Source organism: Hordeum vulgare, chromosome 2H (assembly GCF_904849725.1).
Source record: "Hordeum vulgare subsp. vulgare chromosome 2H, MorexV3_pseudomolecules_assembly, whole genome shotgun sequence".
Taxonomy (NCBI): Eukaryota; Viridiplantae; Streptophyta; class Magnoliopsida; order Poales; family Poaceae; genus Hordeum; species Hordeum vulgare.
This window is the reverse complement of record NC_058519.1, coordinates 636,222,850-636,294,938: the sequence shown is the minus strand read 5'-3', so window position 1 is coordinate 636,294,938 and position 72,089 is coordinate 636,222,850. Positions and strand designations below refer to the sequence as shown.

The 72,089-nt window shown below is 43.1% G+C and overlaps 3 protein-coding genes, 1 long non-coding RNA gene and 2 pseudogenes across 5 annotated transcripts; 4 read left to right on the top strand and 2 right to left on the bottom strand.

Moving 5' to 3' along the window:
* Positions 1 to 17,363: 17,363 nt before the first annotated feature.
* LOC123428161 (glycerol kinase) lies at positions 17,364 to 21,304 on the bottom strand. Its single transcript, XM_045112329.1, has 4 exons — positions 20,871 to 21,304; positions 19,204 to 19,425; positions 18,125 to 19,118; positions 17,364 to 17,790 (listed from the first exon to the last, which is right to left on the bottom strand). The coding sequence occupies exons 1-4, from the start codon at positions 21,008 to 21,010 to the stop codon at positions 17,548 to 17,550; spliced, it is 1,599 nt and encodes a 532-aa protein (XP_044968264.1). The 5' UTR covers positions 21,011 to 21,304; the 3' UTR covers positions 17,364 to 17,547.
* A 10,368-nt stretch (positions 21,305 to 31,672) lies between these two features.
* On the top strand, positions 31,673 to 36,668 carry LOC123428159 (receptor-like protein 15). The gene is made up of 5 exons (XM_045112328.1): positions 31,673 to 33,342; positions 33,431 to 33,577; positions 33,668 to 33,889; positions 34,000 to 34,215; positions 34,300 to 36,668. Exons 1-5 carry the CDS (start codon positions 32,964 to 32,966, stop codon positions 36,516 to 36,518), a joined length of 3,183 nt encoding a protein of 1,060 aa, XP_044968263.1. The 5' UTR covers positions 31,673 to 32,963; the 3' UTR covers positions 36,519 to 36,668.
* Positions 36,528 to 40,993, top strand: LOC123428160 (annotated as a pseudogene).
* Positions 40,994 to 44,408: 3,415 nt separating this feature from the next.
* Positions 44,409 to 45,290, bottom strand: LOC123431049 (23 kDa jasmonate-induced protein-like). Its single transcript, XM_045114863.1, has 3 exons — positions 45,121 to 45,290; positions 44,741 to 45,017; positions 44,409 to 44,588 (listed from the first exon to the last, which is right to left on the bottom strand). The coding sequence occupies exons 1-3, from the start codon at positions 45,288 to 45,290 to the stop codon at positions 44,409 to 44,411; spliced, it is 627 nt and encodes a 208-aa protein (XP_044970798.1).
* Positions 45,291 to 46,600: 1,310 nt separating this feature from the next.
* LOC123431048 lies at positions 46,601 to 50,505 on the top strand. Of its 2 annotated transcripts, none has more exons than XR_006623016.1 (3): positions 46,601 to 46,643; positions 46,981 to 47,047; positions 50,045 to 50,505. It is a non-coding gene; the product is annotated as an uncharacterized LOC123431048 (long non-coding RNA). The 2 variants fall into 2 exon arrangements; XR_006623017.1 differs by lacking the exon at positions 50,045 to 50,505 and adding an exon at positions 47,259 to 47,301.
* A 15,957-nt stretch (positions 50,506 to 66,462) lies between these two features.
* LOC123431047 lies at positions 66,463 to 68,767 on the top strand (annotated as a pseudogene).
* The last annotated feature ends 3,322 nt before the right edge of the window (positions 68,768 to 72,089 follow it).

Sequence of the window (72,089 nt, the reverse complement as noted above, 5' to 3'; positions counted from 1 at the left end):
TAACATCCATAAATTATCAACTGCTAGCGTGTGGCACAACCTAAGCCAAAAAGAATATCAACCTATTTCTTAAGCCCATGTAGAAATATACAAAAATGCTAATTGGCGAACGTTCGCTGGGAAGACAGTTCCATCGAACGACCACAAACGTATAGATAGATTTATTTTAAAAAGAAACCGCTGCTGGTTCTTTTCTATACATGGCAGTTTCCCGTTCTGTGCATGTCATTTCCCTCAAAAACGCATGACAATTTTCGTTATTTTGGCTTGGGCAGGGGAGTGTTCACTGGCAATTCGCCCCAACAACGTTCGCAGATAAACACGTCCTAAATATAAGACTTTGCTTCTCACATTATGGACCTACTAAAATTGTGTGACATTGACTCAACGAGATCTCCGTTGGCAAAAAAAAAAAATGTCTCCCGAAACCATCGGGAGGGACATGCATTCATCGGTTTTAGATCTTTCCCGCAACCACTGGTAGGGATTTTGCTGTCACGTCCAAGGTGAATTCATCGGTCGATATGGACAGCCGGGTGGCTCAAGCGGCTTAGAAAATTTCAGGGAGGATTCTTGGTGGAGTTATCATGGCGACGCGGATGGTTTTGTGGTGCAATGATATTCTTGGTGTGGGTGCTTCTCGTCCATATGGCAACTCGTCGATGTTAGGGTTTTACTTTTCTATCTTGCAAAGTCTGTTTTGTAAAACTGCATTAGTATTGTTCTTATCTGAACGAAGCAGTTTGTGTCTAAATAAAATAAAATTGTATGGCGAGTGGTCGACACGTCGGTGACCTATGCGCCAAAACTTTTATTACATAAGCTAGCACCTCGCACATGTTAATCCATGTCGATGGCCGAACTCATGTCGGGTGGGCAGTTTGGTTTGGCACCCTTTAGCATATATAGGACGCACTGATTTCTCCATTGTTGAATAGTCTACTTAATTTCCAGCATTGCAAGATGCTGAGATGGCCTAGTGGACTCTACAAGATATATTTGCCTTCTTGGGCGCGACGGCCGAACGTGAGCCTGTCACATTGGCGTCTGTTATATAGCAAGCAGCATCCCAGTTTCATTTCACCCAACAAAAGCTTCTTTCAGTAGTGGAGTGACAGAGCCCAAACCATGGCCGCTAAGGTGTTCGCAATGCTGGCTATCGTTCTGGTCCTCACCCATGGACATCTCCCAGTTGTGATGGGCCAGACGACACCGCCAGATCGTCCAAAAGACTTGGCACGTCAAGCTGCTGCGCCGGGTAAGACCTTCAAACGTAAACTTGAACGCAGTCGTTCTTGCTATGTATTTTCAATCTCATTCTACGGTTCAGAGAGAAAAAGAAAACTTGTTCTTCATTTACATGTGTTATTTCTGTAGGTACAAAAATTTGCAAACTTTTTATGGCAACACTAAACGTAAAAAATTTCATAGGAAGCGATCTATTTGTTTCTTTCCACCCTGCGCTTCGCTTTCATTTCCTTGAAAGTTGAAACAAAGGGAGATCCAGTCTCTTCTTGCATACGTAATACGAATACTTGGTCAGATTTTAACGATTGCTTCAATTAATTTTTGTTCATGATAAATTGCAGCACCAGCTGGGAATGGTGCACCTGCATCCTCTGGCTTCACTGAGGAGAAGGGATGGTTCTTTCAGCGTCCCTTAGCAAGGCCAACACCTCTTCCTCCTTCCTTAAAGCTATGAAGTGGCATGTAGTTCTCTGCAAACTATCTTGCTAGAGCCTGTATGTGCTCATTGTAATAAAGCAGAGTATGCAAGGCGAATAAGTACACCACTACTGGCTACAAATTGTTGTGTTCCCCGCTATGATATCTTCCAAATTATATATGATGTATTCTGCCTGGACACAAGGATGTGCATGGGCAAAACAGTGTGCTAAATATCTGAGATAATATTAGCTTCTCAGTTATGAGTTATGACCTGTAACTGAGATAATATTAGCTTCCCACACACACGCAGGGCTAGGAAAAGAAAGAACAAACCCACAGAAGTAATGCAGATCATACAGTTAATCCGTTTGACAAACAGGGTTTACTGATACACCACCTGACCTTGGTACACACGTCAGAGTACACACATGCCTTCGATGAAAAAGGGCTTTCCTCCGTTTTGTATTCCAAAGTAACCGACACCAATACAACCAACGATAGTGCTGGACCGAAAGCAGCACATTCACGTTAAAAAAGAGCTAAAGAGAAAATACAAAAGGAACAAATGCCGACAACGACGAGGCAACAAAAAACGGAGAAGCCTCGCGACCGTTGCTCCCACCGAAATTCTCCCACCAAGCTCCTAGACTCCGAAGCGCCCGTACCAATCAACACCTCCAACAAGGGACGCGATGATGACGACGCCGTTGCCAAGGGTTTTCATCGGTACTCGACGAGGAGAAGGAAAGGGTAGCCCCGACGCCCTCCAGGAAGGTCCGGCGGCACCCTCAGGCGCCACCGCGTCGGTGTCGGCCTGGCCGACAGGGATTTCTCCCGATCCCAACATTCACCTCGGACGCGCCGGAACCCGCCACCATACCGACCACCATCCCGCGCCAACACTATCTAGAAGCGTTCCACGTCGTCCTCCCGAAGCAAATACGCGAGGCCCGAAGGAAAGAGATGCAACCATCCCGGAAATCAGGAGCAGCAGTATCGTAGACACGCGGGAGGGACCGACCTCACCTCCACCACCGAGGTAGTAGCTGACCGGATGCAGCAGCATAGGCATACCAGTCCTGCGGGTCCGGCCAGGCTCCAAAGGGGCCCGTGAAGCCCCTGTTGCCGCGATGCAGCACGCGCGTCATGGCTCTGCCGATCTACGTTCGAACATAAATGCATGTCCATCCGACCGAAAACAACACCGCCAAAGGACCGAGCCGGCCCGCCTAAAACCCATATGGGACCCAAGGGCCCAGATCTGGGCCGGTGGCGACGCACCGGACCAGCACATCGGCGGCCACTACCACACCGCCAAGGGGCAGCTCCACCGTGGACAAGCCACCCGGAGAATGCCGGACCGCCTGTCGGCCGAGGTGCACCGCCATCCGGACGCTCCCGCGAGCGGGAGGCTAGGACACGTGGGGAAGGGAGCTCTCGCCGCCGCCGACACTGCCAAGGCCTTGCCCGGCGGCTCCCGCCGATGACGGCAGGGAGGGGCGGGGAGGAAGGGAGCTGGCGGCTTGGGTGAGGGTGTTGCCCCGACCGCCGCTCAAGGCGACGCGGGAGGGGGGCACGGGGAGGGGGAGAGGGAGGGGCTGGCGGCGACGGCGAGCTCCGGCCGCGGCTGCGCTGGGGGCCGGCGGCGGAAGGACCTTACAGTTAGGGCATTACTAATGACGACCTGTAAATTTCCTTTCGCATCTGCTCGTACACATAGGGCCAGTCTGCAGACATGGATGCGGTAGGCCGCCATCCAACCGTAGATGCATATATTTGGTCAACAATTCAGACTAATCATACAAAATTCATTCACCCGTTCAAGTTCAGATATAATTTATATAAGTAGACAATATTTCGACAATTTTACTAAAAATTGTAAAAGAAACACTAAACCCTATATCAGACATTGTGAGATGAAAAATGTTCATCACGTATTAAAAGTTATTCACGAGATTTTAGAAGTGTTGGCCATGTAACATTGTTTTTATATAACCTCCTTTTTTAATAGAATATCACATACTCCATCTGTTTTTAAATATAAGTCTTTTTAGAGTATTTATTAAAGAACTACATTCGGAGATATATAGACATTTATTAGAATATATGTTCACTTATTTTATTTTGTATGTAGTCCCCTAGTCTAATCTTTAAAAAGACTTGAATTTAGGAACGGATGAAGCACATTAAAGACTTTATTTCGACTCTCACGTTCAGGTACACAAGATAGCTCTGTGTAAGCTGGTGCTACTGACTGATGGTGCCTACATTAAACGGTCGACAAAAATGTACTAGTGAGCGCGTGCAGGTTTCGTGGCCCGGCGCTCGTCTAGAGCTCACAATAAGCGAGCTGCAGCGTAGCGACGGCGTTCATGATGCTATATGCTGTGCCTTGCTTACAAAGATTTCAAGCTTTTTAATCTTACACTATTAGCTAAGCAAGCTTGGAAATATTGCAGTCACAAGAATCCTTAAGAGTCACTAGTGGAAAACGGGCATTTGACCTACCCTTTAGTCCTAGCCTCCATCTGGCCCGGGACTAAAGGCCCGGCAACGTCGCCTCAAAATCCCAATGCCGCTCACGAGGCTTTGGTTCCGGCCCGTAAGGAGCCTTTAGTCCCGGTTTGTGTCTTAAACCGGGACTGAAGGGCTACGCGGTGTGCAGCCCGCATGTGCGTCACCTTTAGTCCCGGTTTGTGTCTCAAACCGGGACTAAAGTCCTCTGCCTATATATATTGGCCACAGCCCCCCTCTCCCCTCTTCCTTGCATTTTTCTTGGATGGAAGAGTGTGGGTGTGTGCTAGCTCTCCATTTTTCTTGGATGCACTAAAGGTGTTTGTTGAAATGCGTGTTAGAGCGATGTCGCTTCAGTTCACCGAACACAACTACGATATGAGATGCCCGAGCCACGCTTAAACCTCTTCCTCTTTATTTCTACTTATTCTAAAAGGTTAGCAACTATATTTCCTCGTTTAGACCGTGCGGTACTAATTTTTAGGATCGTAATTGTATTTGATATACTGTCGTATAACGCAGATGAGCCATCCATGGATGTACGATGATCGACGCACAACCGCTTACAGAGAAGGCGTGCATTCTTTTCGAGATGCAGCCGATGCGAACAAGCATGGTGGTGGCTATATGTTTTGTCCATGTGTTGAATGTCGGAATGAGAAGGATTACACTTCCTCAAGAGTCATTCAGAGCCACCTGCTTCGGTCCGGTTTTATGTCGGGCTATAATGTTTGGACCAAGCACGGAGAAAGAGGGGTTATGATGGAAGACGACGATGAAGAAGAAGAGAACGATGATGACAACTACCGATCTATGTTCCCTGAGTATGCTGATACCGCAATGGAAGACAATGAAGAAGAAGATCAGGATGAAGAACGGGAACCAGATGAGCCCGTTGATGATCTTGGTCGGGTCATTTCTGATGCACGGCGAGGTTGCGACACAGAAAAGTAGAGGTTGCAGTTCGAGCAGATGTTACAGGACCATAACAAATTGTTGTACCCAACTTGTGAAGATGGCCAGAAGAAGCTGGGTAGCACACTGGAATTGCTGAAGTGGAAGGCAGAGACCGGTGTGACTGACTCGTCATTCAAAAGTTGCTGGTATTGATGAAGAAGATGCTTCCAAAAAAGAATGAATTGCCCGCCAGCATGTACGAAGCAAAGAAGCTTGTCTGCCCTCTAGGATTAGACGTGCAGAAGATACATGCATGCCCTAATGACTGCATCCTCTACCGCGGTGAGAAGTACGAGAATATGGATAAATGTCTGGTATGCACTGCATTGCGGTATAAGATCAGAAAAGATGACCCTGGTGATATTGAGGGCGAGCCACCCAGGAAGAGGGTTCCTGCCAAGGTGATGTGGTATGCTCCTATAATACCAGGTTGAAACATCTGTTCAGAAATAAAGATCATGCAAAGTTGTTGCGATGGCACATGGAAGATCGTATGAAAGACGATAAGTTGAGGCACCCCGCTGATGGTCGGCAGTGGAGAAAAATCGAGAGAGAGTTCCCGAGATTTGCAGGTGACGCAAGGAACTTATGGTTTGGTCTGAGTATAGATGGCATGAATCCTTTTGGGGAGCAGAGTTGCAGTCACAGCACCTTGCCCGTTACTTTATGTATCTACAACATTCCTCCTTGGTTGTGCATGAAGCGGAAGTTCATTATGATGCCAGTGCTTATCCAAGGTCCAAAGCAACCCGGCAACGATATTGATGTGTACCTAAGGCCATTAGTTGATGAACTTTTACAGCTGTGGGCCGAACCAGGTGTACGTGTGTGGGACGAGCACAAACAAGAGGAATTTGACCTTCGAGCGTGGCTTTTCGTAACCATCAATGATTGGCCTGCTCTTAGTAACATTTCAGGACAGTCAAACAAGGGATACAATGCATGCACGCACTGTTTGGATCAGACAGAAAGTATATATCTGGACAAATGTAGGAAGAATGTATACCCGTACAATCGTCGTTTTCTTCCGCCCAAGCATCCCTTAAAAAAAGGCAAGCATTTCAATGGCAAGGCAGAACCCCGGGGGAAGCCTGTCATCCGTACTGGTGCTGAAGTATTTGATATGGTCAAAGATTTTAAAAGTAATCTTTGGAAAGGGTCCTGGCAGCCAACCTGTTCCTAACGGCCCTGATAAGCGTGTACCCATGTGGAAGAAGAAATCTATATTTTGGGAGCTACCCTACTGGGAAGTCCATGAGGTCCGCTCGGCAATCGACGTGATGCACCCGACGTGCCTTTGAATGGTGCATTTTAAGTCAGAAATTGTTGAAAATTTGTGATGTGTCTTTGAATGGTGCATTTTAAACACACAAAAAGTATGGAGTTCAAATAAGTTCAAAAAATGAAATCCCTTTGTAATAGATGAATTCTCGTTCGAAACCCTCATACTTCGAGAGAGATTGTCTGTTTTGTACACGAAGTGCATCCAGTTTTGGTCGTAACCCTGTCCACTTTTTAGCACATGCTATGTGGATGAAATGATGATACAATGCCAACTTTCAACATTTTCAGAGTTCATTTGTAGTGCTTTTCAATTTTAGGGTCAACTAGCTCAAAAAAAAAGTAAATGCACGAAAAATATCAAATGAAGTCAGAAATTGTTGAAATTTTGTGAGAATGGTGCATTTTGAACAAAAAAATTTTATGGAGTTCAAATAAGTTTAAAAAAATGAAATCCCTTTGTAACAGATGAGTTCTCGTTCGAAAACGCTCATACATCGAGAGAGATTGTCCGTTTTGTACACGAAGTGCATCCAGTTTTTGCCGTAACCCTCTCAACTTTTTAGCACATGCTATGTGGGTGAAATGATGATACCATGCCAACTTTCAACATTTTCATATTTCATTTGTAGTGTTTCTCAATTTTAGGGTCAACTAGCTCAAAAAAATAATTAAATGCACGAAAAATACCAAATGAAGTCAGAAATTGTTGAAATTTTGTGGTGTGCCTTTGAATGGTGCTTTTTGAACACACAAAATGTATGGAGTTCAAATAAGTACAAAAAATGAAATCCCTTTGTAACAGATGAGTTCTCGTTCAAAACCCTGATACTTCGAGAGAGATTGTCTGTTTTGTATACACGAAGTGCATCCAGTTTTTGCCGTAACCCTCTCAACTTTCTAGAACATGCTATGTGGGTGAAAATGATGATACCATGCCAACTTTCAACATTTTTAGAGTTCATTTGTAGTGTTTTTCAATTTTAGGGTCAACTAGCTCAAAAAAATAAGTAAATTCACGAAAAATATCAAATGAAGTCAGAAATTTCATAAAGTTTTTTTTGTTAAAATACTTAATAGAAAACAAAAAAAAGAGTCAACTAAAAAGAATCAGCTAAAATATTAACTAAAATGAATGAATTAAGAATAATTTACTAAAATTTTCAAAGTGCTTATTTGTTGGAAAGAATCAAGTAAAACATTAACTAAAAAGAAACAAAAAAAGATCATCTCAATAGAAAACTAAAATAGAAGAGCAAAAAAATATTGAATAGCAAAGAATTAAAATATAAACTAGGACTAAAAAATTATTAAAGTAAAAAAAATATCGCCTATTGGGCCATCACGGCCTGCATACGACTAGAAACCCTACCCGACAGGTGGGCCAGGATGAAGGCCCGCGGGCCCAATAGGCCCAACAGGCAGCGAGAGGAGAGTTAGGCCCATAGGCCTGCAATAGAGAGAAGCTCAATTGAGCAAGGCGCGGCAGTGCTTATAAAGCACTGCCAGCGCCCCTCGCTAGGCGAGGTGGGACTAAAGGTTGCCCTGCGTCGCACCGGAGCCAGCCCAGGTCTTTAGTCCCGGTTCGGGGCTCGAACCGGGACTAAAGACCACCTTTAGTCCCGGGTGGAGCCACGACGCGGGACTAAAGCCCCTCGTTTTCCGCCTCCTCGCCTGCCGAAAAGGGGTCTTTATCCCCGGGTCGTGGCTAGACCCGGGACTAAAGGGTGTCTTTAGTCCCGGCTCGAGCCCCGACCCGGGACTAAAGGCCCGTGCTTCCCGCCTTTTGGTCTGCCGAAAAAGGGTATGTAGTCTCGGGTCGTGGCTCCACCCGGGACTAAAGGGTGTCTTTAGTCCCGGTTCGAGCCCCGAACCGGGACTAAAGATCCTACTATATATACGGCCCCGATGAAAATCCAAATCCAAACTCCCTTTTCGTTCTCTTCTTCCTCTCGCTCGCCTACAGCACCGGACGAACTGCTCGACGCCGCCACGCTGCTCGCCGTTGCCATTGCCCTGCTGTCCTCCTCGCCGGCGCCGGACCTCCTCGCGCGCCCTTGTCCCCGTCGTCGACGCCCTGCCGTCCTGCTTGCCGGCGCCGGACCTCCTCACGCGCCCTCCTCCCCATCACCGGTGTCGCGCTCCTCCCCGCCCCTTCCTCTCTCCTCTCCTCTCGATTTGATCGTCGATTGCGACATGCTTATGTGCTTAATTGTTTTGTATATATATGCTTAGTGTTTTGTAGATTATAGCTTAATTTTGCCATTGTATATGCTTAAGTGTTATTTGTAGAATATTTGATGAATTTAGGGTTAGGTAGGTTAGTGTTAAATAGTGTATTTGTGTTAATTATTTGTCGGTCACAATATTAGTGTTAATTAATAGGTTATTGTTAGTTTAGGGTTAAGTACGCAGGTTTCTTTTATGTTAAGTAAGTTAGTTTAGGTCCTTTTAGTTTAGGTCACAGTTAGTGTTTAAGCATATACAAATCTACAATCTACAAATATCACTTAAATCACTACAAATATCACTTAAGCATATAAATGCTTAAGTGATATTTGTAGTGATTTGAGTGATATTTGTAAATTATAGAATATTTGTAGATTGTAGATTGTACATGTTTAAGTGAATTTTCTTTTAGGTGTAGGTTAAGCTAGAGGAAAGAACATTGTTAGTGTTAATACTGGATTTATCAAGAGTGCCACATTATGTATGTGCACAAGTTGATTCAGTTTTTTTTGGGCCACATTCAGTAAGTTAGTTTAGGGTCTTTTAGTGTAGGTCACAGTTAGTGTTTAAGCATATACAAATCTACAATCTACAAATATCACTTAAATCACCACAAAAATCACTTAAGCATATAAATTAGTGTTAATTAGGTTAGTGTTAGCTAGTTTAGGGCTATGTAAATTTAAGTAAGTTAGTTTAGGGTCGGTCCATGTCTTCATCATTACCTGGTAGTAACAGACGCATGGCGCTATGAAGCACTCGAAAGTTGTTTTGGAACGGAGTTCCTGATAGAATAATTCTTTTTTGATACAAAGTTCAACAAAGTCCTTCCAAATAGCGATATTCGGATGGCTTTTTTGAACTGCGTACCAAAAAGCTAATTATCCTATTCGGGATTCCGTTACAAAACAACTTTATAAAGCTTCATAGCATCATGCTCCTATTTTTTTAAAACAATACAATTGAGATGCTTACATACACGAATTTTTACACACACTTAAAACTTTTGTCAATATATAGTTGAACTAGTTGATTTAATAAAACTACTTTATTTTACTATATATACAATTAGTTTATTTTTAGCAAGAAAATTAAAAGAACTAGTTTATTTTTTTAGTTCATTTTACGATGCCTATCCCGCATCCTCGGCGGAGGACACCTGCTTGATCAGAGGGGCCATGTCCGGGACTGGGCTCCACCCGGCTGGTATTGGGAGGTGCTACCTTCCGGGGGCGTAGGTTGGTGAGGAGCCAGCCCGTTGTTGACCCGATCCTTGTTTGGTGGCGGTCGCGTGGGCCAGTGACGGTGCCGAGGCTTCCGGACACCGCGGAGGTGGTACGTCACCATGTCAGCGAGGAGGATGAGCACGTCCGTCGCTACATGGTTGCGTTGGAGGGCAGGTTCGACCATACCTGGCAGGTTCTTCAGGGATCTCACGGGAGCTATGATCCTGTGATGGTCCCTTCTATTTGGGTGTCCACCGCCCGCGACGATACCCGTCGGGCGCTACGGTTCTAGCTGTATTAGTGATGCTATATGTATGATAATATTCGAGGAGTATTAGTGATAATATTCGACGATGTACGAACACAAGAGATGATGTAGTTTTGCTTATAACTGAATGCATGCTAATTTGAATACTACTTTATTTTACGATTTGGTTTTTCTTATTGAATGCTCAAATTTGAAAAGTACTCCTACTTTGAATACTATGCAGAAATCTAGGAGTCCCGGGTGGAGCCACGACCCGGGACTAAAGTTGTTTTGGAACGGAGTTTCCTGATAGAATAATTCTTTTTTGGTACAAAGTTCAAAAAAGTCCTTTGACACTAGACAATGTGACATATAGAAGGGTAGATGAGATCAGAAAAAATAGGATCATTTTCTACACATCTAGAATGTCGCCATTTTGTTAAATCCTTAAAGGTTAAGAGAATCCGATAGACATATTTTAGAGTTTAGGTTCTAGCCAAGACCCGGGACTAAAGGTCCTCCTATATAAAACGACACTTCAAAGTTTCCAACCCCTCTTATATAGTTTGTTAGTTTATTAGTTAATCAAATGTCCGTTTTTTGCAGAACTATGGATCCACATATCAGGAACCTCGAAGAGGAAGAACTTCTCGAAGATATAATCAAAGACGGCCCCGACGTTGAACCAACTGAATCTCCGTCGTCATATCTAAACCCCTCCGGATATGGAATGGAGGTCGACTGACACGAAGATGAAGCCGATGGGGCAGGAGATAGCTCCAATGACGGAGAAGGTGATAGCTCCACTGATGGAGGAGCCGGTGGAGAAGCCGGTGGAGAAATAATAAAGTCCGGCGAGGTATACATATGAAGTTCGACAATCACTTGTAATATATGAAAAATATTGGAGATAGCTCTATATTGTATACATATACATTCATTTGACGAATGTTTCTCCCTCTTAGGCCTCCACATCAAGCAAAGCTACGAAATGAGGCCCGACTAAAAAGTTGGATGCACGGACGCATTACACCTTTGAGGTGATATTGCCTACGGGCGAACCCAAGCTTCCTAAGAATGCTGCTGACACATTCAAGAAGCAATGCGGAGTTCTCGTTAGGGATCACGTCCCGGTCAGCGTTCGGGAGTGGAACAAGCGCAAAGGGGCAGCCGATAGTGACTATGTCGCCGAAAGGTACAAAGATAATCTTTGGAATGATCTCATGTCACACTTCAACCTGCCAGAATGTGAGAATGAAGACGCCGCAAAAAAACTGAGGGCCAAAGTCAAGCAGTGGACTCTAAAGAACATGGCCGAACTATTCCGTAGATGGAAGAAGAAGCTATGGAAAAACTATCAGAAGACAAAGAAAGTGCCAGTATTCGAGGAGTATCTAGCCAAGCAGGCGAATCACTGGAAGGCATTTCAAGAGTACAAGGAGTCAGAAGATGCCAAGGCATTATCAGAAAAGAACAAGAAAAATGCCGATAAGAACAAATATCACCACACGCTAGGGTCAGGGGGCTATGAGACTGCCATCCCAAAGTGGGATAAGAAAGAGCAAGATCTGCTAGCTAAAGGCATCATACTTGAACCCATCCGTGATGAGTGGGAATTGAGAGCAAGAAATTGGTTCCTTGCGCATGGTGGTTCGTACGACGAAGAAACAGGGGAACTCATCTGCAGTGACGGTCTTAGGATACCCAGGGAGAATTGGAAAAAGATAGTGAAAGAAATTAAGGAGGGAAAAAGACAGTTCACTGCAGATAGAGAGAAAGATTTGCTCACACTGGTCCTTGGCAATGACGAACATGGAGGACGAACGCGAGGCTTCGGTCCTTCTTACCCTTGGTGGCTTGGATTTGCCAGAGACCAAGACACTTACAGAAGCCGAGCGAGAGCAAAGAAGCGACAGCAGGATGAGGAGAATGACAAGTTCAACCAGTTGCTTGCCAGGCTTAATGAGCAACAGAAGCAGATTGATGAGCTTAGAGGAGTAGTGCGCCAGGAAGATCCTGCACTCGATATTACCGGCGCCCCATCTAAGCAGAAAAGCAGCGTGGCTGAATCTGAGGCCCCGCCCGACGATGCACGAAGAATGATAGAGGGCGGTCCCGGCTACCCCGTGGATGGAATCAAGGAGTCAACATCATGTGAACTCCATCAGAAATTCAAGAACATATCCATGAAGGTGGCCGTCGGACAAGCTTTACCTTCTGGCCCTGATGCACGCTGGCATGGCCGTGAGATTCCAGCTGGCTTTGCTAAAGTCGGGGTGGATGAAATCATGGCGGGGTTTCATGATATGGAGCTCGACATAGCTGGACCCGAAGATGAGAGGACACTCGGAGAAGTACTGGGTGGAGTCATCCTATGGGACAAGAACTACATCAAGCTTCGAGGCTCGGCCCCAAGGACAACACCGCCTCCGAGTCGTCGCAGGTCACCTACACCTCCATCACCTCCAAGCCCTCCACATGACGAGGACCAGCACAACACGAGTCCATCTCGATCACCGCCGCCGGACTTGGGCCGTCCGTCTCCGCCGCCGCCCGCTAAGGATACTAAGCGAAAGCGTGCCAGCAAGAACGCTCCGTCGATGATTTCTAAGCGATGGAGCTCCCCAAAGCGCAAACTGTCGCCCCTCCCAAAGGTACCTCATGCTAATCTTCCTATCAGACCTTATGATTGTACCGACGAGGAAAACGCCAGGATAGCAAAGGAACATTATGATGCGCAGATGAAAAAGAAGGAACCCGAGCCCCGCCCGGAATACACCGAGAAGCAAATAGCATATGCAAAATACTTCACGACCCTTCCATCACAGTATGACTTACACCATAAGCCTGATGACTATACACGCACATTGCAGAACGAAGGGAAAAAGAGCAGATCACGTGCAAGTGCAAGTGGGAGCAAATCAAGTTCAACTACAAGCAAAAAAGGATCAAACGTTCCTCAGCTTGGACAACAGGCCAAACAGTCGATTCCACCCCTCAGGGTGTTACCCGAGAATGTTCCCTCTCTGGTGCAGGGGCAAGATTTGGAATTAGCAAAGAAGTGGGCGGATGAATGGGGTATCCCGGTTGAAGATGTTCTGGCTTCCCAAGACGACAGGTTACCCAAGGCTGTGGTAGCCCCTAAGCCACAGTTTGTCATGGGAGCGCCTTTGGTCAGCAAAGATAAGTTTGATGATCTCCCAACAAATATGCGTTACTTGCATACATGGTACTTAAGTGAATCAAAGAATAGGAGAACGATGATCGTGGCGCGTGTCCCAAGGGAGTACTACGGCCGCCCCGAAGAAATCCATATCGACTTTGATGAACTCTTCCAGATGTACAATGTCGACGCCCTCGACAAATCGCTTATGAGTTGCTATTGTCTGTAAGTTTTTCAATTCGTTGTCTACATATAACTTGTTTAGTTATTTCAATTCATTGTCTACATATAACTTGTACTCTATTATGCAGAATGAAGATTCTGGAATGTAAAAGTAGGAACATCCTAAATATTGGGTTTATTGACCCAGATAAAATACATATAGCGACGCTAACTGATAAACCCAAGGAGACGGAGGAAAACCTTCTAAGGTTTCTAACAGATCAAAATTTCTGTGACCACATACTGTTTCCATACAACTTCAAGTAAGGGTCTTTACTCTGTTGTGTCCATTCACTTATAAGTGTAATTGATAAGTTACTGACACACACACACACACATATATATATATACATGTGCAGCTACCATTGGATTCTATTGGACATTCAAATTGATAAGGGAAGAGTTGATGCCTTCGACCCATTATCGAGACCCTTGGAACAGTTCCAAAGCCTGCAGGACATGCTCCAAGGGTAATTTCAATCATTCTTGCGCTCTATCGGTCTCTTTCGATGATTTTCTGATATATCAATTAATGAAAAACTTAGCAAATCATTTTCCTTGTCGGGCAGGGTTTGGAAGCGGTTCAAGTGCGTGACTCCCGGTATCGAGCATGAGAAGCTGACCTTTAGAGCGGCTCAGGTAAGTAGTAGTATGATATACTTCTATTTTCAATACATTTATGATGTTAGATTATTATTTTGATTATATATATTCTATTCTCGTAAAGTGCGACCAGCAGCCACGGGGGACGCATCTATGCGAATACTATGTTTGCGAGACCATTCGCACGTTTACCTCTGAGCACAAGGATTACAGATACGACGTAAGCAATAAACATTCACACCTCTATTTTTACCCGTCATTCTTTGTTATCATGATTGATATTCATATTCATCTCCTCTTCTTATATAGTACACGGCCATGAGGGAGAAGTACCTATCAGAGCAACGCGCGATTGCTGTTGCAGAGGAGCTTGCGACCTTTCTGAGGACGGAAGCTATAGATGACAAAGGACGATTTAGTGTAGCTAGGGACCATTACTGATGTTGGTCCATGTAATCGAATAGACGGGCTCTAGTCCCGATAATTCAGATCTCCATATAATTGTATATATATATATGCTCGCTTGTAAGATAAGTTAATCTTATATATATATGCATAAACATGTATATTTAGAATTATATGAAAACTAATTCCCGAACACCAAACGAGGCATCACGTTAATCTCCCGAACACCTAAACCCTAAAACCCTAAAACCCTAAAATAAACAAAATCTGCAGAAACTCTTTAGTCCCGGTCTGTGTTAAGACCCGGGACTAAAGATCCTGGCCCGGAGGGCGCTCCGAGGCGCCCACGTGGAGCACCTTTGGTCCCGACTTGGAACAGGGCCGGGACTAAAGGTTAGGCCTTTAGTCCCGCCTCTTTGGTCCCGGTTGGGAAACTGAAACTATATGCCATGTCCCCACTAGTGAGTGAGAATCCTCAAGGCTGTTCATTCCCCTTCTGCAAAAGAAAAAATGTGCCTCAAGGCTGTTCATTCCCCTTCTGCAAAAGAAAAAATGTGTCGAGTGCCCGATGTTATGCACTCGGCAAGGTTGTACAGTGCACTGGGCAAAGTAGTGGACTCCGGTAGTGAGGAGAACTAATAAAATCGGACGAAACAAGTAGGAAACAACGAACAACCGAAGTATATCTATACCTAATAATAAAGCGGCTATTGCTTCCGTCGGAAAACCCACCACGGAATTTTTATAAAAAAAACTGTATTTTTTATTATTCAACCCGTGCTCCATCATTTATCTGCAACGCAAAAGAAAAAACGATTCGCTGTAAAAATTATACCCGTACGCATCGCCTCCTCCCGTCGACCCTGGGTCACCCTGGCATGTGCCCAGGCCGCCGCCACACCACTCGCCGCCGCGGCCGACCTCAACCGCCACCGCTGTCGATCTCAACCCACCCGCCTCCGCGGCTGTACCTCTCCCCGCTCACTGCCCCCATTGCGGCGCTCGAGCACATCGCGTCGACCCTGGTCCACCCTAGCCTGTGCCCAGGCCACTGCCACACCACTCGCCGCCGCGGCCGACCTCAACCACCACTGTTGTCGATCTCAACCCACCCGCCTTCGCGGTCGTACCTCTGCCCGCTTGGTGCCCCCGTTTCGGCGCTCGAGCACAGCTTCTGGATCAAATCAACGCGACAGCTACATCGACTTGGGATGATGCGTCTGCTCGATGCAGAACGGCGGCGGCGTGCGGATAAGGCGCGGCGGAGCGAAGTACTTGCAGGTGGAGGCGGGCCTCCATGGCTCACACGGGGAACTCCGAGGTTATGGCGCGGCAACGACGACTCCTTATGGCCAGATAGAGGCGCCTAACCCTTGCTCCCCTCATCGTATCCCCTCCTCCGGCAGGAACTCATCATCTCATGAGATCCCCTCCCCATGCCTCCAACCGTGTGCCAAGCACCGGTAAAAAAATTTGTTTTGTGAGAATTTGTTTGCTGATGAATAATGTATTGAATGTAAGATTGCATTGTTGTAGAGAGAGAGAATGAAACACCACCTTCAGTTTGTCATCTGATCCCACATTCTCTACCCCATGAGTGAAATAAGATAACAGTCCATTGATCAATTCACGTAGCCTCTTTGTTTTGCTTTGCTTGTCCCGCTCAATTTCTCGTCATGGTGGAATTAACAATGGACGGGTTGATTTCTCAACAAAATAGGATATGACTGACTACATTAGTTAGTTAGCTTATTATTTTAATAAATTAAAATGATTATAAAAAGATTAAAAGCGTGTGGTATTTTTTTCTCCCGTTGCAATGCACGGATCCTTTTGCTAGTATATCTAATTAATGTATGAGATATTGAGTATTTAGCACGCAAAAACAGAGATTGATCACTTAGCTGGAGAAGGGATGGGGTTCTTCGCTGGCCATGTCTCCATTAAGATTCACATCTTCCCTCCGCGAGCTTTCTGGTGAACCTGGTGGTCTACGACTCGAGCATTTTTAAGATCCTTGTTTCCTTCTGTATTACTGAAGGTCTTCCATAGATTCAGTGCAGCAACAGAGTCCTGCGTACTGCGTCAGTAACCTCGTGTCTGTCAAGTGTCGACATGCCATCAGGCTACAGTTTCAGGCCTGGCCATCTGCACTTGCACACGGAGGATTGGGGCAATTTCATCCGTGTGCTAGTCCACAGGCCAGGCCAAAGCATTGTGTCACCTCCCAACCACACAGCCGAAGCCGACCGGCCGTCCAAACCCGGCCTTGTAGGATGAGCCATACAAAAATCTCGTGCTTTGAGGGAGTTCACGCACAGAAGCATCTCACACTATAAAAAAATAGAATTTCTTAAACTTTTCTTCTGTTTCAAATCAAGGTACTGTTCACCGGACTCAGATGAGACGGGCTCCAGATTGAATTATTACATATTTCCACAAACTCCTCAAATATAAGGAGTTAAGCTGTAGTGAGCTTTTAAGGGCCTAAATGTTGAGGGATCGGCCAGAGATGCCCTCAGAACAAACTTAGAACTTCTAATATTTTGGAGCGGAGGAAGTATCATGAAACTGGACTTGCTATGTGCCTGGCTTCGAGCCCTGGGGAGGCTACTAACCAAGAAAAAAAATAAAAGACTGCAAGTTAACTACTCCCTCCCTTCCTAAATATAAGTCTTTTAAGATATTCCACTAGGGGGCTACATACGGATGTATATAGACATACTTTTAAAATATAGATTCATTCATTTTGGTTCGTATGTAGCCCTCTAGTGAAATCTTTAAAAAGACTTATATTTAGGAACGGAGGGAGTAATTAAGATGAAGGCAGATACTCGACACACACTTCTTTCTGAAGAATCCAGATGCTCGTGTACTTATAGATATACAAGGACATTTATGCTCCAGTTCTTCCTATAAAGCCAAAGAAGAATCGCACCGAAATAATGTACAACACACCGTTTATTCGTTGACAAGACAAACAAGGGCTGGCACAAACTGGTCCAATTTACGGCGCAGCAATGTGTAACAAACTAGAGAGAAAGGTCAGCCAGGTCAAATGATCTCGAAACCGCCTTGTACCAGGAGTCTCCTCTTTTCTTCCTGTGTGCATCGTCTAACTTGGGGCGGAACACCGTTGTGTTCTCCTTGTGCAGGCCTGCGAATATTTCCTCCTTCGTCCAGACTCCGGCAGCTAACCCTGCTGCGTATGCGGCCCCGAGGGCCGTTGTCTCAATGTCGGCTGGCCTGACAACAGGGCTACCCAGCAAATCAGCCTGCAGGTGTGTCCATACCATCGTCAGTTGTCAGACGGAAACTCAAAGAGCTCTTACACTTGTAAGAATAAACAGTCTGTGTGCTAAAGTATGATACAAAATTAAGTAAAACTATTGGTAGGTAAGCTTGTGTTTCCTGCATTTCAGATGTAATTAGGTGTTTTTTTAAGGAAATTAATCTACATTGTGCAACTATCTTCCTTTTTCTAGAATATGTAACTATCTGTTTAAACATGCAGCAATACGATGAACCACAAACAGATGTATTCCACTGCAGTTTTTGTTTATATAGAAGAAAAGGAATGCTGACGAAGAGTAGAAACATTTTTTTTACCTGGATCTGCATGAGAAGGTTGTTAACAGTAGCACCACCATCAACACGTAGCAAGAACTCCCCTTCTGCACTCTTGACTTCTCCTGCCTCCCCAGCATCCTTATGCATGGAGCTGAGGACATCATTCACCTGAAAGCACATACTCTCGAGCACTGCTCGAGCAATGTGCCCCTTGTTGGTGAACCTCGTGATTCCTATGCAGATCCCCCTAGCATCATCCCTCCACCATGGCGCGAACAATCCATTGAATGCTGGCACAAAGTATATGCCACCTGAATCCTGCACACTTTCAGCTAACCCTTCAATTTCTGCAGCCGAGGAAATGATTCCAAGGCTGTCCCTCAACCACTGAACTGCTGCACCAGCAATTGCAATTGACCCTTCTAGAGCATAATTAGTTGGCACATCTGGGCCAAGTTTGTAAGCAATGGTGCTAAGAAGACCGTGGGTGGACTGAGTAACCTCCTCCCCTGTGTTGAGAAGGATGAAGGCACCAGTTCCATAGGTGCTTTTTGCTTCACCTTTCTGGCATAGCTGCCCAAGCATCGCAGCATGCTGATCTCCTAGACACCCTGAGATAGACACACCAGCCAAAGGGAACCCACTGGCAACAACACCAATTTTCTCGGAGTTGCTGACAATCTTTGGCAAGATGCCAGCAGGAATGCCTAATGCCTCAAGTGTAGGCTTGTCCCAGTCAAGTGCCTTCAGATTCATAAGCATTGTCCGTGATGCGTTTGAGCAGTCTGTGACATGCCGCCCAACTAACTCCTTTCCATCACAGTCTTTCCCACCAACGCCTCCAGTTAGGTTCCAGATCAACCAGGTATCGATTGTGCCAAATAATGCATCACCAGCCTTGACTGCATCCTTGACAGCGTTAACATTCTCCATCAACCATAATAACTTCAGAGCACTGAAGTAGGTACTGATTGGTAAACCACATGTCTCCACAAAGTGCGTTCTACCACCTGATAGCTCACTTTCCAGTCTCCTGAAGAGAGGAAGCATTAAACACAATCAGAACACCAAAAAACATAAAAATGTTAACACAAAGTGGCAGTTGGATAAAAGGAGACCTGCAAATAGAGCTAGTGCGAACATCCATCCACACAATGGCATTGTAGAGCGGAAGGCCTGTGGATTTGCTCCACACAACGGTAGTCTCCCTCTGATTTGTGATTCCAATGGCCTTCAAACCAGCATCCACATTAAGTCCACTGGCTGCAGCTTTTTCGAGTGTCTTTGCCATGCAGACCTTCACACTCTCCATGATCTCCATAGGATCATGCTCGACCCATCTTTTAGTTCACATCAATACAAAGATGAAAAAAGTTAGAAGTCATCTTCTAGCTGCGAATTTAAGGGGTGGCAAACAACAGTATAACAAACCCAAGAAGAAAACTGTCAGCGCTTTACACAGGAAGATGGCACTACAGACTGTGAACAGAATCAAATATCATAGAATACCGCACATAAAGCAACATTCGGCATGGCATTTTTCACATATAGACAAATAAATGGAAACAGGGGTGAAACAAATAAAACCTTTTATGTTGCTTCAGAACCCAGTTTACAGGTAAGAAACATTTAGTCAAGTGAAGAGCAAGAAGATTTCAGCCCAAAGGCGCATCAAGGATAATTAGCACTAGAAGTGTATTAGATTTGAAGCAAGGCCAGTCATCGATCTGGCCCTTTTCCGTGAATATGTAGAAGGAAAATGAAATATTAAAACTGAGTCAGGCTAGTCATATGCCACAACTGTTAAGAACATCAAACTGCTCTGTCATAGAAAAACCTCAATCCTTAACAACTCCCTTTTGTAATTGTGAAGCATGGAAATGTTATCCTCCAGTAGCCACCCAATCCATCTGGGCCATAGGTTTACGTACTCCAGACAACAACTCATTTTAGAAGACAGCATCACAGCAACTCTTAATATAAGAAAAGAGGTGCCAGTGCGCAGTCTCACTCGCATCTAAATAACTTACTAGATAGCCTGTAAAGCAAGCAAGACTGGGACTTCCGTGACTTCATTAACTCAGGAAGTCAACTATCATGCCTGTGCTGTAGGAAAACAAGGAATATTTATCTATCATATCCCAAAACTATTCATAACACTATACACCGTACTGTTCAAAAGTTCAGTAGAGTAGCTTGTTGTGCATACGGTGGCTATGTAAGCACTAAGCACTACTAGAAGATCTTGAGATCATCGGAAAAAAATGAAGGGAAGCGCATGATCCTGATTGTCAATCGAGTCATGAGACTAAAGGACAGAGTAACAGGGCAAACCTGAAACACTGACATGAGATGACATAACAGTTAGCTTGCGGCCTGAAGTTTGGCGGTCGACATAAACAGGAGCATATAAACAGACACGAAGGTACGTACAGCTCCAGACATAAAGCACTTGATGATCCTAATTGTGACATCACATCACATGACACCTAAACTGACAACTGAGTCACCAAAAGCGCACGGTTTGCTTGCCAAACTACCTGAATTCCTGAACCACTGACATGCCATAACATAACAGTTGGGGCTGTACTTTCGCACTGGACAAATCCGGAGCGTATGGTGGCAACCGAAAAGGCGGCACAGCTTAACTAGAAATTCCCTAATTATACGTCCGGGTCTACCAACCAGCCGAAAAGAACGATCAGGCCCCTCGAAAATTCCACGGGCACGCGTAACGGATCAGACGACGAAATTGGCAGCAGGGGTCGTGGTGGTGCGCGCTTACCCGGCCTCCGGGTAGTGCTGCTTGAACTCGAGCTGGTGGGAGGCGACGGGGCTGGCGTGGCGGTCGTAGACGATGAACCTGGTGCTGGTCGTCCCCTGATCGATCGACGCCACGTACACCTCCTCCCCCTTCCCTGCCATGCTCTCAGAGTCCCAGTCCCCACACGCCTAGAGCAAGCTCCGCCGGCGGGCGGACAGAGGGGAGCGGCGGCGGGAGTGAGCTGGTGGAACAACCGAGGAGGGGGGCGGCGTCAAACTGGGAAGCGGTTGGGAGCTGAGAGCGGACTGCGGCAGCGGGGCGGAGGGAGGGAGGTTATGGGCGAGGAAGGTGGGTGGATCCGATTGGGAGGGAGGTGGATGAGCTGGGCGTGGAAGTCAATGACTATCGGTTGTCTGACTCTGATCTGAGACTGCTAGTGGTTCGCCTCTATCTCCTCGCGCTGCCTCTCGGCTCTGCACGGCACGGACGGGGTTTCTGCGACGAAAATCCTGCTATTTTCCGCCCGCGCTCCCACGAAACTGGGGATGCCAGTTGGGGACGGATAACACCAAACTTCAGTGTGTCCATCCAAACGGACGACGATTTCGTTCGTTTTTTGTTTGTTTGGGTCGGTCGTCTGTCTAGCGTCTACTCTGTTTTAGATATGGGTCGACAGCGCGTCCAATGCGCCGATTCATATGTGTCGGCGTGGTCGGCTGACCGTCGTACCGTGCATGATTTTGCATAGTTTGAATCAAAACATAATTTAGATCGAATAAAATAGCATAGTTATTACAAGCCGAATAATAATAGCATAGCTCTCATGTAGTTTTGCAAACGAATAAAAGAAAATAAATTTATTGGTTGCTAACACGAGCCCACATATGCTCAACCAAATCATTTTGCAGTTGCACGTGAGTTTTTCAATCACGCAGGTCTTGATGAAATTGGATGAACTGTTTAAACGTTGCCGCTCCACCGTGCTCAAGCACAACATTCTCACACTGAAACAGAAACCCTTGATCGTACAGACGTTCCGGGCGCTCGTCTTCTACGATGATATTATGCATGATCACACAAGCAGTCATCACCTCTCATAGTTTCTGCGTGCTCCAGGTATTAGCAGGGTTGTGTATTGTCTTGACAATAGTGGTTCACTGAGGATAGATACCGTCGCCCAGGTAGTATCCTTTGTCGTAGTTGTGGCCGTTGACAGTAGAATTCATCGGTGGGTTGTTGCCTTCGACAAGCCTAGAAAACACCGCCGAGCGCTGAAGCACGTTGATATCATTGTGTGATCCGACCATGTAAAAAAACCGTTAATTTCAGAGATCTTCAGACGCCACGGCCTCTAGTATGACAGTGCAAGCCTTGACATGGCCCTTATACTGCCCTTTGCCAAGCAGAAGAGCAGTTCTTCCACTCCCAGTGCATGCAGTCTATGCTATCAAGCATCCCTGGAAAGCCCCTGTTGTCATTCATCGTCAACAAACGGGTTGTATCTTCAGCAGTCGGCTCTCCCAAATACTCATGGTCAAACACAACAATACCAGCCTTGCGAAACTTATACAGGGACTCTAGGCAAGTACACTCGTTCATACGGACGTACTTGTCAATGAGATCACCGGGCATTCCATATGCAAGCATTCGGATGGCGGCAGTGCATTTCTGATAAGAGGAAAAACTATCTTGCCAATGGCATCCTCTTTGCACTCAAAATAGTCATCATAGCCGACCACCCCCTCTCTAATACGGTTGAAAAGATGCCTACTCATACGAAAACGACGGCAGAATTTTTGATGTTTGAACAACGAGTTTGTTGTATCAAAGTAGCCCTTCTAAAGAAGGAAATGCCCGCTCTCTCGGTTGCAATTCAACGCCGGAAGGTGGCCCAGAATGGAGCTACGGAACAATGGTCGCTGGCTGTTGAGGTGGTGATGGACCAACACGGCAGCCAATATCTCCTCCTCCTCATCGGACGATGAATCGTCGAACTCGCAAAGGAAATTATGAAAAAAGAACTCGTCGGCGGAGTCCATTTTGTACCTTGGCAAACTGTCGAACAGCTTGCGGGTGTCGATGAAGGAGACGGTCGGCGAAGAGAGTCGCGGCGCGCACGGACCAGCTACCTGCCCTGTCGGCATCTGACGAGTGGGCCGGTGTCCGACAAGCGTGTCGGTGAGGATCTGGCCGGGCGGCGAGGCGACTTCTTGGTCGGGGTGAGCTGTGTGGTGGGGGTGCGGGAGTGGGGAAGCAGTCGGCTCCCCAACGGTAAGACGGTGGTGACGGGGGACGGGGGAGTGGGGCGGCGTTGCTGGGCGGATGTGGAGACGCCAGCAGTTGGTAGAGCCGCCGGCAAAAATGAGCGGCGACGTCGGCGACGAAGGAGGCAGGCGAGGGTTGGATAGGGAGGTCAATGTGCCACCGACCAGCAGACCCGGAGGAGGAGAGGGCGAGCGTGCGTGGGTCCGTCACGTGTCCGCGCCGACGCAAATCCGGCTTAAAAATAAACCGAAATGGGTCATCCCGGACGAAAACCGGACATGCGTCCGTTTGGGTCAGCGCGATTAGGCTGCCTTTTGTGTGTGCGTCGACCCAACGGACAACGGCGGACGAAATAGATCCTTTTATTGAAATTGCTCTAATGGACGAATCTGTCCATCCAGACAAAGATAATAAATCATGTGGAATAGGAAATTTCCCCGGCGGCTAAAGGCGAGTAAAATATCTCGCGCGTCGGAGAGCATGACAGCGAGCGAGACGAGGGATCAGCTGTCACGCCATGGTGATATTCAGTAGCACATGCACTGTCAAGCAAGGTGACAGTACATAGTGGAAAAGAACTAGTTTAATTTTCTTTAAACACAATTATTTCGAAACAGAGTACGTACTACAGTGCACTAATTTGTGTAGGGGTTTAATCCTGTTCATTCAGCACAAGTGCACATCCAAGAGGTTAGCGGCCGTCGCAAACGACACGGCAAAATTCGGATACCCACCCAGTAGGCGGCCCTATCCTGACTGACAGCCATTCAGACATAGTACTACAGACAAAATTCGGGGTAATACTATCATTTAAGTTGGTCAGCCGTTGCGAACTAATCTATCGTTCAATGATTAGAAGAACAATGGTATTTTTAATTCATCAGAGTTTAAATCCTAGTATTCGTACCATTTCAAGATTTTGGAGGAGATGTTTCGTTGATGACAAAGTACTCATGGTGATTTCTTAAATCTTAAAATAATATGGCGGCTCAGTGAGGTGATTATAAGGATAAAGTGTGTATTCACAGGTATGAATATGTATGTGTATATACTAGCAAAATGGTCCGTGCGTTGTCACGGAAGAAAAAAAAACATAATCTCCAATGATGGTGACCACATTATGTTCACATATCATCGCTTGATTTAGAAATTTTGTGCACAAATTCAAGAAAATGTTTCTTCTTTTAAATTTATTCACAAGTTGAAGCAATCTTTACATTTTCAAAAAATATATGTCATGGTTGTCAAAAATCTTGGTAACTCAAAGATTTATTCTGAATTTCAACATTTTTTTTTAGAAAACATACAATAATAATCCGATCCATCCAACCGTTAATTCTTCAAAATTCACACAGATATATTGTCAAAAAGACTTACAAGCATTAATGTTTAAGTACATACATTAGATCTTTCGTGAACAATTTTAAAAATATGGTAACAATTTTAAAATTGATAACATTTTTTACAATTTACAAACATTTATTAAAAATCATGAATATTTTTTATATTTTGAATGGGTTTAAATATTTTCTTTTGAAATGGCGACCAATTCAAAAAAAGACGAACATAATTTTTGATGTTGGAGGATTTTATTTTAAATTCACAAACATTTTTTGAAACGCATGAAGTTTTTCTGAATAAACAAACATTTTTATAAATCAGTAATATATTTATTAAATTCATGGACATTGTTTTGGAATTTGCAAAAAAAAAATCCGGCATTTTTTAATCCTATTTTTAATTCCAAACAAAAATTCGTCAACATTTTAATTCAAAATTCATATTTTTAATATGCAAAAGTTTTTGTAATTCTAAATTATTTAAATTATAAATAAACAAAAATGGGATGGAAAATTTTAAATGAAAAAACGAAACTATCAAAACAGGCATTAGCTATTTTTAAAATTTTAGGACATTTTTTAAATGCATTAACATATTTTGAATTAGAAAGCATTTTGTTAAATGCCTTTAATAATTTTTAATACATGAAATTGTATTAGAGATCATGGACTTTTCTTATTGTACAAAATTTTTTCTAAAATTGCAAACATTTTATTGTATATGCGAGCATTTTTTACAAAACTACGAGCAGTTTTTGAAGTCACAAACATTTGAATTTTTTAAATATGTTGATTTATAATTTTCAGTTTATTAAAATTGTAAATAATATTTGAAGTTCTAAACAATTTAAAATAAGAAAATAAAACGGAACTGAAAATAAATAAATAAACGGAACTAAAAGCAGGCGCCTGTGCATGGGCCGACCCGTACGGTGTGCTGGATATTCTCCCAGCGTGCAGAGCGTAATATAGGAGGTTTTTACATGGGCCGGCCCAGTCCAAGATTTTTCGCTTTGTGAAACGTTTTCTATTACTTACTGGTGACATGGTGGGTAATTTATACAAACTTTAGGGGTAATTTTCAAGACGGACGACCAGAAATCGAATTTGCTTTATTATTATTAGGGAGAGATATAAATGCTTGCATCCGTATTGTCTTAAAAAATATTCAATTGTTGCGCAAGTAGTATTATGCCATTACCAGAAAAAATTGTTACTCACAGTCACAATGGAGTATTAGCTTCACACAGGACACAAAAAGAACCCAACATGCAGGGAAATTATGTGAACCGAAGGTGACAACACCAAAGCAAACATGAATTGGTTCTTTTCTCTAGACAAATGAAATAAGGGTCAGAATTCATTATTCGCATCAACCACTTTGCTTGCTACTGAAAGATTTTATTTTTTGTAGAGCTAATGACGGTATGTACGTACTACTACTTTATTTTTTTGACCAGAACCGACAGGAGGTCTGTCATTGCATTATAGGAAAGGGAAGAAAAATGTACATTTTAGGGCTTACAGAAGGAGTTTATAGAGGCAGTGGCGGTGCTAAATATTCAATCATGTGTAGTCAACTAAACCTTGTGTAGTCAGGAGTATGCATTTATAGGGAAAACAATTATGATTTTTATTTGTTCTAAGACATTTATTGTGAAAAACTGTGTAGTCAATGGACTACACAGCTCATGTGTGGCTTCGCAACTTAATATGGGGGAAGGAAGAAAGCCACTATGATAGACTGATCTACTCTCTGAATGCCTCCCTGTATAGGCGAACATCATGAGTCACCAGTATGAAAACTGGGTGCCGCAGCAGCAGTTTGTTTTGAAACACCCTCCTGTTTCTTTCATTCCAGAGATGCCTCCAGTTTCTCGCACCAAACAAACACAAAAAAAGAAATTATTATATGGACCGTGGCAGCACTATACAGCAAAAAATCAGTAGGGGCCTAACCACGGAAGAGGCCCATCAATACCAATGCGGCGGATTGTTCCGTGAGCTTTAAAGGAAAGCAACTCCTTATCGAGCACTTCCTCACAAGCATTCCAATGATCATTTTTATGCGTCGCCGCTTAGCGTAATTTCAGTCCCCATCACGTGTCGTGCTCTGAGCATTTTCTTCGGATTTTATTTTTTTATTTTTTCGCACATGTTTTCGCTTTTTTTAACTTATTTTTTTCCGGATTTTGTTGGTATTCCGTTTTTCATCGTTTTTTCGCAACTTTTGGACGATTTTTTTTCAATTATTTTTTAGAAAAAATGTGTTTTTTTTACGTGAAAAACACTTTTTTTTTTTTTGCAATAGACACGGTTTTGCCTTCGTCAGAGGCACGGCCGGCCGTGCCTCTCGGAAAGAAAAAAATGTGTTTTCTGTTTTTTTGTGAGAGGTACGGTTTTGCTTCCGCGAAAGGCACGGTTTTGCCTTCACGAGAGGCACGACCGTACCTCTCGGAAAGGGGAAAAACGCATTTTCTGTTTCTTTTTTTGCTAGAGGCACGGATTTGTCTTCGCGAGAGGCACACTTGTGCCTCTCCCGAAAGGAAAAAAAAACGTGTTTTCTGTTTTTTTACGAGAGATACGGTTTTGCCTTCGCGAGAGGCACGCTCGTGCCTCTCCCGAGAGAAAGAAAAACGTGTTTTCTGTTTTTTTTCTATCGCGTGAGGCACGGTTTTTTCGTTCGTTTTTTTCTTCTGCTTTTTTTCGTGAAAAAAAAGTTTGTCAAAACCTATCAACATGATATCTAGTTTTGAAGATCTCGATGCGAGAAAGCCAATGATGAAAACGGTTCGAGATGTAGACGTACGGTTTAGGAGATAAAATGTTTTGAAAATACGGATCTACGAAAAAAAGGAAACTCTCAGGTTGCGACAAGCGGCACGTATACAGTGCGGCACTTGTCACAACTTATGAAGATGAAAATAATCGTTGAAAAGTGTACTCGCTAACTAAGAATTTCGGCTTTTAAAGGTTGTGTATATATGGGCTTAGAGCTTAGTTGGGCTTTACGTGATTGGGGCATGGGGAGCTAAATTGGTCATACAGTCATTGTTTCGGCTGGCTGGCTAACAAAGACTCCATACAATGAAGGTCGTCATCGCACATGAGATTAGCGAGGAAGGAAGGTCGTTGGCATCACAAAACCGAATCTGGTTTGGCCGCTAAATCTATCTATGCAGCAAAAGTTATCAATTAAAGCAAAAATATGGTTGTAGTAAAAAATAATAACGTGATCATAGCAAAGAAACGACGCCGATGATGTGTAATAACAAAACAAAAATGTGGGTTGTTAGCAAAACAATCCGATGAACTCGGATTGCAACTCCGACGAACGTGTATGCAGTTTTTTTAGTGAACGGTTGTAGCAAAAAATGATATCTGTTGTAGCAAAAATTAACACCGGTTGTAGCAAAAATTAACACCGGTTGTAGCAAAAATCAAACATCGGTTGTAGGAAAAAATTCGACGAACTCGGATTGTAACCAAACGTGGATATAGCTTTTTAATGGATAAATTGTAGCAAATGAGAAACGCTTGTAGCAAATTTAAACGTCGATTGCAGTAAATCTGGACGAAAAATGTTGGGTGACTGGGCCAACAACCCGCGTGGGTCACACGCGACCGGTCGAGCGGTTTGGCCTGCGCGCCGGCTCCAAACGTTTCCCATTCAAGAGACTGCCAATCTCACACTGTCCTCCCTTATAACAGCATAATCGGTCAGCAAAATGTACTCATCGTCAAGGGCACAACTAGAAGAAAAGGTCACCGGGGTCAATACGAACAAGTAACACTAACGTATCCCCTCATAAACAAAATAGCAATACTATATAGGAAAGTGTCTTTTGGCTCCCGAGCTCATTTAAGCTCGGGTGAACGGTAAAACCGAAAAACGTTTGAATTTTTTTGAGACAAATCTTGTCAAAAGTTCTAAGTGCATGTAAAAATTTGGCATGAAATAAAATTTCTATAAAGCGTGGCAAAATAAATAAAATTGATACACTGAAAATGCGCATTTTCAAAGTATACATTTTGTTTATTTTGCCACGCCTTGTAGAAATGTTACTTTATGCCAAAAAAATTCATGCACTTAGAACTTTTGACAAGGTTGGTCACAACAAAAATTAGGATTTTTTAAAACTTTTTTCGAATGTTTTTTTACTTTACTGTTCACCCGAGCTTAAATGAGCTCGGGTGCCAAAACTCCACGTCCTACTATATACCACTATTAACATATTTATTAGATCATACCCTTTAAAGATCTTTATGTGATATTTAAGGACACCAATACATACATATACAATATGCAATTTATGCTAGTGTAAAATTCCATTCAAGAAGCCATGCATTTCTTGTATTTATTTTATTTATCAGGAAAACAAATAAAACTATAACAATATTTTTTCCCAGGAAGTATGATTCAGCTTAGCATACCGTATTGTTTTTAATAATACTCATTAATTTTGTATAAAAACAATATTATATTAATAGGTAGTAACATTATTGTGTCCTTAACTATGTAATAGAAAAATATACTCGTTAAGATTGTCCGTCGATAAAAAAAATGTAAAAGTTTATTACAAAGAAAAGAAAAAACGGTTGTGTAAGATAGGGGCAAGATTAACATTGATAAACTAATGTACCATCAGTTTGAACTGAATAGTTTGGACATATAATTTATATATCTCTACTTTTAAAGCAGAAGTTTGTACATCGTTTATTCGCTCTCATTTCCACATACACCCTCCCAACCTCTTACACATTCTCCCTCCAAACGACTTTTATTTGTGAATCGAATTTCGGAAGAAAAAAAATCACAACGGAGAAAAAACAGCTGAGTCAATAGGTTGGTTCTTTTCCTCGCACAACCTTTCTTACCAAATCAAAAACTTTCTATCTATTGTTTTTTTGTCTTCCTAATTCTCAATCGATGGTTAGGTTAACTCGTGTGAGCCGCCTCCTCCCATCACCATATGCCTCGCACGGTGTCGCCACCATCCCTGGTCCTATCTCTCGCGTTTTATCCTCACTGTAATTCCATTTGAACACCGACGAAACTCTGCCTCATCAGAGTAAGGCCCTTGGTGGTGGCGGCAATAACGGTGCCCAACAGACTAAATGGCGTGGCAGGCGGCAACACAAAACGTCTCGGTGCGGGGCACATAGATGGTGCTCGAAGTAGCAGTGTGCGCCAGTACGACTCGGACAACGGTCAGGTGTGCCGCATCCGGGTAACCCAAAAGACAGGTTGTGTTGATGTTTCAAGGGAAGGATGTTAATGTAGTAGTCATATTAACAGTATGACTTATATATGACGTAAAAGAAGATCTTATCCCTTTTCTCTCTGCTTAAATTTCATATAGGCAATGCAAATTGGTATCATATCCAAGAAGATGTTATTTAATTTCTCGATATTTAAAAGCAAATTGAGAGGTCGAGCATAGACCGCAAAGTAATCTTGCTACAATTGGATGTAGTGCAAGGAATTATGGTTTATGTAGGTGTCTTCACTGGAATTGGATGTACAACTATGAATATATTGAAAATATATTTAAATAATGTTGAACAAGTATTTAGAAACTATTGAACATGTATTTAAATAATGGTAAACAAGTATTTGAAAAACTGTTAAACAAGTATTTGAAAAATGTTGAACAAGTATTTAAAAAAAATGTAGATCATGTATTCAAAAATGTTGAACAAGTATTTAGAAAAATGTAGATCATGTATACAAAAATGTTGAACAAGTATTTGCATTATGTTGAACAAGTATTTGAAAATGTTGAACAAGTATTTGCTAATGTTGAATAAGTATTAAGATGGATTTCACAAATGTTGAACAAATATTTAAAAAAAATGTTGAATAAACGGTCAGACAATGTTGAACGTGTATAAAAAAATGGCACACTTAATAAAAACATGTTTTTGACATATACGAAAAACAAGCATAAGAAAAAAACAAAAATGAAGAAGAAGAAAGAACCAAAAAAAATTGGATAAGAAAAAAGAATTGAAGAAGAAAAAAGAAAATAAATAAAAATGAAAAAATATGCAAAAAATGGAGAAGAGAAAAGAAAAGGAAAAAAAACCCAAAAAAGTAAAAAAAATCCTGAAGAAAATCGTTCAAGAGCTTTAAGGAAGACACGCCCCTAGTTCTTATCCATGAAACGAACTTGGGCGTGGTGCGCGCGATTTGCGTGGATACCACGGTTCGACTCTCCCTTCTCGCATTCTTATTACTACTATTGGGGTCAGTTTTTTGACTTAATATTGAATAATTACTATCTAAAAAATTATAATCGTAAAAGATCTCGTTTCTTTCCTAGGAGTCGAATCAGTAGTGCATTTCAGAATTATGAAAACTTGACAATTCTCGTAATTCTAACCAATCCTTCAAAAGAAAACCTTTCATTTTAAACTGTTATCCCTATCGGACAACCAAATTGCGTCTAAATTATCACTCTAGCTAGGGTTGCAGCCGCAATCCGTCGACGACCGCCACCCTACTCCGCCGTCCCAGACCCCGGCCTTGGCCTCGTCAGATCCGCTAGCGAGAGGCTCCTACGCCGCCGCCTCTGACCGGCCGCCCCTTCTCCTCCTCTCCTTCCCGTCGGGCCGCCACTTCTCGACGGCGGCCGCCACCCTACTCCGTCGCCCCAGATCCCCGCCTCGGCCTCGCACTATCCGCCGGCGGGAAGCTCCTATGCTGCCGCCCCAGACTGTCCGCCCCTTCTCCTCCTCTCCTTCCTGTCAGGCCGCCACTTCCAAGATTTGCAGCTCGTTTTTGTTTTCATATTAGACATAAACTATTAGAAATAATCCAGTGTTTGCAATTCATCAATCATTTCAATCTAGGGACGTTTGAGACATTTCAACACACAACTCATACAACAATTATATGCTAGAATCACACAAAAGAATTGGACATACAATTCTGTGGTCAGACGAATCTACGGACAGTTTTCCAAAATTATGATTCTAAAGAATTATGAGGTGAAAAAAACCGACCATAGTGTGTGGGAAAAAAAGAACTTAAGCGAGAGCTGCAACTTGTGTCGCTTAAGGCGAAAAATTGTCGCTGCGCGTGTTGAGCGGCTAAGCAAACATCAGAAAGGTAGCAGTAAGGGCTCAACGGCGGAAGAGGCCCATCAGTACCATAAGCTAAAAAGAAGCCCATGAAATAATAATCCATGGGGCCTCGTTGTCGACCCACGCAATGCGGCGGAGGTTCCCTCAAGAAGAGAAAAAGAAAAATGCACTGCGGCGGAGGGGTTCACTTTCTGCCGTCGCCGGCGACCGGACGCAAGCGCCTGCAGCAGTGCGAAATCCCTGGGCAGGACACTGGGCCAGCAACCCACGCGCGCCTTCCTCAGCGGCCGGCACGTCGGCGGCTGCTCGCGGGAGGCTAGGGTGGCGGATGACGGCGCTCGGTCTTCCTCTCAGGTCTCAGCCATGGCGGCGATGCCTGTCGAATCAGCGGCGAGCCGCAACTGTGGAGGAGCGCTCCCGTCGGCTGTGGTCATGTGCTCCTTGACCCATCTCTCCTCGGTTCCTATTTCAAGGTGCATCCTGTTTGATTTCTTCTAAATCTCCGATTCGGTTTGTGAATTTGGTACTAAGTACAGTAGTACTCCTTAGATATCCCTTACTCAGGTTGTCTCACTTCGTAATTATATCATTTCCTGAGCCTGGTAGTCATCTCAAGGATCATGTGTGTGTGCCTGACTGTCTTAGCCCCCATATGATGATGTTATAACTTGAAAATGCCTTAGTCGGCAACTAATGCTCTCTGTGACTGATTTTGGGCATCCAACTGCCGAATGCTTTCTAAGAAATTTCAACCACATTTTCTGTGGATGATAATTATTTTTGCCATGGGGAGTGGTGGGGGGAATCTATGGACGATGACTTTTTTTCCAGGGAAAATCTATGAGTGATGATTGATGAGTGAAGTATTGGTCCAAGTAAACTGACTGTGTGTGCTAGGTCCCACTCCTAGTCAAACTTAGTGGATGAAAACTGCATGTCGGCACAACCCTAAAATCAGCTGTCACCATCTTTCGTCCCTCTAAGGTCTAGCCACTACAGCCCAACCTAAGTGTATATAAATCAGCTGTCACCATCTTTCGTCCCTCCAAGTGTATGCAGTCATCTGTATGAGGATTTCCTCACCACTTGGTATGTCATTTGGCGTTTATTTATAAATAAAGTGGGATGAAAGCCTGTTTCGAGGTATCTTAAGAATGCTTTGAAATATTATTTTCGACAAGATTTTCTGTGGATGATGATTATCTTTTGGTGGGGAATCTGTTGATGATGATCGAAAGTCTTGGTCCAAGTAAACTGACTGACTGTGAGTGCGAGGTTGCACTCCTAGTCAAATTTAGCTGACGAGTACAACAGTCAAATCACTCATCATCTTTCCCTCTAAGGCTAGCCACTACAGCCCAGCCTAAGTGTTTGTATATATGTACGCAGTCAGGGGAAGGGAAAGCACATTACCAGAGATATGGGTACTACTATATGCTTCCCATGGGGATCATTGCCTCTGGTCACATTTCTGTTATTACAGACCATGGTTCAGTTGTCCTCTGCCTGCTCCATGGAGGAGAGGGCTGTGCTGATGGACATCCGGTCTTCCCTGAGGAGAGCACACTCCATGGTTTCGCCTGATCTATGGGGGCACGATGATGATGAATGCTGCTCGTGGAAGACTGTGACATGCAACAATAGCACCCGACGAGTGACCCATCTCGACCTTTCCCTTATATATGCACCAACAGATGCTGGTTATTATTGGTATTTAAACTTGTCGGTGTTTTCTGCATTCCACGAGCTTCAGTCCCTAGATCTATCATTCAATTACGGCTGCTCGCTAAGCTTCGAAGGTTGCGTTTGGGCTACAAACTCTCTCTGAGAACAATACACATGTGTTGTCATTTCTTATTCTTATAGCTGTAACAAAAACACATGCAGGGTTAGTTGGACTACCCAGGCTTCGTTATCTTGACCTCAGTGGCATTGCGTTGGGAGGGGGTTTCCTGGAATTTATCGGGGCATTTGTTTCACTGGAAGTCTTAGCTCTCAACCTTAACAACCTGACCGGGGCTCTTCCAGAGGCAGGTGTAGAAGTGTACTGCTTATAGTAGGTACTGAGATCAAGGTTGACATTTCATATATCCTTAACCTTCTTGCATCCCTACTCCTTTGCAGCTTTCAATAATCTTCGAAACTTGCGAGAACTGAATATGTCTATGAGTGGCCTCAGCGGAAACCTCCCGGCATCGCTATTTGCACTTCCTCACCTAAAGATTTTAGATCTCTCAAACAATATCTTTGATGGGTATATTCCAATAAGTTCGTCCTCGCGGCCAATTTCCCTTGAAGTCTTAGATCTCAGCAGTAATCACCTCACTGGAATTCTCCCGATTACAGGTAAACTAAAAGGAATTTACTTATATTCCAAAAAGGAACTTCATGACTTCATGTTTCATACTTTCTGTTCATGGCACCTGTAATAATTATACTACTTGCATGCATCACAGCCTTTAAGAACATCAGAAACTTGAATTTGGGTGGCAACCTATTCAGTGGATTTCTCCCTGTGTCAATACTTGGACTTCCTTATCTGAAGTTCCTAGATCTCTCATCAAATCATTTTGAGGGAGGTTTCCCTATTAATTTTTCTTTGGAGCAAATTCCACTTGAAGTCCTACATTTTGATGGTAATAACATGAGTGGAGCTCTTCCGACTGAAGGAGGTAAATAATGAGCATTTTCTGCTTATATCATTGAAAAAGGTTTCCACTGTTTCTAATTGTTGTGTGATTTTCCTATATTCACAGCATTTGAAAATCTCCGGAACCTACGGCAGTTGTATTTGAGTAACAACCAATTCAGCGGAAACATTCCAACATTCGCATTTCAAAATCTCCGGAACCTACGGCAGTTGTATTTGAGTCACAACCAATTCAGCGGAAACATTCCAACATTCGCATTTCAAAATCTCCAGAACCTGCGAGAATTGTCTTTGAGTTCCAATCAATTAATTGGAAACATTCCATCATTATTGTTTTCTCTACCACATATTGAACTGTTGAATCTCTCATCAAACTTCTTCAGCGGACCAATTCCTATAAATCAATCTTCGAATCTTTCACTGTCACTTAAGAGTCTTCGATTGTCGCAGAACAAATTGAGTGGTAGATTTTCTTTCATTTGGCTTGCAGACCTCATAAAACTAGAAGAGATAGACCTTTCAGGCAATGCTAACCTAGTTGTCCATGTAAACATTCCTGAATGGACACCTCCTTTCCAACTGAAACAATTATTGCTCTCTGGTTGTGATCTTGACAAGAGCATTATTGCGGAACCACATTTTTTAGACACACAACATCATTTGGAGGTGCTTGATTTGTCCAATAATAACTTGTCAGCTAGCATGCCGAATTGGTTGTTTACAAAGGAAGCAACACTACATGAACTATATCTTGGAAATAACTCGCTAACTGGATCGCTAGACCCAATATGGCACACCCAGTCTTTTCTCCAGGTTATCAACTTACACATGAACCATGTCACAGGACAGCTGCCAGCCAACATCAGTTTAATGTTTCCAAGGTTGCTGATTCTGGATTTTTCTAGTAACAACTTCTTTGGCCACATACCTACTTCATTGTGCGAGATCAATTGCATGACGCTTTTAGACCTATCAAACAACAAATTTTCTGGTGAAGTTCCAGCTTGTGTGTTCACTAATTATCCCATTCTACTGAGCTTAAAGGTCTCAAACAACAAGCTTGGTGGTCTGATTTTTGGTGGAATGAATAACCTGTCCATTATGTCGGAACTGTACCTGGATGGTAACAAATTCGAAGGGGCGGTGCGTTGTGATCTGTCAGGAGGGACTTTAATGGTTATTGATTTGCATGACAACGAGTTATCTGGCAAACTTGATACGTCATTGTGGAATATGTCTTCCTTGAAAGTCCTGAATCTTGCTGGCAATCGTATAACTGGCAAAATTCATCCACAAATTTGCGGCTTTACCAGACTTGAACTTTTAGATATATCCAGCAACAACCTCACAGGGTCCGTACCAAACTGTAGCTGCATGTTGCTCCATTTCCTTAACCTGTCTGGGAATTCCTTATCTAGCCATATCTCTTATCCCTTCTTCAACACATCAAGTCTGATTGCTTTGGATATCAGAAACAATCAGTTTGCAGGCAACCTTGATTGGGTACGTTCTCTTGATAACATTAGGCTTCTTTCCTTGGGCGGAAATAAGTTTGAAGGGCAGGTCACTACAAACTTATGTGAACTCCAGCACTTGAGGATAATTGACTTGTCTCATAACAAGCTTTCAGGTTCACTACCCTCATGTATTGGTAGTTTCTTTTTCAAAGGTGACAGGGGCGATCAAATTTTCCAGGTAGCATTAACGAGTTTACCATACTCACTTGGGCCATATGACAATCCTTATGGCTTGAAAGGCTTTAGCTTTACTACCAAAGGGAATATGTACACATATGGTCGAAGTTTCTTCGTTTCGATGTCCGGCATCGACCTATCTGCGAATATGCTGCATGGAGAAATTCCTTGGGAGCTAGGAAATATGAGCCATATCAAATCCCTTAACCTGTCATACAATTTTTTTGTTGGCCCTATCCCGACGACCTTTGGCGGCATGGAGGAGATAGAAAGTTTGGACCTCTCACACAATGAGCTGAGTGGACCTATACCTTGGCAGCTAGCACGGTTATGTTCATTGGGGGTGTTCTCTGTGGCATACAACAACTTGTCAGGATGCATACCAAACTCTGGTCAGCTTGGCTCATTCGGCATGGACAGCTACCTAGCCAACACCGACCTTCACAAGATTACACATGGGAACATGTGCGCTCCCGGTCCAGATCCCATGGCGGAGGAAGATGTGGGTGAGACCTCTGGTGACCCAATCCTATACATGGTCATGGCTGCCGGGTTTATTTTGGCATTTTGGGCCACTGTTGCTTTTTCATTATTCCATCCATACGGGAGGTCTGTAATGTTCAAGCTGTAGTCGGTCCCAAGGAAAAATCACTAGTCGGGCGGAGGGAGTATATGTGTACGTATACACCAAAAACTTCCTGACGTTTCATTCTTGGTATGTAATATTAACAATAAACAATGGATTTTGTTTGGTTATATTTTGTACACATGATTTTCTGTATTTTCCAAGTGTTCTCTGTAGAATCCAATTTTTTTTCTTATGGAGTATGTATCATAGTGTACCTGATTAGTACAGGTTAGCACTGAGAAAATTACCAGTAAGGAGCATCCTTGCACTTCTCGCACAAAGTCAGAACTGTCTGCTAGTTAACACCATGCCCTTTACATATACAACAAATGCTGGAGGTTCATGCTGAGTCGTTTATCTGCAGGGAATTGTATAGGGTGGTATAGGTTCTTTACAGGAAACAGTAATAACAAGAAGTTTAATTGTCCCTTGTGCTGAAACCTACTCTGTAAAGTACTAGTATAGCTTTTACAAGAAACAGTGATAATAACTGTAAGCACGTGTTCATCTAGATAAAGAGTTATATATTTCTTTGGCCTAATATACAAACATCTTTTTACTTAGACTGGTAGTTCACCAAGTCACTGTAAGTATCCATGTTCATTATGTGCACCCAAAAACTAGCATTTTCTTTCACAACATGTGTGCTATGTCCTATGGCTATTTTGGAAGCCATTTTTTATGCAGGACTGTGATTTGTCTATACAAAATATTCGGTCAATGTTCTCGATTCTAACCTTGATTTTTATTTTTTGTTCATAATAGGCCATGGAGACTGTCGCATTGCATACCAGGTATTTTCTGGTATCACGAGATCAGATGTCAACTGCACAAATTGTGGGTTTTTATCCACAAGTCTTGGATGATACATGATACATCCATATGATTTATCATGCAGATCATGCAGGGGGGTGCGCGTTTGCTCGCCTCCTGCCGTATTACACAAGGAATATGAATTCCCACCGGCAACTGTGATCATGGAGCAAGAAGCATACGACTTATCTTATGTAGCTTAGCCTTTGTGCTTCCTTGGTCACTGAAGTGGCCAGCGACAAGAGATATTACCCTGCTCACGATGTCGCGAACAACGGCGGAGAAGATGACCTCCTTCATGATAAAATTCTACCAATGGGTCTTGGACGTCTGTTTCGGGATAAATTCTGTGGATGTATTATGTATGTGGTCACAGGTCACCATGTTTGACAGATTCTAAAGTTTCATTGAGACGGAAAGTCAAGGTGAAGCACTAACAGTTTCTGAAGTGGAGCGATGACAACATAGGACTCCTGATTTAAGGAGATTCCTTTCACACAACTTTGGGTGATCTGGACGAGCTGCCACTGCCGAGAAGTGCTCATGTAAGTCGTATTCATGCTTGTGCAGTCTCTTCTCGTCTGCTATTTTCAAGCACATCTTGCTACTTCGTTTTTGAATTTGAGATTTCATGTTAGAACTGCAGAGGTCCACTTAGGCACCTTTTCTCCCCCTTGTGTGTGCAGAAGTCTTTGTCTGATGTTTATAGAACTGCAATAGTCTAGTCGTCTGTGACTAATTGGCCGTCCACCTGGTCAGTGCATGTCAATATATTTTCAACAAAATTTTCCATGGTCAATGATTGATGGCTGAAAGTCTGAAGTCTTGGTCCAAGTAAACTGACCAGGTGTGCCAAGTTGGACTTGTATTCCTTGCGCGTCCCTGGCTATAGTTAGTACATGAAGCTAGCGAAAGAATGTTTAAGCCGCTCACCATTCTTCTCTCAGGGTCTATGGATTACAGCCCAACAGTAGTTTATATGTGCACAGACAGGAGAGAAAAAAAGTTTATTATATTATTGAATATGGGTAGCTGCTTCCCATGGGGATCAGTGTCTTTGATACCGTTTCCATTGTTACAGTCCATGCTTCATTTGTCCTTTGGTTGCTTCGTGGAGGAGAGAGCTGCTCTACTGGACATCCAGTCTTCTCTGATAAGAGCTCGCTCGCTGGTTGCGCTTGATTCATGGGGGGAGGATGGTGATGATGGCTGCTCATGGGAGCGTGTGAAATGCAACAATAGCACCCATCGTGTGTCTCATCTCAACCTTTCCTATGTATATGTCACAACAGATGCAGACGGTGATCCTTATTTTGAGGGAACAGACAGTGATCCTTTTTTTCAGAGAACAGACGGCGATCCTTGGTATTTTAACATAGCAGTGTTATCTGCATTCCATTAGCTTGAGTACCTCGACCTATCATACAACCATCCCTGTTTGCTAAGCTTGGAAGGTATGTATGTGCTTGAAATTCTCTTCAATACGTGTGTTGTAGCTTCTTATTCTCATAGTGCTACAAACAAAAATACTTGCAGGGTTGGTTGGACTATCCAAGCTTCGATATCTTGACCTCAGTGACACTACACGGGGAGGGGGTTTCCCGGAATTTATCGAGCGTGTTGCTTCACTGGAAGTCTTAGCTCTCAACTATAACAAAATGAATGAAATTCCTCCAGCCGCAGGTAATATAATTTTTTACAGCTTGAAGTAGGAGTACCAGTATAGAGGTTGCCATTCCATATCCATAATCATCACATGTCTCTACACACTTCGCAGTTGTTAAAAATCTTAGGAACCTGCGACAGTTGAATATGTCCTGGAATAGCTTTGACGGAAACCTCCCAGAATCGCTGTTTTCCCTTCCTTGCCTGAAGATCCCAGATCTATCAGGAAATAACTTTGGTGGGCAGATTCCAATTAGTTCATCCTTGGGACCAATTGCACTTGAAGTGTTAGATCTCAGCATTAATTTCATCAATGGAACTATTCCGGTTACAGGTAAAAAACAAGAAGTTCTTACCTATATTTGAAAAGGACTCCATGTTTATACTTAAGTTTGTGCCACCTGTAATCCTTATACTGCATGCATGCATTGCAGTCTTAAAAAACATCAGGAACTTGAATTTGCGTGGCAACCAATTCAGCGGATCTCTTCCTGTGTCATTATTCACACTTCCTCATCTGAAGTTCCTAGATCTGTCCTTCAACAATTTAGAAGGACGTTTTCCTATTAATTTGACTTCAGAACCAGTTCCACTTGAAGTCTTAAAGCTCGACTCTAATTACATGAGTGGAGCTCTTCCGAGTGAACGAGGTACATCATGAGCATTTCCCACTTATATCACTAAAAGTAATCTTGCCATGATTTCTAATAGTTACATGGTTTTTCCTATGTTTGCAGCATTTCAAAATCTCCAGAACCTACGAGAGTTGTTTTTGAGTTTCAACCAATTCAGCGGAAACATTCCAACATTCTTGTTTTCACTTCCACATATTGAACGTTTAGATCTCTCATCAAACTTATTCAGAGGACCAATTTCAATTAATCCATCTTCAAATCTTTCGTCGTCACTGAAGAGTCTTCGGTTCTACCAAAACAATTTGACTGGTAGGATTTCTTTCATTTGGCTTGGAAACCTCAGAAAACTAGAAGAGATAGACCTTTTAGGCAATGCTAACCTAGCTGTTGATGTCAATATTCCTGGATGGACACCACCATTCCAATTGAAACACTTAGTGCTTTCTGGTTGTGACTTTGAGAAGAACATTATTGAAGAACCACATTTTTTACGCACACAAAGTCATTTAGAGGTACTTGATTTGTCCAACAATAATTTGTCAGGCAGCATGCCAAATTGGTTGTTTACAGAGGAAGCCACACTACGTGAACTACGTCTTGGAAATAACTCGCTAACTGGATCCATAGATCCAATATGGCATACACAACCTTTTTTGCAGAGTATCGACATACACATGAACCATGCCACAGGACAGCTGCCGGCCAACATCGGCTCATTGTTTCCAAGATTGTCTATTCTCGATGTTTCTAGTAACAACATCGTTGGGCACATACCAACGTCATTGTGTGAGATCAGACACATGAGTATTTTACATCTATCAAACAACAAGCTTTCTGGGGAAGTTCCAGCTTGTGTGTTCACTAATTATTCCTTGCTACTGACATTGAAGCTCTCAAACAACAAGCTAGGTGGTCAGCTTTTTGGTGGGGTAAACAGTATGTACAACAATATAAAGGAATTGTACCTGGATAACAACAAATTCGGAGGTACAATACCCCAGAATCTGTCAGGAGAAAGTCTAATGTTCATGGATTTGCATGATAACGAGCTCTCTGGCAAACTTGGTACTGTTTCCAGAATTACACAAGGGAACATGTGTGCTGCACCTGATCCCGTCGCACATGAAGACGTGGGAGAGACGCTCAGTGACCCAACCCTGTATGCTGTCACGGTTGCTTCATTCGTATTGGGATTTTGGGCCATTGTTGGGTTCTCATTTTGCCATCCGTATGGGAGGTCTGTAATGCTCAAGCTGCAGTTCACCCCAAAGAAGAATAGCTAGTCGTGTATCATGTATGTACTTTATGTGCAAGTATACATCCAGGAACCTCCTCAATTTCATTCTAGTTATTTTTTCTCGAAAAGGAGGCATCGCCCCGGCCTCTGCATCGAGTGATGCATGCAGCCATTTATTAAGTACTGGAATAATCCAACAGAAGTACAAAGTAGATCGAAAAACTGCGAAAAGAAATTACAAGGTGACCAACGCCAAAACCGACGATATAAATAGGCGTAGTTGACTAACTCCCTATTCTATCAGCATGTCGCCATCTATATCGGCTGAAGATAGCCTGAGCTACCATCTCCCATCGGGCACACCCAGTAACCAAAGGCTCCTTGGTTTCCACAGGAGTGAGTAAGGACCACATGCGGATCAAGGCGGTAGCCCTGAAGGTGACCTGCAAAAAATTAATACATTGTTGTCTGTTAAAAACTAGGTAATTTCTGCAGTTCCATATAGCCCACAAAAGTGCAGAGGTTCCAACTCGAATTAGTTTGGCGAAAGAAACATTAACCCCGTCCAGCCACGTCCCAAATAACATGTTAATGCTGGTAGGCGGGGGAATGTTAAAAGTAATATGGATTGAGCGCCATAAGATTTTAGCCATAGGGCAGTCCAGAAAGAGGTGCTTAATTGTTTCATACGTCTGATAAAAGTTATATCTTCGATTTCCTTTCCAATTTCGCTTGGTCAAGTTATCCTTAGTTAAAACAACTCCTTTGTGGACAATGTCTTAGATTTCATTCTAGTTATGTAATACTATAAGCAATGTATTATGTGTGGTTATATATTGTAAGCATAATTTATAAATTCTGCATTTTCCAAATATCTGTAAAACCTGATTGTTATTTTTCTTATGCAGCATATATCAGAGTGTACTTGATTAGTATGGACTAGCACTGAGAAAATTAGCAGTACCTTGCAATTGACATCTAAAGTCAGAATTATCTGCTAACACACAGGTTGTTTACATATACAGCAAATGCTGGAGGCTCATGCTAAAGTCTTTTATCTGCAGGTTTATATAAGGTGGTATAGCTTTTACGAGAAACGGTAATAAGAAGTTTAATTGTCACTTGTGCTGAAACCCCTTCTGTGAAGTACTACTACCTCTGACCCATAATATATGTACAGCTTTTACAAGAAACAATAATAACAACTGTAAGCATCTATTCATCTGGATCAATAATTGTACCAGTCTTCAGCCTAATACACATACATCTTTTTACTTAGACGGTAGGTCACCAAATCACTGCAAGCATATTCTTTTTTTTTTTGCGGGAATGCAAATATATTCATTATGTGCCCTAAAGAGCTAGTATTATTTGACTTCTTTCACAACATGTGTGCTACGTCCTGTGGCTATTTTGGAAGCCATTTTTTATGCAGGACTGGGATTTGTCTTTACAAAATACTCGGTCAATGTTGTTGGTTCTGACCTTGATTTCTAGTTTTGTTCATAATAATAGACGATGGAGACTGTTGCATTGCACATCGGGTGTTTTCTGGTATCCTGAGATCAGATGTCATTGCCATCTGCATAAATTGTGGTCTCCCATCCATCCACAAGTTTCGGATGCTGGATATAGCAGTTATCTTAGTATTAGAAATCATAAACATTTTTCAAATTTATGAATACTTTGACAAAAATTTGAACATTTTATAAATTTAAAAACATTTTTTGAATTCATGAACATTTCATACTATTTGCAAACATTTTTAAAATATTGTGAACATTTTTAAAACTATTTTCTTGAAATGGCAAACATTTCTAGAATGGACGAACATTGTTTTAGAAATTGGTGGAAACTTTTTTAAAATTCATGAACAATTTTGCGATTTAAAACTTTTTTATTTAACAAATATTTTTTGAAATGCATGATCATTTTTGAATTAGCGAATATTTTAGAATGAATAACCTATATTGTAAGTCACGAACAGTTTTTTTTAGTATATTTTTCCATTCATGAACATTTTTTGAATTGGCAAAAAATTGTTCAATTTTATTAATATTTTTAATACACAAACTTTTTAAAAGATCATGAACATTTTTTGTGCTTTGCAACAGGAGATCAAACAATAACACACGTCTCTAATATGATAAGCATTCTCATGACTCTTCACAAGTCTACGCCCTCTATTTTAACATCACAACTAATGGTCATTTGGCATGGTGAGCTTCAACAACATGTCGAACAAGAAATCAACTGAGCCTAGGGGTTTTCATGATGTCAATTTGGAACATGAGATGTGGTCCCGAGTCAACATAGTTCAGCTTATTAGCCCAGTCTAATTTAAATTTAAATTTGAAGTAATAATATTATTAATAAATTTGGACCTGATGTCATGAGTTAAATTCAAAGTAAATGGAAAGAAATAATATTATGAACAAATTTAATAGTAACGGTAGCATCAAGTAGATTAACCTGGAGTAACGGTGGTAGCAAGCAAAACATGCTTCTTTGTGTTAGGCGAAATCATGATTGATATATGGTCGAGACCTCCCCCCCCCCCCCCCCCCCCCCCCCAATCCAACATTGTTCAACTGCTTCAGATTAGTGGGTGTTCACATGCAATGGCGGTGGCTGACCCACTGTGCACAACGATGTGTAGACGTACGCTTCTGCACGTACAAGTATAACACTAAGCTAGCTAGTAGTTTTTTTCTTTACAAAAGTTCGAAAGCTAGCTAGGAATTTTAACTGCGTGTAAGTAAACATCTTCTATGACACCAACAATGTATTTTGTGAGGGCATCAAACTATCCTATCTAGTAAATTTGAATGGTTAGGAAACATATATAATAGACATGTTTAAAATACCACCTATAAGAAAAGGTATTATATTTTGGATAATAGATACTTGGAATCCACAACAACCACAATAAGATTCACCTACGGCTTATGCAGCTACAGTGATGGTACCTCACTACCGCCGGCCGACGAATACCAAAGGACACATGTATGTATCGGGGGGTAACAGTAGCCACGGAAGGACGCCGTCATCACTCGTACAAGCATGCCACTGACGATCATGCCATCGTAGTACATTCTATACTAGCCTACTTTAGTGTATATTTCATCAATCAGAACCTCCGACAAGGCCTCCCTTGACACTATATGATATTTATTAAGGAAAACAATGGCCCATACAAAAGAAGGGCGAACTTGATACAGAACGATTTGTAAAAATTAAAATTACACCGTACATCTCTTTGGCCCCTCCGATTGTTCAAAGACCACCGAAGATTGAAAAATACTCCCTTCGTCCTAAAATTCTTGTCTTAGATTTATCTAGATATGAATGTATCTAGTCATATTTTAGTATTTAGATACATTCATTTATAGACAAAACTAAGACAACAATTTTGGGACGGAGGGAGTACATCAGAAAGAGAGTAAGGGAAGGAGTGCATACAAAGGTCGTGGCCACACAAGTCATTGAAAGCCGCAATAACCACATGCTGCTGCAGCAACGAGACAGTTTCGGTCTATATTACTAGTAGGGAAGCTGGAAAACTGCACGCGTGTCAGTGGTAGTGCCTCCACCGATCTCAGCATTGGTAAGATATCCATACTTGCTATGAGTAGAGCTGCCAGTTGCATATTTATCAAGCTTCTCATTGATATAGCGCCAGTTGGGAGGGAAGTGCCCTTGCTCACCGAGTTCGGTGTACACCTGCCCACGCATATAAAATGTAAGAATATGCACTGGTAGTGTATAAGATATACGCCATGTTTTTCAGTTGAGAAATATATATACTAAGTAAATTCAACTGGATTTAGTTTATTTTACAAGTTTAATTCCAAAGAATGGAGATGCATGCAGACCGTGTTGCCACCAAAGAAGGGGATGCACCAAGAGAAGAGCCAGTCACACGAGCTGGTGCCGGAGGGGAGCTTGGTGCGATACACAACGGCACCCTCTGAACCATGCAAAGCTGCAGTACTGTGGACGTGAAGAAATGCCCCCCATTGCCCATTCTGAATCTGTGACGGGTAGGGTGTCTCGTAGACAAGGCCGTGCCAATCGTAGTAGTCAGAAAAGTTCAAAGTGGTACCGGTGGCATTGTAGATGAGGCATTTGGCAGTTATTCCATTACCGTACCTAGTAGCGTACATAGCAAAGAAAAAAAAATATAAGTTTTGCATTGCAACAGGAAGCAGATATTATTCATAATACACACAAACAAACCGACGGACGGACCGACCTGTCCTTGAGGTTGTCGAGGAACTTTTGTGCGTCAACATCCTTGCCACCGGCGTTGATCATCTTCATGGCATAGTCTGCCACATCCTTTTGGGTAACGGGCTCCTTGTACTCTCCGGTGGCTGTTACCGTCTCTTCTGAAATGACGGTACCAAACACTCCAGAGGCCATTTTGATTGATTTGTTTCTTTGCTTTCCTACTGGTTTCGATCGTTGTGGCTGGCTGTGGCTGGCTGTGAGGATATGAATCTGTTATGGGAACTTACTAGTAGTAGTATTTATGCATGCTGCGCATCCTCATCGTCTAGGGTGTCTAGTCTACCACGTGAGACCCATATTGCAACGCAAGCACGTGAAGCACGTAGCACTCGCTGTGCTACGGTCCATCCACATCCGCATCGATCGGCATCAACTTGGGGTCGGTCAAAAAGAAAAGACAACTGGCCGTACTTACTTATCTCCCCTCTTCTCCTTCCCCTTCTCCATCAACTTGCTCTGCTCGAATAACAAACTCATGCCATGCATCCTAATTAACACATGTCTGGCACCACTGTCCAACCGGCGAATTTTTGTCCAAAAAGACCCCCTATCGAGTGGGATTGTCAAAAGAGACTACCTGCGAGTGCAAACGAGAAAAAAGACCCCCACCCCGGGTGGCGGCAGGCGCGCCAGGCGGCACGTGGCACCTGCCGCCACCGCACGAGGCGGCCGTGGGGCTGCCGCCACCACCCCTGGCGGCCGGGGCCTGCCGTCACCGGCAGAGGCGGCCAGTGCCGGAACCCGTTCCCGCCCACTCCTGTCCGTAACGGACAAAGCCGGGTGGGCCCTGCCACCTCGGGAGCAGGCGGCCAGGCCACTGTTTCCGCGCGGCCGACACTGTTGCTGATTGCGCTGATTTCCGCGCGGCCAGATTCCCAGGCTTATTTCCCGCTCGCACCGACGAAACAGTGGGAATTTTTCCCGCTCTCCACCGACGAAACAGTGCGAAACTTCTTCTTTATAAGAGAACCGCGTCGCTGCCTCCTCTCTCACTCTCTTCTCCTGCCGTTGCCTCCCGTGTCTCTTCTCTTTCTCACTCTCTTCTCTTTCTCACTCTCTTCTCTTTCTCACAAGAGCTACTCCGTATGAATGTTTATGTGGCGATTTAGGACGGTTTAAAGTTAGATTTTGAAGACGTTGTAGTTGAAGAAAAGATAGATCAAGGTAAGAACTTTCCATATCTGTTGGTTGTGTTTGCATGCATGATGTATTTATTTTGTTTGATTAGTTTTTAAGTATGTGTTTTCTTTTGTCTTAGGGAGCGTATTATCACTTTTGTGGAACTATTTTGAAGACGTTGTAGTTGAAGAAAAGATAGATCAAGGTAAGAGCTTTCCATTTCCGTTGGTCGTGTTTGCATGCATGATGTTTTTATTTTGTTTGATTGGTTTCTAAGTATGTGTTTTCTTTTGTCTTAGGGAGCGTATTATCACTTTTGTGGAACTATTTTGTCATGCGATATGAACTACTAAGTTGAAGATCAAGGTATGAGACTTTGTTCATATTTGTGTTCATGTGATAATAAGTCGACTATGTTCATATATTACCGATGATTTGTTCGTGTTTGCATGCAACTGGTATTTAGAAAGGAGCCCGAAAAATGCCTATGTAACTAGCATTTTTGTAAAAAACATGTAATAATATGTTAGCTCCATTAGTATTATTACATGCAAGACGCGTGTGTAATATATTTGTTTATTTGATAATTTGTCAACCCCGTAGAAATATGACTCGTGATATATATATATGCAGTATGTATTTTTAGACTTTTGCTAGCACGGAAATAATTATGTGTGTAATATTTTTGTTCATATGAAAATAGGTGGAATTCGCTGATATTATTCTGGTGATATATTATATTCGGAAGGATATCCTTATTTAAACCAGAGGTATGAATGACATATTGTAATTCATCTTCTATTTATTTTATAGATGTAGTGTCACGATAAATGATACAATATAAATTATTATGCGTAGATTTAATGGATGTTGTTAAATTGTTATATGTAAAAAAGATAAGTAATGGATGTTGTTATTACAATGTAAATCTAAAAATATGATTTTTAATGGACTAACGATGTAAATATGGCTGCTCGTTAGGTACTATGGAAAATTTGTTAGTGTTTTATGGGCACATCGTACGTGAGGGTCCTTCTGGTGTGGATGTGTCTAGGTGCGGGATGACTACGGTTGTAGTGAAAGACATGGTTAATGTAGAGTATGCGGCAGTTAGAAGGTGCATCCGATCGGTGTTTGGTTCAGCGATGAATGAAAAAAAAATGACCCTGGAGGCTTTCGTGGTTGAGGGAGGAAATCGTTGGGTTCTGCGACGGGTTACTGGTGAAAGAGCATGGGCGTCGTACATGGGTTTTGCAAGCAATCTCAATAACTCCATGTATGGACAACCCATGGTTTATGTGGAGTTCATTTCTGCCAGTGATGTCGCCGAGTGCAGTAGCGGTGCCGGTGAGGCCGAGTTGGCCATAACTGTAGCCCCCGACGCCGGCCCATCGGAACCAAGCGGTGGCGAACATATGGCCATAACTGTAGCCCCCGACGCCGGCCCAACGGAACCAACAGGTGGCCAACAAGTGTATGACACGGGATATTGGTCTGCGGTCGTTGACATGAGCGAACATGTCGAGGGATTGCCGGAGGCGCTAGATGATGACGATGATGGTCATTCTTCTGCGTCTTCGGAATCAGATGATGATGAAGTTGTTCCTCCTGAGAATGCGGTCGCTGCAGCAATCAACCTAGAGTTTTTGCAGGTTATGAGCATCACCAATGAATTTCACTCTGTTGCTGGCCTAGACGCGGGGAGTCTGGCCGTTGGACAGATTTTCCCAGATAAGAAATCTGCTAAACAAGCAATACATAGCTATGCAATTGCTATACACAGGCAACATAGAGTGAAGCAGTCTGATAAAAAGGAGTTGAAGCTCATATGCATCCATCGCGAAGCGGGTTGCCGCGGAAGAGTTATTGCTCGCCAGAAGCCTGGGGTATGTCAGCCATGGCATGTCACAAAAATAGAGCAACATGGTTGTGAGCAAACCGGCACTCTTTCAGAGCACCGCAACGTGACTGCAGAATATGTGTCACAGGTGATGCAAACCATTGTGCAGCAAAGTATTAATATTAGTATTAGGGCTTTGCGTGCAACTGCATCTGATCTGATTGGTTTCCCTGTCAGCTATAGCAAGGCTCGTCATGCAAAGGAAAAGATATTTCAGAGGTTGTATGGAACCTATGAGGAGGCGTACTCTTTTGCCCCTAGAATGTTGCATCAGATTTCAGTTGCTAATAGGGGGACTCAAGTTTTCCGGAAAGAACGTCCAAATCCATTGAACCCGGACGAGCAAATCGTGGACCGCTTATTCTGGGCATTCGCCCAGACTATACAAGCATTCAAGCATTGTCGTCCGGTTGTATCGATTGATGGTACATTTCTCACTGGAAAGTACAAGGGCACACTCTTAGTGGCGATGGCAGCTGATGCAAACAATCAACTTCTTCCTATTGCCTATGCACTAGTGGAGAGAGAAAACAAACATAGTTGGCTATGGTTCCTGTGTTGCCTGAAGATGGGTGTCATCAAAGATCGGGAAGGGGTTTGCATCATCTCTGATCGCAACACCGGACTATTAAGCGCGCTTGAGATAATTAAGGCTTCACAAGATCCAGATTGGGGGTGGCCCGATCTGGAGACAAGGTGGTGCATGAGGCATTTGGCAGCTAATTTTTATTCGAAATTCAAAAACAAAGATTGGTTCAAGCTATTCAAGAGGATGTGCATGCAGAAAACTACAGCAAAAATGAATGCTATCTGGGCAGGTATCAATGGTCAGATCGAGCGCGCATCCCTCCCGGCGAGAGAAGACCGGAGGGGTCGTCGAACAGCAATAAATTTGAGCCAGTGGATTAATGAGAATTGTCCCAATTTGTACAAGTGGGCGCAGTCTCATGACACAGGCGCTAGATACGGTATAATGACAAGCAACATGTCCGAGGTGTACAATGGTGTTCTTAAAGGGGTGAGGGCACTACCTATCACAACACTAATTGATGAAACTTGGAACCAGACTGTGTCATACTTTGCAGATAGAGTCACCGTTGCCAAGGCACTAGTTGACTTGAACAAGACCTGGTCTGAGAAGATGCAAAGACATCTTGATGACAAAGCAAAGAAGTCGCAAAGACATGGGTGCAGGCAGGTAGATGCACTTAGGAATAAATGGGAAGTTAGTGTGCGAGCAAAGTTTGTGAAGGGTCACCACAGGGGAGAAAAAAACAAGCTGTGACGCTTGGCGCAACCTCGTGTGAGTGCACTTGCAACAAGCCCAAGCTTCTGGGATATCCTTGTAGTCACGTATTGCGGGCAGCTGCAGATCAACAAATTAGTGTCGAGCCATACGTATCACCATACTTCAACATGCACAATTTGTACAACACTTGGAACGGTGAGTTTTGGGCATGGGGCATTGATACGAGCTACAAGCAATTATGGCCAGAAGGCACCACATGGGTTCCAGATCCCGCATTGATGCGAACTAGCAAGGGACGGCGTCAGTCTAGGCATCATCGCAATGACATGGACCACAACCAGTTGGGAGAACCAAGGCGATGCCGCGTATGTAGGTGTGCTGGTCACCCGCATAGGGAGTGTCCGTATCGTAACAACAACACTGCGTGATATGTAATCATGGTATGTATTCATAATTTAATCGTGATGTAATATTCAGAATATGTATTTTAATTTAATCGTGATGTAATATTCGGAATATGTATTTTAATTTAATCGTGATGTAATATTTGGAATATGTATTTTAATTTAATCGTGATGTAATATTCGGAATATTTATTTTTTTTCATCGTGATTGCAGGTTATGGCTGAAATGCCCCAGCTTTTGAATGGTTATCACGACAACCACCACCGTTGCCAGCTTTTCATAAATCCAAATCATGAAAATCCTCCTCAGACCTTCCGGCTTCGAACTGTAAAGACGCCCTGGTCAATAGAGAATCGGTTCCTTGAACACCTTGAGGCTTATGGACTCCTACATTTTGCGAACATCGCAGCTCGTCGAGGTAGTTTTACTGCCGACCCATCCCTTTTGACATCCCTCGTTGATAGATGGAGACCGGAGACCCACACATTTCACTTTCGATGTGGAGAGCTTGCACCTACTCTAAAAGATGTGTCAATGATCACAGCTTTACCAATTAGAGGTGTGCCAGTGGTACATCCACGAGTTTCTCCTAATTGGCCAGCAGATGTCTCTGCCCGTCTGAGGCTCGAAATGCCCATATCAGATCGTTCTGGTCCGCCTCGAGGTGTCCCACACAGCTGGCTTCGTATTAACTTGGAAATTTTATCTACCCATGCTGATCCTAAGACAACAAAGAGACACTTGTTTGCATATTTGTTGTGGCTCTTCGGTGTGATGTTTCCTAATTCTCACGGGGATGTAGTTTTGCCTGGTCTCATCTATTTTGCCGCAAAGATAGTAGACGAACCCTTACCCCAAAATCCACCATATAGCTTTGGTTCTGCTTTGCTTTCTCACACATACCGAGGGGTGTGTGATGCCACTCAAAAAACGGCATTCACATCTAAAGCTCCATTACTTTGTGTCTCCTACGAGTTTCTACAGTTGTGGTCCTGGGAATACTTACCTGTAGGACGACCGCAGATAGTAGAACCCGCAACCCCGTACAACTATGGTGAGGGTGTTGTAACTATGTCCACTCGGTGGATGCTGGGTCGAAAAAAATGGTCTACTAAAATTGCAAAAAATTGTTACCCCATATACCATGATCAGTTTGAGCTTCTTAACGACTCACTAATAACATGAAACCCGTGGACTGAGGCGCACATTGATATGGTATTTGGTTCGCAACACATGCCAGTGGAATGCGTGAGAGATAGTGCCTTTTGGATGACTCGCTGCAATTTACTCTATCTATGGTTTGTGGAACCGTATAATCCTGACCGTGTCATGAGACAGTTCGGTCTATATCAAGATATTCCACCACCGGTTCCAAGATGTATCGACGAAGAAACTCATAAGTAAGATGTGACCTAGCTAAATAGATATTCCATCAACTATTCTTGAATTTTTTTTGTTATCTATAATTACAGGATGAGCAATATGGGCAGATCTGGTGTGGACTGGAATGCAGAAAACATTGAATGGATAAATCAGTGGAATAATGAAGCTCTACAAAATATAGTGCCTCAGCAACGGTAATTTTACTAATGTTAATTTAATTATGTGCTTATAAAATACAGAATGTGATGTCAATTTAGTAATGTTAATTTATTTATGGAGAACTACGATGCAACTACGACAGAAGCGTACTATAATTGGTATCGCATGAGCACGCGTACTAGACTGACGAGTGAACCACCTACGATGCCAACACATCCAACGCATATGGAATAGTTACAGAGACGGATGGACACATCATCAGCTTACTATCGTGACTCCGCGGTAATAATCAACATCTTGCTATTCAGGTCCATCATTTCATGAACAATTTAACCAACGAACAACGATTTTTTTCAGATTGATATTTGCACCCAAGTACAAGCGATGGCGAGTGAACGAATGCGAGCCCAGGGAATTGATCCTAAAGGCAGGTCGTGGTTTAAAAAATTTAGCGAATTCGTGAGCACAAGGTTTACGAGATGCGGTACAGAGAACGACGTTGTCACTGCAGCGTACAACATTCCGGAACCGAGGTCAGCTAGACCGAATGCGGCGCCGTCGTCGTCCATGCGGTGGGGAGAGGGTCGTAATACTACGCCGACACTTCCACGACATGACTCGTCTCTACCAATACATGGGCAGACATCACAGGTAAATGCTCCAGATGTAGGTTCGACACCCGAACAGACTCATTTCGTGGAGCAGGATGCATATACAGCATTTGGCGCACACATTCAAGGATCTCAGCCATATCTGCCCACGCGAGGGATTAGGATGCCCGAGGAGAATCGTTGGGCTGAGACAAGCGAGGGAGCACAAAGCTACAACAGCGGTCAGGTATGTACAATTATAATAAGCAATTACATAACTTCTATTTACACATCTTTTTGCTACACACAATTTATTTTAAAAACATTTTTTCGTGGAGCAGGAAATTAATGATCCATCATGAGGAGATGAACATACCCAGCGTGGCGTATAGAAAGAAATACTCACAGAAACCCATGATACTCAATGCACGCTCTCAGGAGTGATAAATGATTTTTTCGGGCAGGACGTTATTGGTCCATCTTACATCAATTCTGAGTCACAACCATTCACCTACAATTTAGAATCATCATCTCAATATGGATTTCAGACTCCACCACCTATGCATGAGTCGCAGACACAGGAACACGAGGGACAGTACGGTCGTGGTCTTCGTGAACACAGACCCCCTGATCGATTGTCACCCTCCGGTCGTCGGGCAAGGCCAGCTGGTCGTCGTCGCATAGGGTGATTCGTCTATGTATGTGTGTGAACAATTGCATCTCTCTATGTTAGTTTCAAACTTTCAGATGTACGTACAAGACATCTATGTAGTTTCATGAAATAAAAGTTCGCGATATATTTGAAGTTGCTTCCATAAAATAAGATACATAAAATAAGATTCATAAAATAACATACATAAAATAACATACATAAAATAAGATACTTTAAGATGTAGAGTTCATAAAAAAACTACATAAAGTCGTCGTCATCCTTCGACGATGCACAGCTCTCGCCCTTTGACGAAGCGCTACTCTTGGCCTTCGATGATGATGCGCTCTTGGCCTTCGTCGATGACGCGCTCTTGGTACTCGGCATGAAGATATCGTCTTCGTCCTCACTATCGTCAATCCATAAGAAGGGATGTTTTACTCCACCTCCACCGCGTATGTGTTGGCCTTTCTTCTTCCATCTTTCATTCAACCGCAGAAGTTCTTTCCGAATCTCCTCATATGTCCTTGCAGGCCACCCCTTCCTAGCTAATGCGTGGGGAACCTCATTCAGTAGCGTGTCACTACTGATGAGTTCGTCCCATGAAACTATTCTATTATCTATCTTGAAATTGCTAGCTAAGCGCAGAAGACACTCGGACATACCACTATGAAAACTACGATCGAAAGGATAATGAGACATTTTCAGCACACTCCTTACCCACCTTGGTCTGGAGGGGTTTTTATAGGTGCAACAGAGCGAGACGAATAACTAAGGGCGGGAAAACAAGGAGGGAAAGCGAGGCGGGAAAGCGAGGGCGGGAAAGCAAGGGCGGGAAAGCGAGGCGGGAACAAACTGGCGGCAAAGCTATACGCGGGATAAAATGGCGGGAAAGCGAGGCGGGAAATAAATGGCGGGATAAAATGAACATACACGTAGCTGAAATTAAGATACTCATTGCGGAAATTAAGATACACATTACCGAAAATAAGATACAATTTGCCGAAATTAAGATACAACTTGCAGAAATTAAGATACAACTAACACAACTTAACATACAATAAAATAAATCTACTGAGTCCAACGTGGATATTTTCCTTTTCCATCACCAGCTTCTTCTGCTGCCTTGGCGGCACGAGCCCTTTCTCTCTTTCTCTCCCTCTCAGCTTCACGGGCCTGTTCCTGCTGTCTGTAAACCTCCTCCAGCCGAAGTTTCTCTTCTTGATTTTTTCCTTTTCATCTCATCAAGAAAAGCCCTCTGCTCCACACAGTAATCTTCCCACTCTTTCTTCTGCTCTGCTTTCTCCTCTGCTTCAGCCTTCTCACGACGCTCTTCCAAGTCCAAGCTAGCCCATGCACGGCGACCTCTTTCACGAATCTCGGTCACCGCCCAGTCCGGCATTTCCGTGTCAATCCAACAATAGTACATGCAGAGAGGAGGAGGAGACTAAAGGATGGATCAGATTCAAGTAAACAATAATATCAAATAACAATAATCTGGATGACTTGAGGATACCGGAGGCCTGACGTACGCAGAAATAGATTCGGGTGGATCAGATTCATAATTGGCGCACATGAAAAACTTCATGCCCAACCAATCTGAAAAATCCGTCACCTCCTTCACCTTGCAGACATCTCCGCACCAACATCGAACTGCTTCCACCCCCCGAGGCAAGCTTGCACTCTGCATTTTCCTAGGCCTAATGCTCTGATCCGAACAAGGCAAACTCATACTGACTATGGAGGTGCAGGTGCTTTGAAGTCTGTCTGATGGTGAAGAGAGTTTCACTCCCTGCCTCCTTTTATAGGCTCTGCCGGATGTCTACGCGGGAAAAAAGGGCGCGAAAACGAGAAAGTGCAGCGGGAAAATTTGGCGGGAAAATAACGCGGGAAAATTAGGTGGGAAACTATCGCACTGCTCGTCCGTCGTTATCGCGTGTACATTCTAAAATAAGTCCATATACATCCATATGTAGTCTTGTAGTACGAACTCTTAAAAGACTCTTGTAGTTACTTTTGTATAAATGATATTTTTTTTCAAACCATGAGAGAGAATTGTGTGTGATCATTATAGAAGATAAAGAAGAAACAAGTACAAAGCTCTAAGGGTCATGCAAAAAAAAGACCAACTTTACTAAGAGCATCATTACAGGACCATGAAAGAGAATTGTGTGTGATTATACGAACAAGGATTCAAAATCATTTACTTTCATGTAAATGATAGTTGCATTTTAAATATTAAGATTACATATTATGGCGACCAACGAGAGCAACATCACCAAGTGATTAGTTAGTAATGTTTTCTACTTTATTCCATGGCAGTGTCACTGCTGCGATAGCAATCAAACATTTCCTCCCAAAATATTTGATCGAGAGCTAAACCATACTTTCTCTATAAATAAATATAAGAAACGCTATTGTAAACAATGTCGACCTAGAGATAAAAGCCACACGAAACCACCGTAACGAACAGTGTCGACCAGGAGACAAAGAGTCCCTCTGAAATAGCCGCGGTGAACAATGCTGACCCGAAGATGAGAGCCCCGTGAAACCACGGAAAAAACCGCCCGCCTTCACCGGCGTGGATATCTTGGATTGGTTCGAGGGATGGGGGATAACCACGGCCCAACAAAATATCCATAGTATATGCCTCCCATGCACTTAGCCATCCGTGCAACTTGCACAATATTTTTGTTCAAAAGGATTGCACGGTCCGAACCGGAGCAAGTTGGCAGGAGTAAGTTTCGCACTGTTTCGTCGGTGGAGAGCGGGAAAAATTCCCACTGTTTCGTCGGTGCGAGCGGGAAATAAGCGTGGGAATCTGGCCGCGCGGAAATCAGCGCAATCAGCAACAGTGTCGGCCACGCGGAAACAGTGGCCTGGCCGCCTGCTCCCGAGGCGGCAGGGCCCACCCGGCTTTGTCCGTTATGGACATGAGTGGGCGGGAACGGGTTCCGGCACTGGCCGCCTCTGCCGGTGGCGGCAGGCCCCGGCCGCCAGGGGTGGTGGCGGTAGGCCCCACGGCCGCCTCGTGCGGTGGCGGCAGGTGCCACGTGCCGCCTGGCGCGCCTGCCGCCACCCGGGGTGGGGGTCTTTTTTCTCGTTTGCACTCGCAGGTGGTCTCTTTTGACAATCCCACTCGACACGGGGTCCTTTTGGACAAAAATTCCCAACCGGCCGGCATCCAATGACACCTTCGTCCCGCCCACCCATAGTCTTGTTAAGCACGTTGTTAAGTACTCTATCTGTAAATTAATATATAATTATTTATAGATCACTAAAGCATTGATCTAAAAATATATATTACTTTACTAAGGGAGTACTGCATTAGCGCATCTTCAACGGCAACATGTAAATTTCTTCCCCATCTGTCCACGAACAGGGGAGGTGATCAGGCCGCGGACAAAGATGTGAAAGGACGACATCTAACGCTAGCCGCATAAGTTTTAACAACAACCCGAACCAACGGGACGAAATTCATACAAACATGGTTGAATTTCATACAAACATGACGACTTTCATACAAACACGACGGATTTCATTACAAAAGGTAAGACTATGAGCATGTATGGTCGTGTGGAGCTCCACTCCCACCATCGGGGTGACGTCTCTTGCGAAGACCTTCGTCGACCCCGCATGGGTTGCACGAAAGCGAATGTGCCCGCTTCCCCTTCCGCTGAAGCATCAGTCGGGGGTTTCGCTTAGACGAGCAGTGAGGAGTCGGGGGTTGCACGGAAGCGAATGTGCTAGCTTGTATACCGGAGAACTGCTCTTCGGAAGCCATCGGAAGAGTGAAGAAAATGATGAAGGAGGAGATGAGGAAGCGGCGGAGGGGTGCGATTCTTGCCCCACGTCCGACCTCGTCTAAATAAAGGACGGGCGGGAGGAGCTCAGTCGGTATTGTGTTTAATGTCGTTCCGCTCATGAACGGACATGTGGCCAGAGTAGATTTTGAGCTTTCACGTGGGTTTAATGGAGGCGATTGAATGCGACATGGAGGCGTGTTCAGCCGGGCATGCAGCGGGCGACACCCTTGGCCAGCGAGCCGCTTCAATGTCGAAGGCAGCGACATGTCGCGTCTACCTTGAGCCACCTTCAATGTGAAGCGGCGTGCTCTACAACGATATTCATGGGGGCAGCTGGTCCCGGGAGGGAAGCGCGCGGGAGGGGGTGGCCTTTTGGTGGGTTAGTGCGGTCAGAATCGCGTGAAGTAGCGTTCCAGACTCCCACAAACATCTTTACATTTTTCTTCGGTTTACGGGAGAAATCATGTTCAGACCGCTCTATGGATCGATATAGGACCGCGTTGGATGGGTTCCGTGGTCCGAACCTTTGCGGGAAGTTTACGGGTCCATCTTGGAAATGCCCTTATTAAAGTATCTATAACCGGACATTGCAAATTTGACCTCCTAAACGCCCGCAGACGCTCCCATCAGTGACCGGGCGTGTTCCCTATTTGTTCGTCCGGACAACCACACTCTTCATTTTGTTCCTCATATGTCCGATAACTTGCACGTGATTAGTGAAGAGGAAGAACGAGAAAGAAAATAGTAAATAAAGAAAAGAAAAAGGTGGTTCGGGGTGGGATTGCGTCCTACGTGACGGATTGATCGGGCGTGTCCGCGAGTCCCATATCCTTCCCACATTTGATATGGATATGCGAGTTCGCCGACAGCTCGGATGTCCAGTCACTGATCATTTTTTTTCTTCTCTCTCATGTCCAGCCGCTGATCGGGCGCGTGCAGAGACGTATAAAAAGTCATTTGAGGCATTCGGCGGTAAATGCTCTTAGACATAGGTTGCCACGCGTCACCTTTTTGTTTAAATAGTAAATCTTGGTGCGGTTGCTCTCAAAGAAAACAAAACCAAAGCAAAAGCAAAACCTCCCACCTACCGCAGATTGGATTTAATCTACCATTGTCATGACAGTCCAAATGGCATCCATGCGGCATCTTTGTGTGGATGTATTATTCTATAAAAGCCATTTTGTTAGACAATGTACCCGCAGAAAACACTAGACAATGGATAAAGCATCTCTGACTGACATATCCCATAGAGATAAGCACTTCCTCCGTAAAGAAATATAATGCCGTTTTGATTATTAAAATAGTCATCTAAACGCAGGAAATTGTTTTTGGAGGCCGAGCTTCACGAAGGCCTCAAAATGCAAAATTTATATTTTCTGAAAATTCGTATTTAAATTTTTAAAAGATTCTGAAAAGATACATAGATAGATGAATGTATAATGTATAAGTGTGTAAATTTTTAGGACTAAGTATGTTGAAAAGTATGTTGTACAAAAAAGACAAATATGATGCTTTCGAACAAATGATATTATTCATCATTACAGACAATGAATTTGTATTTTTTGTACAAGTCGCGTTTCAAAGTAATTTGATCTAAAATTTTACACACATGGCTCACATCCTTCTTTAGTTGTACAATTATTTTAGAATTTTTGAAACCACTTTTTTATTTTATTTTTTTCAAAAATTCGGCCTGCATGGAGACTGAAAGCCAAAACGTCATTCTAGCTAAACGCTTTTATATTAGTTTACAGAGAGAGTACAAAGTTATACAACGAACTATCTTCTAAGAGCATCTATAGTCGAATTGGGCAAATCCGGCTCCCTACACGCCCACAGACGGGCCAGGGCACGTCCGCGAACGGATACATATGGTCCCTCATATTTCATTCCGTGCATTCACATGCCACAAATGTAAATCTCAAATTCATACAATCCATGCACCTAGGTCATCCGATACAAATTGTCTGAATTCAAAAAATCAAAATAAAAGCAAATAAAATCATAGTTCAAAAACCGAAAATGCCAAAATAAACTCAATGTCCGACTGACAAGTGCTGCTTGTCGGATCACTAGCCGGACGAGTTCGTATATGCGTTCTGCTCGTCCAGCTTGTCCTGCATCGTCTGGGCAGCCATCTCCGCCTGCATCTGTGATGCCTCCTCCTCATGCATTCTGGCCGCCTGCTTCGCTGCCACAGCCGTCCTCGCCGTGTCCAGTGCCTTATGGTCGTTGATCTCATTCTTTTTCTTGCTCGGATTGGGATCGGTTGTTGCCGCAAGTACAAATGCGATGGTCTCTTCCATGTCATATTCCATTTCGACCGGTTCTTCATTGTCATTGATCATGTTTGCCACATACGCCTTCTACGTGATCATGGTTTGCAAGCATTCGTCATGTTCCAACTAGTAATCTATCCAAAACATTGAACATTTGATCGGAAAGGAGCAAAAATGTATCCGGTCTTGTTCAGTCATTCCGTCGAACATGTTGACTGCAGCCCCGGCGATGCCGATGCCCATGCTCATCTACTCCCGAACGAGCCGTGGCGACTCACATTCGTCGACCTAAGACTTCTGCATGGCCGGAGAGCTATCCGGAATGGCCCAGCCGACCGTCACATCCTCCTCGGTCCCAACGGTGCCAAACGGCTCAATTCGTATTGGCGCTTCGATTGATGAGGTGCAGGGAGCCTGGCGTTCCAAGGGAGACATCTCGTCGAAGACGAAGCGAAGGAAGGGATGCCGACGGATGACGCGAACTGTGTCTCTATCGCGGCGGTCGGGGACGGGCTGGAAGATATCACGGTGGTGGATCGAACAGGCGGTGAGGATGGAGAGCAAGGGTGCCGGACGGCGAGGGATCGAGCGCGGGAAATGATGGAGGGCGGCGGGAGAAGGAGGAAGGGTTTAAAGAATTTGGGGGCAATTTGCGATAGCATCGGACTGTCGGGTCCGATGTGTCGGACGTGTTTGGACACGCCCGGGCTCCCTGTATCTTCTTCATATCTGGGCTGAATAAAGCGATGTCGGTTAACCCGGACGTTTGAGACCCATTTAAACAATCCGTCTAAATTGTATTTTTATGACTGATTAGTGATTGAACGGGTTACCCACGGGGTTGAGACAGAACGTCTCTAACTAGAGTACTTAAGATAACGCAGATATCGATGGTTTACATGTGGTCTGGCGATTGCTTCGTGTGAGACTACTGATACAAAGCGTTTCATCTAATAAACTATAGCAGCGGCGTCATCCCCGCGCACGTGAAGCGCGTAGTAATAAAGAAAGTAAATGACACCCAATCAAGCACGTGAAGTGGTGCAAGCTGAGGGACAGTGTTATCACCTCAAACAGAAAGTGACCTTTCCAACTTGTCGAAAGGCACGAAGATCCAACTCGTACAAAGCCAGAAGAGAAAAAAGCGCAATGGTTTCCGTCGGCGGATAAGATAGAACCAGCATGTGCGTCGCCTTTCATTACACAAACAAAAACCGTCTCTGGCAGCTAGCCTGTGTCACGGAGGAGTAGAGTAGTAGTACCACACACGAGAAGCACGATATGTCCATCCCAAGGAACACGATATGTCAGCTGTGGCACCTAGCCTGGGCCTGGGGGGTATGGTAAAGCACACACGAGAAGCACGACGTAGTTGTTGGTTAGAGAGTTTGGCTAGTAATTAGTCCATCCATCCATCCAATTTTAGGGTCTGCATCAAAAGACCCGCTTTGTTTAAGAGTATCTTTTAGCATATCCCGTAAACTGGTTAAATCAGTAAAAGAAATATGGTGTTTATAGCTTAGGTCGGAAAAACGATGCGTAACAGACCCTATAAAATTTGTTCGACCCTTACACCTTTTAAGGATACAGTAAATCCATCCGCAAAAACCTTATATGTACAGTTTCGAAGGCAATATATAGTTCAACACGTAAACCGGTCAAACCTCGTCGGAGCAAACGTGCCGCCGCGATACTGGCGGGAATGTACCTAGAACTCACCGGAATCCGTGGCCGCACGTCAAAAGAAGCCGCTGCATGCCGGAAATTGTCGCCGCCGGTCCGAATTGCGGCCGGTTCGATCTCCACTGCCGAACCAAGGCCGTCCACGGACAGGGCGGAGAAGGCCGCCGACGCCCCGAATCGGTGCGGGGCAACACTGGAGAAGAGCGAGGCAGGGGTGGGGAGCTCACGCGGCCACGACAGGGAACGCGCGCGCGACGGCGGGTAGTGTCAGGCTCAAATCGGGGATGGATGAGCGGGCTATGGAGCGCGCGATCCGCGCAGGTGACGCACCGGAACGGGCGGCGTCAGGACGAGCCAGGATGCCAGGCCGAGGCTCGCCGGGGTTGGAGAAAAAAAGAAAAGAAAAAAAAGCTACAGTGAAATACAGTTTCATTTACGAGGTCGGCTCTATCCGAAGCAATTTCGCACCTAAAATGGTTTACAAGACCCCCTATACACGGTATTAAGGATTGATTTTTACGAGTCACCTAGGGATGCTCTAAGAGACAGAAACCGCATTTCCTTTGGTTCGATTTGCTCCTTGCTGGTCTCCGTTCGCCTCTGCATTTGCCTCTGCCTCTCTTTCTTTCTATATAAACAGCAATAACCATTGTCCTGCGTACGTGAGAGGGGGGGGGGGGGGGGGGGGGAGAGAGAGAGAGACTCGGGACACAAGACAAGAAGCAATGATCCCTTGCCTTGTGCTTCTGGTGACGCTAGCTGATCCTCCCTTGCCGTACGTGGAGAAGCTAGCCCAAGGTGAGATTTGGCTTGCTTCTTGCTGCTCTTGTTGTCATGCACAAGAACCCAAAAAAATAATGTTTTTCCATGATATTTATCGTTCATGGAGTTTGTTTTTGTCAAATAATTTAAAACCAGTGTTGGTTTGGTTCTAGAAAACCAAGCAGTTTTCTGAACCCTGATGCCGATTTTATACTTTTTCTAAGGAAAATAAACTTCTAATTTTCAGTTAAGTTATTAAAGGAGAGAGGAAGTTAAGAATTTTTTTGATCTATTGATATGAAAAAGAGTAGTGAAAAACTGCCTATGCGAATTCAGCATTTGACAAAAAGGAAAACGGATGGTGCTATTCTTTCAATAATGTTAACCAAGTAAATTCTCCACATACGGCAGCACCAATCATTTCCTTCAGCTTAGCATGCGAATTCAAACTCCAGCATACTATAGTTCTTGGATAGAAAAAAAGAATCAGCTCTTTGAATTGTAGTGCTATAATTAGTGATAATAGAACAATGAGCATCAAGTCAAACAAAAATAGTAGCAAGGAAAGACGATAGATGCAATAGTCTAAACCTGTAATTAACCTATGATTATATCCTTATGTAAGCAATCATAAATTTTTGGAGCAATTTATTCTGCCCGTCTATGCATGGTGTCATTTCAACCACATTATACAATCCTTATACATGATCAATTGGACTTATCTTTTACTGGTGTGGTTCTTGTTGAGAAGTTGTTTGTAGAGTCCCACAAAATTGTTTGTAGCTTCTTAGTAAGAGTTTAGTACTGGTAGTTGATTACGCAAGCAGCGACCTGGTCTGCAAAGAAAAAGCAAACTTAATATGAAATTAAACTGCAGTTCGTGTACGGACAGAAGCATGCATGCATATGTTATCCTGCATTTCATTGCTTGAAGTGTTTATTCCTAATTAATTGGCTCATGCATGCATACTGGTTTGCAATGATGAAGCCAGCTTTTTCAGATAGAATTTGAGGCGTTGGCCGACAGCTGACCAGATCTGAACCTACTTCAGATTTGAGACAGGTTAAGTTTTCCATGCCGCAAGTGTGTGTACATGTATAGTGAAAGAAGAAATTTCACATCAAGTGAAACGGATCTTATTGAGCAGATGCATTATTACACTCATATACATTTTCTCTGCTCTTTGATAGTGTATAGTACAATCCATTGCTTTAGTCTAAAGATGGCTACAATTTGAGAGAAAATTAATGTATGTTAGTGGTGATACTCAAAGTATAACACTGAGCTATTATCAACTCTCGGTAACAAAAATACCCAGACGAATGCATGCTTCTGTGTTAAGAATATACATTGACATAAATGATTAAATTTCTAATTAGGCTAATGAGTGGGCAAATGCTATTAAGTCATCTAGCTCGGCCTAATTAACAGAACTGCTAGTCGCTATTCTTGTAGTACATTAGCAATATGCGCTTCACGACCATGGGAGTTTGGGGCACCATTGTATCTGAACTAATTTTAGAAGGAAAACAACACAATTAATTTTTTTACAAAGTAAGTGTCACTTGTATGCTATGCACCGACCATAGATGATCCTGCTTCTCCTAACTCTCAACTCTCCATGCCAGAACAAAGCCAAAAGTGTCAGATCACACTATTCATTATCTTGAAGAATAGAAAGAGGGGAAAACAGCAAAAAATGTAGTCTTCTATTTCCCAAGTTTCATTGAATAGAAAGAACGCTATTTTGTTTAACGACAAAAGAGAACAACTCCAATTGATGAACAAACTAAACTGAAGACTACCTTGTGATCCTTCAAAAAATATTCAGGTCCCAAACCATGAAGACAACCTTGTGATTATTCCAAAATCCTTGACACCCCGAACCATGAAATAAAGCGCTTTCCAGGTCCATCAGAGGACCATATGATGGACCATTGCTCGTGCCCATATGTTCCGTCACTTCCATGAAATCGCAACTAATTGCATGACAAAGAAGAATTGGACCAAGTAGTAGTAGCAGTATCTACTAACCATGTCAAGCTAAATATAGTCTACTTGATATAATATGATCTTGAAACATAAACATAAATTGGAAAGAGACCATGATGTGCAAATATATATATATATATATATATATATATATATATATATATATATATATATATATATATATATATATATATATGAAAATCATCATCATAAATCACATGAGACATACTTGTGCAAAACTAATTCCATGAACTGAATAAACTGTGTAGCAGAAGAGCGAGAAAGCTCTGTCGAAAGGACCATCTCGGCAATGTAAAGTTGGTGTTCAAAAGTTGCTATTAGTAAGGAGTAGTACCGATTCAGTTTCAGGTCGAAAACAACAATGGTATGGACTAAATCTTTCATGCACAACTCGGGACAAAAAAAAATCTGTAGTGAAGGTTCAAATATGTGTTTAGTATATACATAGTTTTGTGAGAAATCTAACTATTTAGTAGTAGAAACATATACCTTATCCCTCTGCTGTCTGTAGCTGATTGGATGCTGGTTTGTAAGATACATCTGTCAAAGTTAGACTCCAACAACCTATTCATAATAACAATCGGTGTTTCTTCACTGTTTAACAGAATGAAGGGGTAGTAATAGTAGTCGTCATAGAAATAATCTTGCATGTCTAGTTCATATGGTGATGATATCATAATTCAAATAGAACTAAAAAGTATTTTACTATGATAATAAAAATTAATCGTAGTGGAATCTACATTTCAGAAAGAAATGGTTAATTTGGCGCAAGATGGATAACACAATTCTAAAAAATTTATAGAATTTTGGTCAAAAACGAAAGGCAGGCAACCAACAAACTGCAAAACAATTTAGTTAGAGGAGATAGTAAATAAAAATACCTCTTAAATTGTAGAATTGTTATGGCGGTGTCACAACTATCTTACTGCTGCACAAACCTGTAAAAAGTCAGGTGGAGGGAGGGGAGGGGAGAGAATGGTGTGTAAAATATATCCTTTTAAAGAAAACTTGCATATTTTTTGACGTGGATTTTTTTAAATGTTTAAGGGTAACTATTTACTGTTGTTCGGAAGCACACTACATACGACGTTTCCTGCGCACGGGGTAAGTGTTTACGCGCACGTACGGGGATGTTGCCGTGTATATACAAACAGTAGATGACGAAAAAAATTCAAGTGTTTATTGGTTGCTTGCTGTTTACACCCCTGTTTATTGACGTCGACGTTGCCGTGTATATACAAACAGTAGATGCCAAGAAAAGTCAAAAAAACCAGTAGATGATGAAAAAATTTCAAGTGTTTATTGGTTGCTTGCTGTTCACACCCCTGTTTATTGACGTCGACGCTGCCGTGTATATACAAACAGTAGATGTAAAAAAAAATCAAAAAAACCACAAAACGCAAACCCTTCCCGGTTTAGTATATTGTATATACAAACAGTAGATGCCAAAAAAAAGTCAAAAAAACCAGAAAACGCAAACCCTTTCCGGTTTAGTATATTGTATATATGTGGATCAAACCAAACCTTAGAATGCACAGCTTTTATTCATTCCTGAGCTCTTATTGTACGCATTATATTAGATCAACGGTGGCGCGCGTTGTCGCGCCTGTCTATTTTAACAATAAATGATAAGTGTTTATATATTTATATAGCAACAAGAAACTTGAAAGTTAAATTACATAAACTGACATATACTTCCTATGTCTTAAAATAAGTAACTAAAAAATAACTTATTTTTGTACTAACTATAATATAAAATATAGGCGTTTTTGAATCACTTATTTTGAGACGGAGGGAGTATTTGTTAGCAACATAGGAGGTTAAGTTTGACTATTTTTCATATATACATATGGTGTGTCCTATAAATTACAGGGAAGTACCAAGTTTCTTGCTTGGTAATGTAAGAAATTTCACAGCTTTGCAGATGGAAAATACATATAAAATAGTACGCCTGAATAATGATGAACAAATGTTGTTGCTGACAGCCAGAAGAACAAATTTAGTAATCAAATTTGCAATGTGTAATCTACACAACGACATGTTTTGAACTAAAATTGGTAGTAATAGGAAATTATACCTTTCTGAAATCCCATCAACTGTCCTCATCCTCTCATCTCCTCTTCCACCAACATGGACAGCCGATGGAGTAAGTGAATCAATAAAAAATAGATCAAAATTCTGGTGAGATTTGCGCCTTGATCAGAGGGACATGCAGGACGGGAGGAAGTGTCGTGGCCTTCCTCTGATCCGGACCATCCACTCAAAAAAAGAGAGGAGATAATGGTAGCGATCCGAGAGGCTTGACATCTACAGAGATGTGTTTGGACACTCCCTTCATCGCATGTTTTTTTTTTCCATCGTCTCTCTCTACGGCGACGACCTCACCGGTAGTCGTTTAGCCTAATCCATGATCGGAGCGAAGTGGCGCGGAACTTGCAGGTCCATACAGAGTCGTATCACGAGTTCGCGACCGTCCGTTGGGCATCGGAAGCGCCAATGAGAATAGCGCCAGCGACGAGCAGGGTTGGGCCATCGTGCTTAGATTTTTTTTCCATCAGAGCAGCATCCCTCGACGACATTCAGCCCACTTAGTGGGAAACAGTGTGCTTAACGGAGATCAAACGGCCAGGATTAGCAAGATCATAAAGACGAAAGTCTCCGGATGCTAGTAGCCTGAGAGGGTTGGGAGGCTGCTCAGTTGTAATGATTCTAAACTGTGCACACTAGCATATTTATTTAGTGACTGATTGATTGTTTAAGCCCACATGATGGATGCATGGAGGTAGATCTAATCTCGAGCTCGAGTAGTGCAGTACCATTTGGCTGCTGTTATTTTTTCTTTCTTTTTCTTTGTGTTTTTGTTTCTGTGTGTGCAGTCGAACCCATTCATTGTTTCATGTCATCTACTCCCTCTTTATCTAAATAATTATAATTGAAAAAATTAGACTAATTTTTTCCAACAACAATTATTTAGGTACACAGGGTATAGCTAGCTAGTATCCTACCGTTTCTTCCTTTGACTGACTTTAGTGAGTTGGTATCCTACCGTTTCTCAACAATGCTACATCCATCCATGTTGATGCAGTAGCATAATCAATGATCCTGCCTTGTCTCTTGTTTTGATGACAACAGAGATTATATCTGTATTCTTTAATTAGTTATGAGTTGACTGAGCTAGTTCCAATATGAAAAGTTCCACACAAATTCATGTTAGATGAAACCAAAAGCTTTGGATATGTTATACAGTATGTTATAAGTATATACATGACTAACTAGAACTATATTATTTTTCAGGCTGCTTACATCATGTCTCGTGACCTAGTTGATTTAAGTCCAGGGCAGCTGCATAAACTAGCCGATTTGATCCATCGACAAGAAGTTCAAAAGCTTCAAGAGCTCCCGTTCAAGTCATATTCAGCGCAACAAAAGTATCTCAGTGACACCATACAGGCTCGTGATAGTGTGTATCACATCCTTGAGAGTGCACAGGACATGATAACACAGACTGAGGCTGAGAAGGACGCCACCAAGAAAGATATTGCTAAGGATGTCTATGACTACTGCACCAAGGCCATCGGAACATCCCTCCAATTCATCCGTAGTTACAACGCCCGTCTCACCTACCTTGACAAGCTCAAGAGCCACAGTGATGATCTCATCAACCAGCTAAAGTGGCTAAATCCAGCCACCCAGGAGAAGGAAGCTCAGCGCCTTGCTCTTGAGGCTGGCATGTATAAGAAAGCTGCGCTTGAGAACGCCAAAAAGTTACAACATTTTTTACCAGCAATTCTCAAAATGGCTCAAGGATAACAAAATCAAGTTTGAGGATCTTGTGCAAGAGTATGTCCCTACATCATTATCATTATCGTCATCATCATTACCATTATCATTTATTATTATTATTATTATTATTATTTACTGTTATCAAAATGATTACTATACTTTATATTACTACTATTAATTAACATTTCATACAATGGGAATTTGAAACCAAAATTGGTAGAATTTGATCTCAAAAGTGTTGGATTGAACACTCGGTTATTCGACTTTTGTTTATCAAAATAGTAAGATATTGAAATTTACTCAAATTTGTAAAAAAAATTGTTGTAGTTGCTTAACATTATTGAAACTTGTTTAACATTGCCAAGAACACACAAAAGAAAATTTGGAATCTCTTAGAGAACAAAATCTTTGTTTACTTTTTAGAGTTAACAATGGTTCTTTTGCAGTAGTACATGTAACAACAATTGCTTTCCTCCTTGCAGTAATATGGCAAAGCTTGGTTTTAGGGGGCCTTTTAAAAACTTGGATGATATCCAAAAGCTACAGGTATGAACTAGCCTAATCTCCAAACATTTGCCCTTTGCATGTGGGCTTATCATATAGTATAAAATTTGTGCTCCTGTAGTGCAAACAAAAGGGTTAAAAATAAATAAGACCAGACCTAAAAAGGTTGTGTTTCAAGTCATTAAGAGTCAAGATATAGAGATGATTTAGGCAGTGTTCTTAAGAGTTCTAATATTTTGAACTTAACTAAACTGAATTGAAGTTGTTGAATTTGGTGATTTGCAATCGATTTTTAACCATCTAAACTATACGTAACGCATAGCAAAAGCATAATCGAATGAAAGCTTATATCAGAAACTTTCCAATGGTACTGAATCGTTGTGGAATTTGATTCGGATAAGAAGTTATCAAGCTGCTTTGGAGTTTTTTGAGCTAAACTAAATTGAAATAATTAATGACCAAAGGACATGGCCTTACTTATTTAATTGAGCATAGTGAACAATAAAGATGAGTCATTTCGTCATAAGATGATTGAATCGGTTTGAACTTTTTCTAACTAGGGATATGGTCATTTCAGTTTTGGGTCTTAATAAATTTTAATCTTGATATGGCGCATGGGCAATATATATTATGGTAAAAGTAATACTGAATTAACACTGTAGTGTATCTTGTTTGCTAGGTATATGACAATATTATTGCGGAAGCTGGACAAGGAAAATCCGTGGTGACTTACTCATTTGAAGCTTTGGGAAAAGTCGGGGTGTCAGTTTTGGTTTTCACAGCAGCTGCAATGGTGTGGGACATATACACAGCAGAGGATAAGATGGAGGCAGCTGTTAGGGATTCAGTGAATGCGTTAACCGCAGTAGTTGACCTTGAGGTCGGAGAACTAGTTGACGCTGCTGTAGAAGCAGGATTCGTTGCGCTTGACATCGAAATCGCTTCAGCAACTGTCACGATAATTGGAGGAGTCGTCGGGTTCGGAATTGGTGCGCTCATTGGTATTGCTGCAGGTGCGCTGCTTGACTTGATTTTTAGCAGTGGAACTAGCAAGGTGGAGATAACAGACGGCCTTACCTTTTGCCGTGTCGCTCCTATGCCCGATGGTCTCGAGCAAGCTCGTCTAGTTAAGCACAACTACCCGGACTTGTAAACTGCTTATGCTACTACCATATATGCTATGCTATCTATTGCTGCTGCTGCTAGCTACCTACTACTACTATATTACTGTTGTCTTGAAGGGATATACTTACTACTTCTTGTGTAAGTCCATAAGTGTTTAATGTGCAATCCTTAAATAATAGCCTCGCCCCAGCGAGGTACCTCTTGTATTTCGTGATGCCATGATCTTATACACTTGATGAATGAATGTACTTGAGCTTTCTTGTGGTATTATCAAGCTCGTATATGCTTTTATGTGTCACATAATATAAGTCAATTTTTGTACCTTAATTAATACCTAACTGTAGTCATACAATAACACCCTGACCCATCATTCGCAAAAAAACAGCCCCTTGATCACCAAAGAAAGAATAATAAAACCCACTTGGTTGTATTTTAAGGATAATCTGAGCTGACAAGCAAAGTATATATGTGCATTGCGTGAAGATAACAGATATATAACTGATGGTTAAGCAAGAAATTAATGAGACACGAAAGTGTTTTTGGTTGTGTTACAAAATGGAAGCCTAGTTAGCTAGCTCCATGAAGAAGAAGAAGATATCTGAAAAGATCTCAATTCTGCAACACAACACAAGAATTTGCACCCCATACTAGGTACAAAAGGCGAAAGAGACAATTGCCTGAACCGACCATTTTGTCGCGATCTTGAGGAACCCATCACAGAGGAGGAGGTGTTCGCGATCATTAAGGTTGATCTGTTTGGATTGTGTACAAGAAGACTTGGCCTATCTATTATATTATGTTATATGGAAATCGCTTCAAAACAGTCGGATGCGAACAACTCGATCACCAACGGCCCTTTCCTTGCAACGCGTGTCCTAAAGGGCCCACCCATGTGCTTCCTCTCCATCGACCCTCATCTCCTTCCCCGTGCCCTCTCTTTCTGAATTCCTTATCCATTTTCTCCTCATGTAAAATACGCGAGATGCGACTCGCTGTACTGCGAGGCAAAGCTGCAGGGCGCCGCCGTGCTACAATGGAGAGCTGCAGGGGGAGCCATGCTGCAATGGTCGGCGATGTGCTACGACGGCGCCGTCGTGCGTCGAGCCAATGGCGACGATGTGCTGTGAGGTGGTGTTGCGGCGGCACCGATGTGATGCGAGTCGATGCCCTGTTGTGCGTCAAGCCAACGATGCTGCGACGGCAACGGCGGGCTACGAGGCGGTGCGGCGTCGGAGCTGCCATGCTGCGAGTCGATGCTGCGATGACCGACGACATGCTGCAAGGTCGCTCGCCGACGGGAGCACATGTGATGCGAGGCCGCTCGATAAAAGCATCACATGCTGCAAGGTCGGTCGCCGGCGGGAGCACCGATGCTGCGAGGCCACTCGACGGAAGCATCAATTTTTTTTTCCGCCGGCGAGAGATAAACGGTCCAGTCGCGTATGTTAGCCTTGCACCGACGTCGCCGTCCCCGCGCGCTCCCCTCATCATCGGCCGGCCCCTCCATCTCCATCACTCGCCGCCCCGGTGAGCTCCTGCATCTCCATCGCTCCCCGCGTGCTTCCCTCTATGCATGAGTGTTAGCTTAATTTTACTCCCTCCGTTCCTAAATATAAGTCCTTTTAGAGATGAATGTACACTCTAAAATGTGTATATATACATCCGTATGTAGTCCTTAAGTGAACCTCTAAAAATACTGTGTACACGAGGACTTGTTGAAATCATAAAATATTGTGTAAATTGTGTCTATATACATCCGTATTTATACATGCATTTTAGTGAAAATTAAGCATTGTGTGGTTCAAAATATTGTGTACAAGAAGACTTGTCGAAATCATAAAAATATCGTAGTGTTTCATCTTTTATATTGACTAAGGGATATAAACATGCTTGTGTGGTTACACAATTCACTTGTTAGATGTCTAACTATTTCTTGGTTAATCAAGTAAGAAGGAGCAACTGCAACAAAGGACAATGGCCAATCACATGCCCCATGTCCTCAGCCTTTTTTTGATAGTGTTCGACATTACTTGAGGATATTTTCCAATATTAGGTTTTTAAAAAGTCATCCAAATGTATGAAATCCTAAAGACGTGTGTTAGATATGATTAGTGTGACTATAAGAACATGTATGCCCCCACAACAATTACTCTGCATTTTTGTTTGTCCTTTATTTAAATTTTGATGCTCATAGCATCCTAATACGTATTTGTTTCTCTAATCCTGTTGCTACCTAAATTGGAATTCGAAACAAATCATCAACGACATATATTATTTCCGGATTTATTTTTAAAATAGCTGGACTTTAAATAGTTTTAGAAATTATTCTTGACGTCGACGATGTCCGTCATGCATCCTCGTCGTCGACTCGGTGGCGACAACCTGCTTGAGAGGCGTGAGCATGTCCGGGACTGGGCTCAGCCGGGTTGGCACCGGGAGGTTCTACCTTCTAGGGCGTAAATCTTGGTGAGGAACCAAGCTCCCGTTGTCGACCCGGAGCTTCTTTGGTGGCGGTCGCGTGGGACACTTCCCATGTGGAGGCAGCCGGCCCCGTCATACGTCCATTTTGCATCATGTTTTCATGTTGATAGTTATCGCTTCTTTGGCTGTTATTTCACTTCACGGTACAATTCTTATGCCTTTTCTCTCTTATTTTGCAAGGTTTACATGAAGAGGGAGAATACCGGCAACTGGAATCCTGGCCTGAAAGTGGAGCAAAGTTGAGATACCTATTCTGCGCAACTCCAAACGTCGTGAAAAACAACGGGGATTTTTTCCCAATTTATAAAAAATACTGGGCCAAAGAAGCGCCACAGGGGAGGCAGGGGGTGGCCACAAGCCTGCACGGCGCGGCCACCCCCCCAGACCGCACCATGGGGGCTTGTGGGCACCCTGCTGGCCCACTTGCCCCCCTCTTTTGCTATATGGAGGGTTTCGTCGAGAAAAAAAATCAAGGAGGAGCTTTTTCGTGGTTTCGCCGTCGCCACGAGGCGGAACTTGAGCAAAACCAATCTAGAGCTCCGACGGGACGATCCTGCCGGGGAAACTTCCCTCCCGGAGGGGGAAATCGTCGCCATCGTCATCACCAACACTCCACTCATCAGAGGCGACTCGTCACCATCAACATGTTCATCAACACCATCTCATCTCCAAACCCTAGTTCATCACTTGTAACCAATCTCCGTCTCGCGACTCCAATTGGTACTTGTAAGGTTGCTAGTAGTGTTGATTACTCTTTGTAGTTGATGCTAATTGGATTATTTGGTGGAAGAGTTTATGTTCAGATCCTTGATGCTACTCATTACCTCTCTGATCATGAATATGATTATGCTTTGTGAGTAGTTACTTTTGTTCATGAGGACATGGGATAAGTCATGCTAATAATAGTCATGTGAATTTGGTATTCGTTCGGTATTTTGATATGTTGTATGTTGTTTTTCCTCTAGTGGTGTTATGTGAACGTCGAATACATAACACTTCACCATTATTTGGGCCTAGAGGAAGGCATTGGGAAGTAGTAT

Excerpts from the sequence above, each read along its gene's own strand:
- LOC123428161 (XM_045112329.1), bottom strand. The coding sequence starts at position 21,010 with ATGGCAGGGAAGGGGGAGGAGGTGTACGTGGCGTCGATCGATCAGGGG. Across the intron at positions 19,119-19,203 it reads CGCACTAGCTCTATTTGCAG|GAGACTGGAAAGTGAGCTAT; the intron begins GTCTCCTTTTAT and ends TCCTCTCTTCAG. Across the intron at positions 17,791-18,124 it reads ACCTTCTCATGCAGATCCAG|GCTGATTTGCTGGGTAGCCC; the intron begins GTAAAAAAAATG and ends ACACACCTGCAG.
- LOC123428159 (XM_045112328.1), top strand. The coding sequence starts at position 32,964 with ATGGGTACTACTATATGCTTCCCATGGGGATCATTGCCTCTGGTCACA. Across the intron at positions 33,890-33,999 it reads TGGAATTCTCCCGATTACAG|CCTTTAAGAACATCAGAAAC; the intron begins GTAAACTAAAAG and ends CATGCATCACAG. Across the intron at positions 34,216-34,299 it reads AGCTCTTCCGACTGAAGGAG|CATTTGAAAATCTCCGGAAC; the intron begins GTAAATAATGAG and ends CTATATTCACAG.
- LOC123431049 (XM_045114863.1), bottom strand. The coding sequence starts at position 45,290 with ATGGCCTCTGGAGTGTTTGGTACCGTCATTTCAGAAGAGACGGTAACA. Across the intron at positions 45,018-45,120 it reads CTCGACAACCTCAAGGACAG|GTACGGTAATGGAATAACTG; the intron begins GTCGGTCCGTCC and ends GTACGCTACTAG. Across the intron at positions 44,589-44,740 it reads CCTTCTTTGGTGGCAACACG|GTGTACACCGAACTCGGTGA; the intron begins GTCTGCATGCAT and ends ATGCGTGGGCAG.